Source organism: Convolutriloba macropyga, unplaced genomic scaffold (genome assembly GCF_964194025.1).
Source record: "Convolutriloba macropyga unplaced genomic scaffold, txConMacr16.3 SCAFFOLD_1113, whole genome shotgun sequence".
Classification (NCBI taxonomy): domain Eukaryota; kingdom Metazoa; phylum Xenacoelomorpha; order Acoela; family Convolutidae; genus Convolutriloba; species Convolutriloba macropyga.
Window position 1 is genome coordinate 1 of NW_027449678.1, and position 65,206 is coordinate 65,206.

Consider the following 65,206-nt stretch of genomic DNA (forward strand, 5'->3'; position numbering starts at 1 on the left):
CAGGAGTGGTCTGCAGCAAAACTAAGATACAGTTCCTTGCACACCATACTTTTCGACTGCTAACTTTTCGGTCAACAACATGCAGTAAAATTAGAAGTCTGCTGACGGTACTTGATAGCCGATGATTCTCAATGGGTAGCCGTTACAAATGCAGAAATTCTAAAATATAATAAAATTTAAGTCTGATTCAATAGGTGTATAGCTCAAAACATTCTGCTGTTTTCTGATTAGCAGATTTGACGTGCTGATTAGCCCTTATTAAAATTTGAGAAACATTTTCTGCTCTTTTACTTTTTTTTCTCATCTTGATTATCATTGCTATTTATCACGAAAAACAACTAATGGGTGTTTTACTAAGGTCGTCTAACATTGATGGGAAAGCCTCGACAATTGCTACCACTTTGGACAACCTCATGGGAATAAAGATTAAAATACGGAGAGATTTAACCGATCCGATGTTGAAATTATGTTACAAATGTTATTTTTTTAGAAATTATTTATCAAAACACATCAATAGATGCAGCAAAGTTTTGAATGTTAAACGCTATCCAGAGAAAAAGTTTACAACTCCATGCCAAAGGTTTTAAAATTTTTTATTGCTTGGAATATTGGATCTCTTATTTTGAATTTATCGCATAATGATGGTCTTTTTGACGGTCGTAGTGGACGTTTTGCCTCCTCCTCCTTGTTGTTGTTGTTGTTTTGTGCCATTAAACCATTCATATCCATCCCAGCTGTGTAATACGTAGTCGTAGTTGTAGTGTTGCTATTGTTATGCATATTTTGTTGTGGCATTGGTTGTTGCTGCTGTTGATAAACTGTTGTGGTTGTGTTTTTTGCCGAATTGTTCATGTTTGCGGCGTGAACAGCTGTAGCTGCCCCGTTCATTACTGCACCGCCCTGCTTCATTTCAACCTGGGCCAGGGTTTTCTGTCGAGTGATTCTGTTCACAGCTTTCCCAATGCCTTTGTACATGAGTGGGTTGCTCGGCACAGGATGACCTTGAATATAAATTTAAGGTGGAAAGCTGTCTTAAAAAGCTCGATATGCATTGTAAACAATTATTCAGAATGTAAATATACAAAAAATATAACTGCTAATAATGTAACAACCCACTGTACCGCCGTCATCAGTTTGCACAAATATTTGGAGCCCAACGTATTGGAACCAACTATCTTCACAGCCTCGCTACAGTGTGTAATACAAGTCTGACAAGTCTTAAATGTTTTATGATCACAGCTCTGAATCAGTACTGATACCTAGACTTGCAATTAGACTTGCCTAGTACTGATATTGACTTGGCGTTAAGTACGGGATAGCCTACATTTTTTTGTAATGGTCTGAAGAACGTCTCGAGGGTTTCTGTCCCCCCCCCCCCCCATACAACACTTAAACATAAATAAGACCTTATTTGTAAGACTTTAAGTGTATATTAAACTGATGATTTGTGACTTATCGAACTATTAATGGACTTAAACTACAACAAGGGTAGACTACAACATCAACAACGAGTTTCCGAAATCAGTGGTCTAGAGAACTTAATTTACAATCGTACATCACAAAAAGTATCCAATAACTCAGCTATCCGATTAGTGCATATTTTGACGTACCGCCAGGCTAATGGATTTAAATGGCATGAATGTGAAAAATGATTCAATTAAGTCTTCATTTATTCCCGCGGGTCGAGGTGTCCGCTAGATTTCAAGGCATTTTTGCGCGAAAAAATGCGCTGAAAGCGCTGAATTTCTATAAATTCAGCGCACTTCATGTAAAAAATTAGAAATTTATCAGTGGATTACTTACAAAACTTCAGCGCTTTTCAGCGTTTTTCTACTAAAATATAAGCAGCACTTTAATGTGCACTAATGGTTCAGCTCCCTCAAAAAACTTTTGGGAAAATTCCTCTTCCCGGGATATAAGGTGCATATCTTTCGTTAACTTTACCTTCAATCAAGTTGTCCTGGTAAGCAACCATTGACAAACTCTTGTCATAGTAGAAGTTGCTTCCTCCGGCATTCATCGGAACCGATCTGGTTGCATTGGCCACTTTACCCAACAACTCCTGCTCCCCCTTTTTACTCCCCTCCAAGAAGTGCGTGAACATAGTCCCCACTCCCCGAACTTCGATCTCCCCCCTATCTCGGATGGCAAACCCGAGCCCGTCAATTTTGGACTTGGTTGCTGGACTTATCTGGATGCGACTGAGCAGTCCGTGTGATTCCATTCTGGAAGCCAGGGTGAGGGTAGACCCGTAGACGCAGAATCGGGGGATTTTCTCTCCAATTATTCCTTAAATTTATTTTAAAAATAACAATCGGAATTACATGACAATTTACCTAATGCCAAAAAAGCCAGAGTCCCGGGTTTAGGCATCGACTTATGAAAAGACCAAGCTCGACCAAAAAGTGGTATGAGAAGACCATGCTGGACTCAAACAGCCAGTGAAAAGACTTTAGCTGGACCTAATCGTTCAGCTAGACTTTGGCTCGACCAAAATTTTTGATGCTGGAATTTAGCTCGAGCCCAATATGATGCTCGACTTTACCTGCCATAATGCCCAATTTGATCCCTTTGATGTTTTCGTTCATAAATCCGATTACAAATTAGCAATGGGTACTATAGTCAGGTTTTATTATAATAAAGCAGATAATTCAAAACCGTGTTCGGTTGTGATAGTGTAATATAAAGTCCCACTGGCCATTGAAGCATAGCCAGATGAACAAGAGCCTTACAATGAAAACTTGGTAAAAATACTTCATCAAATTATGATTGATCTGATTTATCATTATTATGATAAATGATCTTTCCGATATTTTAATAGTAGGGTCAGATATTGGTTAAAATTTTGGTGTTTTTTCAACTGGCCCCATTAATTTAATGGACAGGAGCTGTTTGCTACAGTTAAGGCTAAGGATTCCTACAACCCAAAAAGATTCGGATTATCAATTGAAAAATAAATGTACCATTTTGTAGGGGAATATTAGTTTGGTTTAAAAAGCCGAGTCTATCGAATTGGTTTTCAATTCATAGTGTGCTATGAACAAAATCTACGTTGTTTACAGCTTTTTTTGCAACTCTAGGCCAGATTGCACGTTGCACGATTTTGCCGGACGAATGTGTACCTTGAATGAATGATGAAATTTAACAGTCCTATCAAATTAGGCTGATCTCTTTATGTATGCCAATCTGACTTGATAGAAGATATGACAAATCAGAAGCAAGGGTAGTATAAGTCTCAATTTAAATTTCGTGGGGCTGAAAGATGAAAGTTTAAAAGTTATTATGAAAAAACACTTGCTTACAAATTACCAATTGAATCAGGATGAAGTGCCATTGATGGGAGAAAATAATCGTCGTATCCTGCATACGAATTTGTGTTCACTAGCCAAAGTTGCTGTACAAAAAATAGAATACCTTTGATCAGTTAAGATTACTGATCCTTTTCGATTTCACCTGAAGTATTAGAATATTTGCTGAGAAGCCGTTTTCTTTGGCGGAACTTGGTGAGCTTCGCTTCACACTAATTTTTTTGGTCCCAAATTGCAGAGGAAAATTTACAAATTATCCTTAGCTCAATTTGAGCCGATAGGGAGCTAATCAAACGTTGATGTTTATAGTGGGATTGATTCCTAATTTTCCTAGTGACCGAGATAGACAAGAAGTTAAACTTTTTTTTATCTCAGAGAAAAAATTTTGAAACCTGAAAACGCAAAGAATCAAATATCGATTTTACAGGCGCCCAACGTCTACTTTTTCCGTCTTGAAAACAATCTGCTTCTTTTTTTTGAACTTGAGAGAAATTTTCCGCACTACAACTGTCAGTTGCAAACATGCAGCAAATCGAGAAATATTAATTGATATCGGGCCACTTACTTGAAAGAGCGCGTATTTGACGTCCTGATACTAGTCGAAGAAATCCAGGCCTGAATTGATGCAAATTTTTTTAGATGCAAAAAGTGTTATTACTGATATGTTGTCAGTCAGAGCCGGCGATCATATATTTAGTGCGTACAGGTAGTGGTGGTAATTTAATTTAAACGTATGATTTCTCTATAGATGCCGAATTAATTGTTGGCTCATTTCCAGTAGCTCAAATACTATGGCTAAACAAAAAGCACATACAAGGATGCAGCCAAAGAGATGAAGTGATGGTTGATAGAACTTGATGCCACGCTATTCACGGAAAGCATGCACAGCATAACCCTGATAGCACTAGAAAATAAGAACCAGGAAAATAAAAATAGAACAATCCCAATTTGCAACACTTTTCCAGAAAAACTGTTGAAGACCAAAAAGTGCACAAAAGCAGAGAAAACCATTCCTGAAAATATAATTGTCAGACTAAACTGTCGCACAGCAATTAACAATCGCAAACGTGCATGGGCTTGTATAATCAATCGGGTCTATTCTGCACTCCCCACTTTCTTTTTACTTCCAATTACTATTTATGAGTTGTTATTCGACATGCTACTATGTAAAAATAGCACGTGCAACGGAGGGCGGGGGGGGGGGGCTAAAAATATATGACCACTAGGCAGCGGGTTGCGAGATGGAATAGATGCAATCAGTCCTGGAGAAAATAGTCCCAAGAAATCTAGAAAGAGTTGCAAATATTATCTAAAAGCAATTGACAAACAATATTTATGACTTCGGCATGTGACTCTGCTCATTTTAAATGACATAAATTAAGATTAAGTAAAAAAAAAATTAAAATTGCATGACGTTTTGTAAACAGTGTTGTAGTGGGCTTAATTTTCATTTTGTGGTTTACAATCCTATGCATAAACGCAAGAGTGTGTGGTTGTTAATTTGTGTGTGTACCGTTATTCCGACGATTATCCGGTACTTAATTCGGTCCATCTGATTTCTTCGAACTGTTTTGTTTGAGACTGTTTTGGCAGGGACTGTTTTGGCATTACAAAAATGGTCTTCTCAGGGCCTAAATATTTTTTGCAGAGGAATGGCTATAGTATTAAGCTGGATTTCTGGGCTTTAATCAGTTCAAATAGTTTATTTGGACGCTGATTAGGGCTAACTTTCTTAACATTACCTATCCAAAGAGGTTAACAGAGAGAATTTCGCTTCGGTATCACATCAGAAAATAGGTATTGACCTAACCCAGAGGACTCAAGTATGGGTATGGGTCAGATTGAACAGACCGAGAATTGCGCATAGGCCAGACCGATATTCAGGTACGAGTCAGACCAAACAGACCGAAATAATGTATGGAATAGACCGAAAATAGGTATGCGCCAGACGGATGACAAGATCCAAACACCGTCAGCACTATAAGATAGAGGGTTGCACCTTGCCCTCTGTCCGCGACCCAAGGCCGTCCGGCCCATACCTGTGTTGGGTCGAGGAACTCATCCGGAGTGTAAATCAGAGATCAGCGAGTACTGATAATCTTAGCGTTCTAACCAGTAATGACAGGTCCAGTGTGAACTCCAATTCTGAGTTTGATACTTTCACTTGTGACAGGGGACAGGATTTGTTTACTGGCTGCCATTATAGCCAGTGCCATGTTACATACTCTCTCTGCGTGACTATCCACGGGAATGGGAAGACCTCCACAACACACGTACGCATCCCCAATATACTCCACCTGGAAAATGAAGAAGAAAAACTAAACTGGCAAAAAACAACTAGCAAAAATATTAAATTCAGATCCTAGTTTCAGGTCAATTATGATCGTGTTTTATATTACCGTTCTTACAAGAAGTCAGAATTATGAAGCTTGCAAATTTTAGAAGAATATCTGGAAAAATTAACTTTAATTGCTCCGTTTATTCCCAGAAAACCCAAACTTGATATGATATAATTTGATAAGAAATATATATATATATATATATATATATATATATATATATATATATATATATATATATATACTTAAACATGGTAAAACTTCTTTATATCTTGGCATATTGCATGGCAAGAAAACATAAAGATAAGCACAAACTTGTAAGATCTTTGAATGATTATAAGGTGTATGAAATTACGATCCATTGGGGTCTTCAAGTTCATCTTTTTACCTTGTAAAATAGAATTTCAACGGTTCCAAAATTATTTCAAAGTTTGATAAGAAAATCAAATGATCATATGATATTGGATGGTTTTTATAATTTATAAAGTTGTTTATAAAAATTATATATTATTACTAGAAAATTTTACTCGAAATCTTTTCATAGTTCTTGAAGTTGTTTAAAAAAACTATTTTTTGCGCCAGAAACTTACTTTAAATACATCATGGACAAATGTGAGTCCATCGAGTGCCCTGTAGAGGTCATTGAGGACAGTAGCCACAACATCTGGCTTGCACTGGTTGCATATTTGGGAGAACTGGACCACATCCGCGAACAGAACTGTCACTTCTTCATACACTCCAGCTGTGAACTCCAGTCGATATCTAAAAAATATCAACCCCTTAAATTTCCAAGTTTCTTTCGGATAATTTGACTCTCAAAAAGTCTGATCTTCAGTAAATTTTATCTCACTTATAAGTTTTAACACTTTTCCAGTAGCTTTTTGTGACAATTTTATGTATCAGTGTAAATGAATATTTTGCAGATTCAATAAAGTGATAATTTTGAACAAATGTTTTCGTCAAGAAAAAGGCCGATAAAATAATTTGTTTTGTTGCAGTTACGTTACTGCAACAAAACATTTTGATCAAAATTTTGCATTTATTTCTTGAACCAGGAATACTAAATTTTCTTGTTAAATATGTTTCCACTTTAGTCGGTTTTCATTTTCAAGTCGCGCAAACATAAAAGAAGTGCATGAGCTACGGATTATAGAAATATGCTGAAAGATGAGGAATGGAAAAGTGGAAAGGAGTAAAAATTTTTCATAAATCTGTTAACATTCATTCCTTTTATGAATTAAATCTTCTTTCTGATACAGAATGCTGTACTTAAAATGTTAAAACAAAGGCAAAACAGTTGAACTCTAAGAAGCGTAAAAAATACAGTTCTCAAAAGTGATCTAAATTGTTTCCTTAATTTTGTCAGCTCTAGGATGGCTAAGAAATCTAAAATACTTTTACGTGTTTCATCGCTTAGAATGTTTAAATTACATTAATATCGATAAGTTTGGTCATTTAGCCTTGCAGATACTATGCCAACTCATCATTAACAGAAAATACCTTCAAGTTTAAAAAACAGTTTGTCAAACTAGTTCAAAATGGATATATTACTGAAAAAAACATAATGGTTAATAAAATATCAGTAGAGAGATTAACAGTGACCAAGTTCTTAGGGTTATTTTCTAGCCACACATATGCAATTTTGAGGCTCGCAATTTTCAAAATTATTAACCAGTTCAAAATATGAAAAAGAAAACAAAATTCACACAAAAATGACGTACGTAAAAAGAAACTTAAATTTTTCCTTATATGTAAATTAGACAGATAACATTAGTTATCAATGTTAATAACATACATTAGAACAAATTCCTATATCAAAAAAAATTAAAGCTTTAGAAATTTCTTTTTGCTATTTGTGATGGCTGGACATGGTTGTCTTTTTTCCAACAAACCAAAATTGCAAAAACACGGCTTTGAAAATCTGTTGAGAGCAAATATTACGCGCTGAAAATAGTGGCCCGAATTAGGTTTTACCTTTGCAGAAGAATGGAACCAAAAATCTGACCAGTAAATCTATCTTTCCGAATGTGCGGTCGAAAAACATATTCTGATAGTTGTTCTTAGTCAGTTGTTCTTATCGACCACATATATCAACTTTTAAAGCTCCTTCCTCACTGGCAAAATGTAGAAACAATTGTTAAAATTGTCAATGACGGAACACTAAACAACTACTAAAAAATGTCGTGAGCTAATTAAAAAGGTACCAAATTTTTATGATGGTTTCCGCACTACAATTCTTGCAATTTTGAATGTTCCAGCTTTTCAAATTTTTAACACCATGTCCACAAACATGAAAACCAATGTTCACAGACAAAACGCTCCAAGTAGAGACAGACATTAGACTTTTAAGGCTTCTTATTAGATAAATCACTTTTATTATGAGTTTCATCAACATACATTTGACAAAATTTTTGAATCAACCGAATAATTTGAAACTTTTGAATTAATTTTGTTTCTGTTGAGCATGATTGTTTTTACATTCCACCCGAGAACATTTGCAGAATTGTGGTTTTGGGTTTTTTGAGCTGAGCCATCATAAGCAAAAGAGCAGCCCGCGTTTATGATTTCTCAAAACTATTTTTATTAGCCGACAAAAGATAAAACCGTCGTTCAAATTTTTACGAACTTAAATTCGCAGACATTTTATTGAAAAAAAAAGATTCCCGGTTAACAAAGTATCAGTAAAAAGATTAACAGAGAAGAAGTATTTATGGTTATTTTCTAGCAACATATATGAAATTTGGAGGCTCGCAATTTTCAAAATTGTTACCCAGTTGAAAAATTAAAAAAGAAAACAAAATTCACAAAAAAATGACGTGCGTAAAAAGAAAATTAAATTTGTTCTTAAATGTAAACTAGACAAATAACCTTATTTATCAACGTTAATAACATACATTAGTGCAAATTCCTATATCAGTAAAAGATAAAGATTTAAAAATTTTTGTTGCTTTTTGTGGTGCCTGGACATGGTTGTCTTTCTTCCAACAAATAAAAATTGCAAAAATACGGCTTTGAAAATCTGTTGAGAGCAATTTTTATGCGCATGAAATAGTAGCCCGAATTAGGTTTTACCTTCGCAGACGAATGGAACCAAAAATCTGACCAGTAAATCTATCTTTCCGAATGTGCGGTCGAAAAACATATTCTGATAGTTGTTCTTAGTCAGTTGTTCTTATCGACCACATATATCAACTTTTAAAACTCCTTCCTCACTGGCAAAATGTAGAAACAATTGTTAAAATTGTCAATGACGGAACACTAAACAACTACTAAAAAATGTCGTGAGCTAATTAAAAAGGTACCAAATTTTATGATCGTTTCCGCACTACAATTCTTGCAATTTTGAATGTTCCAGCTTTTCAAAATTTTAACACCATGTTCACAAACAAGAAAACCAATGTTCACAGACAAAACGCTCCAAGTAGAGACAGACATTAGACTTTTAAGGCCTCTGATCAGATAAATCACATTTATTATGAGTTTCATCAACATACATTTGACAAAATTTTTGAATCAACCGAATAATTTGAAACTTTTGAATTAATTTTGTTTCGGTTGAGCATGATTGTTTTTACATTCCACCCGAGAAAATTTGCAGAATTGTGGTTTTGGTTTTTTTGAGTTAAGCCATCATAAGCAAAAGAGCAGCCCGCGTTTATGATTTCTCAAAACTATTTTTATTAGCCGACAAAAGATAAAACCGTCGTTCAAATTTTTACGAACTTAAATTCGCAGACATTTTATTGAAAAAAAAAGATTCCCGGTTAACAAAGTATCAGTAAAAAGATTAACAGAGAAGAAGTATTTATGGTTATTTTCTAGCAACATATATGAAATTTGGAGTCCGCAATTTTCAAAATTTTTACCCAGTTGAAAAATTAAAAAAGAAAACAAAATTCACAAAAAAATGACGTGCGTAAAAAGAAAATTAAATTTGTTCTTAAATGTAAACTAGACAAATAACCTTATTTATCAGCGTTAATAACATACATTAGTGCAAATTCCTATATCAGTAAAAGATAAAGATTTAAAAATTTTTGTTGCTTTTTGTGGTGCCTGGACATGGTTGTCTTTCTTCCAACAAATAAAAATTGCAAAAATACGGCTTTGAAAATCTGTTGAGAGCAATTTTTATGCGCATGAAATATTAGCCCGATTTAGGTTTTACCTTCGCAGACGAATGGAACCAAAAATCTGACCAGTAAACCTATCTTTCCGAATGTGCGGTCGAAAAACATATTCTGATAGTTGTTCTTAGTCAGTTGTTCTTATCGACCACATATATCAACTTTTAAAACTCCTTCCTCACAGGCAAAATGTAGAAACAATTGTTAAAATTGTCAATGACGGAACACTAAACAACTACTAAAAAATGTCGTGAGCTAATTAAAAAGGTACCAAATTTTTATGATGGTTTCCGCACTACAATTCTTGCAATTTTGAATGTTCCAGCTTTTCAAATTTTTAACACCATGTCCACAAACAAGAAAACCAATGTTCACAGACAAAACGCTCCAAGTAGAGACAGACATTAGACTTTTAAGGCTTCTGATCAGATAAATCACATTTATTATAAGTTTCATCAACATACATTTGACAAAATTTTTGAATCATTCGAATAATTTGAAACTTTTGAATTAATTTTGTTTCGGTTGAGCATGATTGTTTTTACATTCCACCCGAGAAAATTTGCAGAATTGTGGTTTTGGGTTTTTTGAGTTAAGCCGTCATAAGCAAAAGAGCAGCCCGCGTTTATGATTTCTCAAAACTATTTTTATTAGCCGACAAAAGATAAAACCGTCGTTCAAATTTTTACGAACTTAAATTCGCAGACATTTTATTGAAAAAAAAGATTCCCGGTTAACAAAGTATCAGTAAAAAGATTAACAGAGAAGAAGTAATTATGGTTATTTTCTTGCAACATATATGAAATTTGGAGGCTCGCAATTTTCAAAATTATTACCCAGTTGAAAAATTAAAAAAGAAAACAAAATTCACATAAAAATGACGTGCGTAAAAGGAAAATTAAATTTGTTCTTAAATGTAAACTAGACAAATAACTTTATTTATCAACGTTAATAACATACTTTAGTGCAAATTCCTATATCAGTAAAAGATAAAGATTTAAAAATTTTTTGTTGCTTTTTGTGGTGCCTGGACATGGTTGTCTTTCTTCCAACAAATAAAAATTGCAAAAATACGGCTTTGAAAATCTGTTGAGGGCAATTTTTATGCGCATGAAATAGTAGCCTGAATTAGGTTTTACCTTTGCAGACGAATGGAACCAAAAATCTGACCAGTAAATCTATCTTTCCGAATGTGCGGGCAAAAACAATATTCTGACAGCTGTTCTTAGTCAGTTGTTCTTATCGACTACATATATCAATTTTTAAACCTCTTTCTTTGCCGACAAAAGTAGAAACAAATGTTGAAAATGTTAGGGATGAGAACAATAAACAACTACTAAAAATTTCGTTAGCGGATAAAAGGGTACCAAATTTTTATGATGGTTTCCTCACTACAATTCTTGCATTACTGAAGGTTCCAGCTTTTCAAATTATTAACGTGATGTCAAAAACATAAAAACCAGAGTTTACAGACAAAATGCTCCTAGTAAGGACAGATTTATGGGTTTTTAAAGATTTGATTAGACATGTTGCATTTACTATCAATTTCATCAACATACATTTGACCAAATTTTTGAATCAACCGAGTAAATTGAAACTTTTGAACTATTTCGTTTCGGTTGAGCATGATTATTTTTAAAATTCCAACCAAAGAAATTTGCAAAATTGTGGTTTTTGTTTTTTGAGATAGTCTATGATAAGCAAAAAAGCAAACCGCATTTATGATTTCTTAAAATTATTTTTATTGGCCGACAAAAAATAAAACCGTCGTTCAAATTTTTACAAACTTAAATTCGCAGATATATTATTGAATAAAAAAGATTCCCGGTTAACAAAATATCAGTAGGACGATTAACAAGGTCCAAGTAATTACGATGATTTTTTAGCCATATATATTCAATTTGTTGGCTCGCAATTCTCAAAATTATTACCCAGTTCAAAAATCAAAAAAATTCACAGAAAAAAGACGTACGTAAAAACAAACTTGAATTTTTACTTAGATCTAAATTAGACAAATAAAATTAGTTATCAATGTTGATAACATAATTTAGAGCAAATTCCTTTATCTATAAAAATTAAAGATATAAAAATTTCTTATTGCTTTTTGTGATGCCTGGACATGGTTTTCTTTTTTTTCCAACAGGCCAAAATTGCAAAACTACGGTTTTCAAAATCTGTTGAGAGCAATTTTTATGCGCTTGAGATATTAGCCCGAATTAGCTTTTACCTTTGCAGAAAAATGGAAACAAAAATCTGACAAGTAAACCTATCTTTCCGAATGTGCGGGCGAAAAACATATTCTGATAGCGGTTCTTAGTCAGTTGTTCAATTACATAAATCAATTTTTAAAAGTCCTTTCCTCGCCGACAATATGTAGAAACAACTGTTCAATTTGTTAATCACGGGAAAATTAAGTAACTACAAAAAATGTCGTGAACGAACTAAACAAGTACCAAAATTTTTCATGATGGTTTCCGCACTACATTTCTTGCAATTTTGAAGGTTACAGCTTTTCAAATTACTAACACCATGTCCAGAGACATAAAAACCAAAGTTCACAGACAAAATGCTCCAAGTAGAGACAGACTTTAGACTTTTAAGGATTCTGATTAGGTAAATCACATTTATTATCAGTTTCATCAACATACATTTGACCAAATTTTTGAATCAACCGAATAATTTGAAACTTTTGAATTACTTTTGTTTCGGTTGAGCATGGTTGTTTTTATATTCCACCCAAGAAAGTTTGCAGAGTTGTGGTTTTGGGTTTTTTGAGCTGAGCCACCATAAGCAAAAGAGCAGCCCGCATTTATGATTTCTCAAAACTGTTTTTATTGGCCGACAAAAGATAAAACCGTCGTTCAAATTTTTACGAATTTAAACACAATTTTGTTTTCAAAATAAGGGTGTTGTGCTGGAATAGTTGTCTCAACGAATTGTTTTTCAGCTAAAAAAAGACAAAATGCTTCGAAAAAGAAACGTGATAACAATTATTAGAACTGGATGACAAACTTTTGTGAAAGCGTTTAAAAAAAGTTCAGTTTAGATGAGGAGCTTTTGAAAATTACATAGCATATTTGAGGAGTTACATTTTATATAATGTACATTTGAAGGAACACTATCGTCTTTTTTTATCTATCGAAAAATTTGTTCAAGTAATCTAAACTTTTTAGATATTACAATCAAGCGGTTTGCAAAACTTTTGCTCAAAGAGCTTAGGAAATTCATATCTTTCTCAGAAAACTATTTTCCATTAGTTAATCTAATTTTTATTGCACAATATGTTTTTTTCAATCGCATTTGGCCTTGTTTTGTAAGCATATTGCATTGAAAAATAAATAAATTCAATTTCTACAACACTAATTATGAAATTTAACTTAACTTTTTTAAAAATTAATTAACATAATTGGAACATATTTTGGTGGTGATTGGTGCGAATTTAAGAATTTGATGAGATGGTGGCTAAACTACGATGATTTCTTGTTTTTCACCGCATTTATTTTATCTAAATATTTTTCATAAAATTCACATGCTGTTAACCTTGACCGTGCATATCAGTGACGCCGCTTGTGAGACTAACCCCAGCTCAATCCACTGTTGTGCCAGATAGTATGGCAGCATGGAGCTGGATATCTGCAGACATTTGTCACCCAGACTGCCGTCTCCGAATCCACCCGCAGTCATTAACCCTATTCCACCTGCTCCACCGGCGCCGTTCATTCCACCTCCATCACCATTAGCTGCTATAACACCAACAAGGAGGCTCGGTAATGTGCGATCGCACATAAGGTTCCGACCCCGCTCATCCACAATTTTGGCATAATTGTCTACCAAATGAGGAACAGATAGAAAAACACAAAAATTCAAGTATTTTTTCAAAAACACTGGCGTATGAACAAAAAGATAGCCTCCGAAGCAAATAACTCAGTGGAGTAAAAAATGACGCATTAGATTGATGAGATATGCCGATATTAAGAAAACGAGCGAAGACGAACGGCAAAATCAAACAACAACAAACAATAATTACATCAAAAAATTTATGTCCGTTTTAAAAAACAAAACTTAATAACAAAGTCAAAATAGCGTCAGATAAAACTGAAAATAAACAAAATAAATTGTAGTTCACCAGAAAAAATGGTTATTCACCAGTTCATAATAAGGCTTGGTAACAAAAAAGAACAGAAACTTTAAAGTTAGAAAAATTGCTGAATTTAAAAAAAAATCAATTAATTTCAAAGTAATGAAAACCATTAGGAACTAATTAAAATATCCCATAGGTTTACAATTACCAATGCTTCTAAATAAGGGAATAAGGAACCGCAATTTTTCATGCAGTTTCAAAAAGAACAACAAATAGACAACAAACAAAAAAATCAATTAAAACTTGCCAGAAACTTCAACTTGCCAGAAAAATCAATTGAAACTTGCTTTGGAAGCCGTAAAGCCATACTTTGGCCCACAAAATATGTTAGATTGCACCATCTTCGAACACCGATAATGTATTATATGACCGCTCATTAATGAAACCTAGCAACAATTAGACAATGGAAAAAAATTGCAAAATTATATAATACTTTTTTTTTCGAAAAAAAAATTTCCAAAGACATGTAAGCCCTTAATTACAAAATAAAAAATTTGAATAGGTTCAACCATTCTTCCAAAGGAAGCCCGTGAGAACTGCAATTATCTAGAATATGTCTTACGTCTACAAAAAAACGTCAAATGTCAAACATGACAAAAGTCAAAAATTGATTTACTTTTTTTTGTGAAAAACCTGTGTCGAAGCCAGTAAAGTCATAACGAATTCTTTGAAAACATTAGATTTTGTGACACCAATCCCTTTTGACAACTTCCCATGACACAAATAATGCCATCTTTAATTTTAAATAAGCGAGAACAGGTAACAAACAGACAATAAAAGGAACAAAATTGAGAAGTTGAAGTGTTTTTTTTTCATTTTGGAAAACAATTGTTTTCAAAGTCATGAAAGCCATCGTCTATGTTCTATCATCAGAACATCGGCTCATCTACTCTTCCATGAACATGAAAAGCCAATCAAACCAGATCCCTGTACAAGAAATGAAATACGACTAAAAAGACAAAGTAAAAATGACGAATAAAGACAAAATTAAGAATTTCAATTAAATTCTTCGAGAAAGTATTGTCAAAGTGGTAAAGAACCCCTATCTATATGTTTAAGGATTTAAATATTATCATTAGTGTCTTATTTTGAACGCAAAAAATGTGATATATAAACTGCCAATAACGTGATAATTTGACAAAACCAGAAAACATGAAAATTGGGCAAATATCTAAAAATTAAAAAAAATGATAAATCTAGTAGTATCAAATCCAGAAAACCATAATTTAATGCGTAAAAACGCAATAAAGAATAACTTTGAAATCAACAGAGAGAAGGAGAACTCTTTAATTGCTGACACTAAACTACAAGTTGACCAAATTAAGAGAAAAATGGAGGCAAAGTTCAATCAGACATTTTTTATTTAAAAATCAAATATTTTGAAAGTCAAAACGACCATAAGCTTTCAAGCAATCATCTTGAAAAATTATTTTGGAGCTAATTAGGAAGCCAATAGGACCTATCACTTGTGAGCTTTGATTTGAAATGTTCTCTTAATTAATTAATATTAAAAATATCAAATTTTTTATATAAAAAACCGACTGATGACAATCCGAATTTGTTTTGGATTGTAACGGTCCAAGATTGGTACAAAACTAGTCCTGTTAAAGATGATTGTCCATTTGGAATAATTAATTTTTTGAATGTCATTGATAGAGAGATTTTGTAAGTAAAAAAATCAAATATAAATGCTGCGTTTTTGATAATCAACGAATAAAGTTAACCAAAAACGGCAAAGTTTTAAATACAGAGCACTCTCAACTGAAATTGAAGTAGAATTAGCCCCTTTTTTGACTCCAGCGACCAGTGCAGGGACATAATTGCAAGGCACGCCTGAACTACCGCAAAGTGATTACACCCACCAGACCAAAATTCAAGTACAATGGGAATAATCCGAGCAATTCCATTGACTCAATGCACTATTTGTGCATTCTGCCGCAAACGGACAATGGAAGTTGTGCACCCAACAGGGGAAAAAGTGGGTTAAGACGAAGCTCTTTGACTGTGTGCAACAACAGGCAGGACGATGGGAATCTACTTCGCAGTCACTGATGTTGACGCTGATGGTGGGTGAAACCTCTGTATTCAAAAGCTTCACCCAAAGACATGGATTGCAGTTGGAAATGTTTGCAGCAAGAACTGCATACTTCGTCTTATGAACTTGCCTAGTTTAACTAATTTAGACGGCAGGAAACCCAATCATTGAACTTTTAATTGCGTGGGGTAGTCAAATCGAAATTTTTGGATATTTTGTCAACATTAACCCCCACAGTTGAATTTTTAAGAGCGAAAAAACATTAATTTTGAAATTTTAGGCCGATTTACCAAAAATTCTGAAGAAATTGATACAATCCGTTCGTATATCAAAAAATAAATTCAGATATAGAGAAAATTGACAGAATATTATGCTAAATTGTTCGATTTTGCAAATTTTTGGTCAATTTTGATGCAAATAAAAAAAAATAAAACATAGAATATCCAGATCGAATGTTGAAAAACCGTACTTTCGCGCATAAAACCGTCTAGTTTACTGGATTACCGTTCCATATACAAGAATTTTCAAAAATTGACTGAAAATAGAGACAAAACTGGACAAAAGCATAAAAGTTTTGACAAATTTGTCAAAAAATATTTTTCTCAACAAGAAGATTCGTTAATTGAGTGAAACTCAATAAACATAAAAGTTGTGAAAACTTTCACAACCTCCGGCCTACAGAAAAAAAAATATTGAATCATTATAATCTTTCCTCGTCGCTCGTTTATGTACCGTTTCGTCCGCGTCCTTTTCGTCCTTTAACTTTTCAATTCTCCGTGTTCCGTTCTTTCAATAACGTCGCTCTCCCAAAACTTTGCCTTTCATTTTCTTCCGCTACTTTTCAGGATTTTGATGTAGTATGTCATATATGATGAAGTATGTTGTTGTTTTTGCTTTAGCATGTTGAGTATGCTAGTATGCTGGTTTGTTGTTTAGGTTGTATAGCTTTCTAGGTTGTGAATTAAGTTTACTCTCGAGCTACGGCTGGATTGTTTTTTTGACTCTTCAACTTTAATGAATTACTAGCCCTCCAGTTGTAGTATATTGATTTTGCTGCTATCTGTTTGCGTGTAACTGTGTGATTGCTAGTTGGTTTGGACTTTTTGCTTCCTAGGATGTGACTTAAGTTTAATCTCGAGTTACGGTTGGATTGTTTCTTGACTTTATTAACTGTCAGAGTCTACAAATACACTTCTGTAGTTTATTTATTGTTTCTGTAGCTTGTATAATATTGTTAGTACGTTGATTGGTTTTTTTGGTTTGGGTATTGCTGGGGCGTGACATAAGTTTATTCTGGATTTCAAGCTAGTAAATTTTTCGACTTTTTCATCCTTTTAGCGTACAACTGCATTGCCGTTGATTAATTTGTTATTATATTAAGCCCCATAATGAACTATGCTAGATTGTCTTGCAGTAGCTTCTCTCCTTTTTCCTAGGGTGTGACTTAAGTTTGTTCTGGAGTTATGGCTAGGTTGTTTGGTTGAATTTTTCGCTGTGGTCTGCTAACATAGTTCTTTCCGACTTCATTTACCTCCCGTTCTTTCCCCACCGTCGCTTTTCGTTGCGTAGCGCGTTTTTCGCTGGTCCTCCCGCAAGTCCCGTTTCCGTTCTGTTCTGTCCCGTTTCCGTTGCGTCGCGCGTTGCTCGCTCGACTTCCCGTCCGTCACTTTTCCGTTTTGTCGCGTGTTGCTCGCTCGACTTCCCGTGTGTCCCTTGTCTCCCTCCGCTTTGGGCGCGTAGCTTTCAGCGCTCCACTTCTGTTTTTGTCCGGCACTGTGTGCTTGACGACGTTTTCTGCTCGGATTTGTTTTGCATGGATTTGGTTTATTTGGAGTGTGCAAATAATAAATAACCGTGTACAATGGTAGTTTGGCTGATTTTTCAAAAGAGTAACATTGTGAAGTCTAATAGTCTTGATCAGAAAGTCGAAAAATTGTACGCTGCCAGGTCAAAGCGTGAAGCTGAATTGCATGCTATACATGAAAATATCCTTCAATTTACAAATAGTCAAAGTAGTCGAGTGAAAACTGAACACCTAGTAGCAAAGTGTAACGAAGATTTTTTGACTGTCTTAGACAAAAATGAAGACTTGATTGCGTTTGCTCGAAAAACAGAGGATCCAAGTACACTTGTTCCTTCATTAGAGTCTTACTTGGAAGCAATGACAAATAAGATTAACAAGATAAACACTTCAGCACGAAACTACATCAACTCTGCTGATGATAAAGTAAGCGAGTTTCAGGAACTGAGGGCTTCCATTCTTTCTAGATTTCCCTCACTGATGTCCTCGTCAAAAACATCTAGTCAGCGTGAATATGATTACGTAATTGCTAAAATGAAGCGCGAAGAAATTGAGTAGCAGAATAAGGCAGCCATTCGCCTTGCTAAACAGAAAAAGCAAATGGAATTAGATGAACTAGAGGAAGGCAACAGGAAACGGATGGCAAAGGCAACTCTGCAAAAACTTGAAATGCTGGCCGCCATTTCTAAGGTAGCCAGCCAATCTTAAAGAACTGCAAGTGCTAGGAGCTCAATGAGAAGTGAAAAAGCTGTCCAGGACTAGATCAACACCTCACTTGCTTTAAGTTTTAACAATGAGGAGAAAACTGGTGAACCAGGGGTTACAAATGACCCTCCAGAATGCCTTAGCCACAATATCGGCGAAGCAGTAGAAGATCACAACAATGACATTTCAAGGCAATCCATTCCAAAAAATTGTCGAGGCAATTACTTTTTAAGCAATGAGACATAAATCCAAATAATGAATCCGAGTTTTTTCCCAATGCACAACTTCATTTTTTACAAGCAAGGGCACCTAAAACATCAAGTTTGCCTAAGAATAATTCGGCCCCGCGTATATGCTCCCGACAACAAATTAATTTTGTCCCCGAGCACCAAACGCCACTCTTCCCTTCCTCCTTTTCCGACAACAATTCATCCAGCCCCCGCAATAAACGTCTCCTTGCACCCAAGCGCCCCACCAAGTCCACACACTGAACAGCACAACTCCGAACCCACTCATTCTAATGACCTTCCAATTCCGAACCCCGTTTTCGCACCTAACCTCACTGCTCCCATCCCACACGCCCTTTTGATTATTCAGCCTCTCATCAACAACACTTTTCAGAATATTAAAAACCGAGTACACAAAGTTCTACGTCCTGTTGCTCCTCCTGCTCCAAATATTCTTAATATCCCTCTTGGCCAACACTTTGTGCAAAGTATGAGTCATTGGCGTTTTCCAGAGCACAGACTGTCAATAGTCAAACAAGACACTACCACCGTGAAAAGTGTGCCTTCAAATGTACAGGCACATATCGCACACTCAAGCACTAATCTTCCACTACGAATATATCAGAAATCACTACTGTTGATTGATATGCAATCATCGTCAGGCGCACAACAAGAAAACCTGATCGCAACTACTAGTAATGTTGTACCTGGTCTAGCTACTCCGGTTTTTCAGCCAACATTTCCTTATGTTGGGTCCACTTCGTTGAGTTGGAGTGGTCCACAGGTGTCTGCACCTTCCCCTTCGATACCGGACAATGCGTCGTTGATTAGGGAATTGGCGGATGCAAAAACAAGCAAGAAAAACGACCCTCTGCCCGAGTGGAAACTTGCACAATTCAATGGCGACCCATTACAGTTGTATGATCAATTCAAAAGCGCGATTGACTCGCAGTCGTTCACTGATGACGTTAAATTGACGTACCTTAAAACACTGGTCGCCGGTAAATCAAAGATTGCAACCGCTGCGTTTGCTTACTGTGGTTTAATGTACAGGGATGCACTAAGCACTTTTGGAACGTGAATTTGGCCAGCCACAGGCAGTCGTAAGTGCACACTCGGATAAACTAAGCAATTTTTCGCCTCTTAAAATGCACAATAGTGATAACATCATTAACTATTCTGTAGCCATATGCAGCCTCGTTGGGGTTTTCAAGTCACTATCATATGATGCTGACTTGAAGAGCGCTTCCCTACTTAACCAAGCGGTACAGAAATTACCACCAAACATGAAAGAGTCGTGGTCGCTCTTTACGGTTAAGAAGCACTGGGTTAAGCCTACCGTCCTTGACTTTAACGATTGGTTCAAAGAAAAGGCTGCGGCCCATGATCTTATAAAACAAAGTAGAACCAAGGCAAAACCTGAAGAGAACAGCACTTCAGTAACCAAGACCGAAACAACTTCAAAGGTGTTTGCATCAAACTCACAACAAAGGGAAACAAAGAAGCAAATGCCATCTTCCTCCACAAATTATTACTCGCAATGCATTGTATGCAAAGGTAACCACAGGCTATGGGAGTGTCGAGTTTTCAAGGAAAAGACTCCAACCCTATGTTGGTAACGTATAACAAACTTTGCTTTTCTTGCTTAAGGGACAAGCACACGTCCCGCCAGTGCCCTCAACCAAGAAAGTGCCGAGCAGAATGGGGTAATAGTTCGCATAACACACTAATGCATGGAGCAGATAGGGTTTTCCCCACAAAACAGCCAACAAATTCCGATAGCATTCAACCTTCTGACAACATAGGTCAAAGTAAATAAACTTCTAGTCAACTGCAGCCTAATAAGACCACAACAATGTCATTTGTTACTGATGTTAAGGGGATCCTTCAGGTGACGGAATTGAAGTTGGTCAATTCGTCCAGTTTAGATACCAAGGCTTTAGTTTTATGTGATACCGTCTGCAGTAACTCTTGGTTGGCCGGTAGTCTCGCAGATAGACTCGGTGTGCACGGTAAAGCACTAAAGCTAACTTTCAAGGGTGTTAATACCGAAGAAGTAATTGATACTAGGGTTGTTGAAGTTACTGTGAAACCAAGAGAACATCAGGACTTCGAACCATTTACCATCAACCTTTTCCTTAAGGAGAGTCTGAACGTCGGCTCAGATATAATTACTGTACAGGCCCTGCAAGAGACTTACCCACACATTGAGATAATACTCGGAGAAGATGTCTATCATGCCATCCGCCCGTTAGAATACTTCTCTGCCGATGAGAAGCGTTCACCTGTTGCCGCACGTTCACCCATAGGTTGGGCCTTAAGCGGTCCGTTGCCATCAAGTTCGTGTCTAACCTCAACTTGCTTTAAAGTGAATATCGAACATGACAATGAGTTAGCACGTCAAGTAAAGACATGGTACGACATTGAATCATTCGGGGCAAACAAGCAGGTCGACTCAAGATCTGCGGCAGACGCAAGGGCTCAAGAAATCCTTGAGAGTACCACCATGCACAATGGCCTGAGATACGATGTGGGAATGCTGTGGGCAGCAGACAACACCAAGCTCCCAAATAATTACTTCTCCTCCCTTGTGCAACTAAAATCTCTCGAAAAACGATTGGCCAAGGTTGAAGACCTTAGAGAGAAGTTTACTAGTACCATCAAGGAAGACCTAAATAAGGGGTAAGTAAATGAGGTTCCGGACGCTCACAAGGTTGAGAACCGGTCCGATAAAGAGTGGTACCTACCCCACCATCCGGTTTTAAACAAGAACAAACCGGGTAAGGTGCGTAGGGTGCTCTATGGAGCAGCAAAATTTCATGGTGCCCCACTGAATAAATCTTTGCTCACTGGCCTTGATCTGCTCCAAAACATTACTTACGTACTTCTTCGCTTCCGACAACATCCATATACCGTCGCTGCCGACATCAGGGGAATGTTTCTACAGGTTGGTGTATTACCATCAGATCAACAATCACTTCGCTTTCTGTTGCGGGAGGACCCCACAACTAACGTTGTAGTGTATCAATATATTCGGGGCTAAAGACTCGTCCACATGTGCCAACTATGCATTACAACGCACTGCGAGAGACAAGGCAAAGTTTGACCCTGAAGCTGCCAAAGCCGACCTTGAAAACTTTTACACGGACGATTACTTTGACTCAGTGGAGTCTCCTGAGAAAATTTGTAAGCAATTTACTAAATATAGCCGATCGAATTGATGGTTCTCCTCAATCTACTGAGCCCAAGGTTATTATTTCTTGCCAAGAGGATACTTCGCACGTGCTTGTGAAGTAGGACCACACTAGTGACACTTTAGTTGTGAGTAGGGGTAAAAGCAGCGCTATCACAAAGTCACTCACGCAGCGCTTGGTCCTATGTCTTGTCTCGAGAGTCTTTTACACCATTGGTCTTGTCGCAGAGTTTACTGTTGGTGCTCGACTGCTCTTAAAAGACATGTGGCGTGTCATAGGACAACATTGGGATGATGAGCTCCTGCAAGACAAGGTTCAATGATTTTTGGTTTGGAGTGCAAACTTAACAAAGCTTGAAAACATCAAAAATCCTCGAAGTTAATTTACAGGGCCTTTGATAATGTAGTATTGCATATGTTCGGTGACAGTTCGCAGGATATTTTTAGTGCCGTCGCATTCCTTCGAGCCCGAGTAACAACTCCTACCGTCATTGGGGAAAGCGCGCGTGGCGCCAATGAAAGTAATAACTGTCCTAAATCTGGAATTGCAAGCAGCTCTACTTGCCGCTCGACTGAAGAACGAAATTGTTCGGGCTCTTACTGTAACTGTTAACCAAGTATTCATGTGGACAGACAGCACGACCGTTCTCCAATGGATTAACTCTAATGAAAAGCAACCAATCTTTGTTGCAAACCGTGTTCGCAAAATTTTGGAGTAAACCAGCGATGACCAAAAGAACCACGTCCCAACTAAGAATAATTCAGCTGACGCTGGCACGTCCGCTGAAGTTTTGCAAATAAACAGCTGGGTCAAAGGTCCGCATTTCTTATCTAATCCAATTTTCCTTTTCGTACCGAACACAGACGCCATCAATAACATCAAGCTTGGCGTCAACCAGACATTCGCTATAGAAGACACTGTTTTTCTGGCTACTTCTGTCAAAAAACAGACAACTCTCGTTCCTTCAATAGTTCCGTTTTATAAGTTTGTTTCTTATCAAAATTACTTGCGCATTGCCGCATACGTTCTCCGAATTTTGCCTTAACATGCCGGCTACCGTAACGTCGGTTGTAACATTAGGGATCCTACTGAGCTTGACGATGCCCAGCGTCATCTACAGTACTTGGTGCAAGGAGAGCTTTTTTGAAACCGAAACGAAAGATCTTCTTGACAAAAAATCTGTTAAATGGAGCAGCCGAATCGCACCACAATAACCGTTCCTCAGTCAAAAAGGGATAATCCGTTCCTCGGGCCGCATCAAGCAGTTAATGGATGTTGGGTTCAACCTAAAGTACCCAATCATCTTAGACGCACGTCATCCGTTTGTAAAACTTTTCCTTGATCACGCTCATGCAAAGCATTATCATCAAGGCGATGAGTACTTAAGATCAATTGTGCAGGAACACTATACAGTACTGAAACTAAGATCATATTTGCGTTCCATCAAAGTTCCATCTAAGTTACTGTAAGCCGTACTACTGAGAAAAGATGGGGCTTCCTCTTCACCTGTCTCACAACCTGCGCTGTCAATGACGGGATAATTACATCCATGGACACCAGTTCTTGTGTCATGGGAGTTGAGCGGTTTGTGTCACGTAGGGGTACACCTGCCATGATTTGGTTGGACAATGGCACTAACTCTATTGGAGCGCAGAAAGAACTCCGAGAAAGTTTTGAAAAGTGGAACGTTGTCAACATTGCAGCTGAGCTCGATCACAAAGGTATAAAGTGGAGGCCCAATCCACCCAGTGCACCACATCAGGGTGGTATCTGAGAAAGGTTGGATCGCAGCTTCAAGCGTGCGTTGTATACTATTCTCGGCACGCGTCAGCTCACGGATGAGGTGCTGCATACTACTTTTTGTCTCCTGGAGAATGCTCTCAATTCAATTGGCGTCCTTTAACACCCGTAAGCACTGATCGGTGCGATTTGAAAGCTTTAACGCCCAACCACTTTCCTTTAGGAGAAAAAACTACCGGTATTGCGTCTGTTGTCGGCAATAATGAGTTCGACCATCGTAAACGTTGCGCGCGTGCGCAGTCGTACGCTAATGCAATCCGGTCTGTTGGATCAGAGAGTACGTATGGACCCTGAACCGCCACTCTAAGTGGCAAACGCCTGCCGAGCAACACCTTAAGACTGGTGACTTGGTTTGGATAATTGAGGAAACAAACCCTAGGGGTGACTACCCAATCGCTCGGATTGTGGAACTTTGTTACGGCTCCGATAGCGTTGCGCGCTCTGTCGTTTTACGTACGTCGACCGATTCACTCGTTCGTCCGCTTGTAAAACTTGTACCAGTTTTCCCCCAAATTTCTTCTGGGCCGGAGGATGTTACGCAGTAAATGGACGAATTTTAGCCAATCCGAATCGAGTGTTTAAATACGAATTTAAATGCGTATAAAACGTTCTAATATACGTAGGAAGTTCCGAAAAATTTCGTTTAACCTAATTTTAAGTAAATATAACCACGATATTTATCGAAAAAGGTGGTTTTCGGCTTAAAAATTTTAGGTGACTTAATACGAACTGATTTGACGTCAATGACATCAGACGAAAAAACCTGTTAAGTGAGCATCGAAATCTTGTCGTCTATGTTTCTTTTGTTGCTTTGCACATTACTAATGCTTGTACGTTGTGTGTTAATGCTAATACCTTGCTTTCAAGACACGAATGCTTTAAATCGTTATGAATGCGTTGCTTTATGTCTCTTTGTAATACAAAAAAATTGAATCCAAGAACTTATCGGCCTACTGTTTCAATCAGAAGCTTATACAAATTATGTGCTCAGTTCATCTGAGTAATCATTTAGATTTTATCGAGAACTTACGCAAGAGAGACTAAACAATATAGTGTTTGTGAAGGAAGATTTCTTTAATCTTGTGACTTGAATTGGCTTTAATTACTGGACCTTCTGATTTGATAATTATCGCAGTGGTAGCGCCACGATATAGCCTTGGTTTAGGCGTTGATTTGTTCTCTGGGCAGAAAATCAGAGGTATTGTTGACGGTGTTAACTGAGCCGCGGAACTTTGATAAATTGTTTGGAGTCAAGGACAGTCGGAAAACCTTAAGTAATTAAAATGGAGTTATCGTTTTAAGAGAAAAAGTTAGAAAATAGGTAAATTGCTCTGTTTTATTGAGTTTTTATAGCAGTGTTGAGAATTATCTTCATATGATAAATGTTTTCCGTTGCATTTCTTGAATCCTGCGACTTGATTTGGCTTTAACTTTTGGACCTTCTGATTTCATGATTTGTGGTAGCGCCGCGATACAGCCTTAGTTTAAGTGCGAGGTCAAAATACAACATCAATAGGCCGTCTCATAATTAAACTCTTTTAAAAATCTAAGTGCACCCTGTCGAATTGTTTGCTTCTTTTCTCCTGAGTAACCAAATTTCTGATAACCAAGCTGATCTCTGAACTAAAAATTAGTACAACTCTAAGTTGACTTGTGCTCTGGGCACAATATCAGCGGTATTGTTGATGGTGTCAACTGAGCTGGGGAACTTTGATAAATCGTTTGGAGCTAAGGACAGTCGGAAAATCTCAGGTAGTTCAGGGAGAGTAATCGTTCTGCGACAAAGAGTTAGAAAATAAGCGAATTGCTCTGTTTTAATGAATTTTTAAAACAGCGTTGAGAATTGTTTTCAAATGATAAAATTTTCCGTTGCATTTTTTACTCTCCTTTTCCTTTTATTTAATTTGGCTAGGTTTTTTTTGCAGTCGTCCGAAGCTACGAGGAAGTAGAAAACCCCTCCAAGAGAATTGTACGAAAGACCAGCAAACCGCTTTTCTGTGGGCGCCGGTCGGTCCGCTGCCAGCCAGTCTTCTCAAAATTTAAAATTCTACAGAAATGTGAGCTGAAAATTTTGTTATTTTGAACAACCAAGGACAGTTAGGCATTGTGAAAGATCAAAAACGGATTTCAACTGTAAGGTTGATATTATTCCAGCAATGCTAACAGAATAAAGCATCGTGCTTAAGCATCGATGCATCAAGTTTAGTGTCTGAACTTGAGTCGGAAGAGATTAATAGCACTCTAAACTCATTCATTCCGGTAACTTTATAGGCAGTTAATTAGTAAGACTTATCCTATTCCAGCAACTGCTGGCAGAAGTAAGCATCCGTGCTTAAGCACCGTAGCAACAAATTTATAGTCTGAATTTAAGCTGGAAGAGACTAATAGTACTGTATACTCTATTTCGTATGCCATTATCGGGTAAATTTTGGAAGAATTGATATCGGTCGTGGTGAACTAAAATAGTAATGGAATTGCCGAAGCACTGCGGATCAAGAGCTTGGCTTTTGCAATAAATGTAGTCAGTGCATCGAAACTATATTTGAAACGAATTATCTCGAGTAGAGCATAACAAGACTTTCGACAAAAAAACCGTCAAAGTATAAGCATACTTTCGAGATCTTTAACACATTGTACAAAAAGTTGGGTATTTTACCAAACACTCATCAAAGCAATGCAAGATTGACTATGAAAACTTAGAAGTTCGTTTAACATTGCTCAGATAGTCTAATATCTTTTCAACAAATTTTGTACTTTCTCAAACAATGTTAATCAACAAAGCTCAACAGCGAAAACCGACGCTCTTAACTTTCAAAATCGACAAAAACCGACGCTTCTTATGATTAAAATTGACGAAAACGGACGACACCGAAGTAAAAACGTAAGGCCTTTGATCAGTTTTAGCGAAGCAAAAGCGACGAAACCGGTGATTTCTTATGTTCAGTTCGAACAAAAATCTCAACTCAGGGCAACATTTGTAACCAACTATGTCTAACCAGCAGCGTCTTTGTTTGCAGCTGCATTTTCAGCTGCAGCCTTTTGCAGAATGAGTATTTCTTCTTGTATCCTTTGGATCTCCACATCTTTAGCTGCCAGTGCAGCTGTATGACTGGCCTGCATTGCTGCCAGAGCTGCCGCGTGTTCCTCTCCGCCAGAACTGCTCTTTTCCTTTTCCACTATTTGGGGTGCCTTGTTCCTCTCCGCCTCCAGTTGCTGCTTTAGTTGGTAGATCTCAATTCTAAGACAAAAGTACCGATATTAGTACCCCAAACAAAGAGCCAGACCAAAAATCGAGGTTCCAAACAGAAATAAACCTACAGTTAAGACCATACCGTCTGGGGACTAATATAAATAATCCAGTAATTAAAAAAAACTTGGAGTGCAATATTTACGCGTTTAACTCGACAACAACTTGTTCTTCCAACAAGAAAAATGGCTCAATGAATTCAGAAAAATTATTCTACAACCAGAAAACAAAACATATCCGGCAGATTGTCAGAAAATAGCCGCAATAGCTTTGTTGACCAGCAATCTCAAAATTCTGAGATGCTATATTTATAGTAATATGTTATATTTATATTAAGAAACTCTTATTTCTGCTTCAACTAGAGGCTCTCAATTAACCTTAAATATGAGTGACACACAATCACTAGACCATATCTCTTTGAGTTGAAAGAAAAAAGTGTCAATTCAGAGTAAGGAAATCAATATTGGGAGTGAGGTATGTGACTAAAAAGTTAATCATGCAAATGAACAAAGGATTCACTCCACTAAGAGCTAAAAATGAGGTCGCGCACGCACTTCAGTTGAAATTGCATGAACGATTGACCAAAAGCAGATTTGCAGATATTGTGACTTTCAATTACTATTTTCAATAACTAAACCAAAAATATAGACCCAGATGGGACTATGAATGTGTTAGGAAAAGCCTTTAGAAAAAAATCAGATCCAGTAACTTTAAAAAATGCAATAAAAATCAATGCCAAAATGCCAATAGTGAACAAAATACCAACTGGCGAGAAAGAAAACTTTTGTTCAATCACCATTTTCAAATTCGATTTTTAAATAGGAGCAAATAAATTACGCCGAAAAACCACTTGCTTATTTGCTCCACTTCATGTTAAGGCAAAACCAAAACAATTATTTCATTTTGACTTCAAAAATCATGAAAATGTGTGAACAGATCTGAACAAAAAGACAGCGCTCCAATGCAATTCAAATTCTTCAAGTTGTAAAAAAAACACCGAAGAGACAAATAATAGCCCCAGCTGTTGCTCTGTGGTTATCAAAACAAAACTTATCAAACGTCAGAATTATCGAGAAAAATAAACAAAGAAAATAATTTTCAGTTGTTTCCGCTGAAATTCATGTTGACGTATTCTGCGGAGAAGGCCACTCATATATGATTGTTTTTGGTTTCGGTCTGAGCCTTATTGTTTCTTTCAGACAATTCAATAGTTATATATCCAATGAACAAAAGTTCTAGACACATACAGTCCCGGACAAAATTGTTTCGAATAAAAATACTTCGAAACAAAACGACCCACACAAAATAGTCCCAAGAAAGAGGACAAAACGCGTGAAAACGAAATATTTCCAACTAAACTGAGAGTTCAACATCTGCACACCCGTTAACAAACTCATTAAGTTGCTCATATGATCGCATGTTCCTAAGCAAATATTATACTGATTACAAGACAGTTTTTTGCCAAATAACTTATAATTTATTTTTAACCAAGCAATCGGTTTAATTGTAATTCATATCCATTCAAAACACCATAGATTGTATTTACAGTTGTTTCGATAACTATTTGGGATCATTTTCAGCATCTGTTTTGTCTGCTTTCATTGGAATATTTTGTACGTGACACTTTTGTCTGAGACCGTTTTTTTTTCGGAGACTGAGTTACTTGACTAATTTAACGTACCGAATTATTTAATTTTATTCAAACTTTACAATCAAACTGTTAACATTCACACTGACATCATATTTTTTCAATTGCTCATTAATTGCTCTATTGCGGTTTACAAAATTTTCCTTTGCTTATTTGACGCTAGAGACCTTTGTTCAAGAACGTTCACAGTCCTGTTAATAGATGAGTTCTTCTTATTATCCCAGTCAATTGAGAAAACAAAATTGTTTGCCCGAAAAATGCCAACATGCTACAGGCTGATTTTTTGGAGTCAACTTTTGGAATTTACTCAAAAATTTTACTTGTAAAAAAATGTTGCTTCATTGTTTTAAAAAATGATCCATGACATTTTTGACAAGGGAATTTTCATCAGTTTTACATTAACAAAAACTGATACTCAATTCCCCTATACTCAGGAAGCCCTCTTAAATGCGCATTATTTTGAATAACGTTATAAAAAGGTAAGAGTTTTTGTTTAAAAAAGAACTGGATAGAAATGGAGAATAAAAAGTTTTTATAGATTCATGGTCAATTACTTCGTAAGTTTCATGTTTAACTATTTTCTGGAAATGTCATATATAAGCTGATGGAAATCTGGTTTCAATACCGAGATCTTTAATTGAAATGGGAAATCCTTTTGCAAAAAATATTTTTTTAACTGGAACAAAACTTTAAAACAATTTAAACGGTATTAAAACAGACTTGACAATGGCAATGTGATTCTGAATGGTTTTTGTAAAAATAAAATTGGCTTCGAGTTTGAGAATTTTTCTTCAAAAAGGATGAAATGGATATATGAACAGTTCATTTTTGGGCATTGGTCAATTCAGCCAAAAGAGATAAAAAAAGCTACTGAATTGACTCAGAAAATCATTGAAGGAATATCACATTTTTTGCCTTTATTTTAAAAAATAAATCGTTATAAGCTAACCGTATTCTTTCAAACTAGGAATGATTAAGATTCCGTGTCAACATACCTGAGCTCTTCAATGAGTTGAAGGTCGGCTGCACTGCTTTGTCCTGCTAATCCACCTGCGTTGATATTGTTCATTTCGTTCTTCTCATAGGCCAGGTCACGTGTCTTGTCATGCAGGGCTATCTCTCCAAAGTAGAAGTGACGCTCCCTATATTGAGCCACAATGAAATGGTTTAAATGATTAGGAGCTCTGGTAGCCCTGGGTTATTATTAAGATGACCCTAATAGCCAGCATTGAAGCTAGAAAAAAGAACACTAGAAAAAATAAAATTTTATATATCGTGTGATACATGACACGGCTGATTAAAATCGGGACATCTGTCAATTAATATATCTCAGTTTAATACGACAGTCGTAAAAGAGAAGCGTGTCGTGTGCCTCCCGTGAACAGGCTGTCTAGTTTTATCGAACTCGCTGAAATTTAGTGCTTAAGGCAGTACAGTAGATATTTATTGATATCACAAGCGAAAATGACAAGTAAATTTTGATCCCTTCGCGGATTCAAATCGTGCAACAGTTTTGCACGATGATTCAAAACGTCTAAGGTTGTTGCAATATTCTGAGCCGTTTCATTACTCTGGTTAATATTATAAAATTGTTTTGGTTTTGGGGTGTTTCCTTTTTAGATCCCATTATAGCCCTTTATTCCCATTAAACCACATCCCCACATTGCCGTAATTATACCATAATGAGTGGGCTATAATTCTGAGAACAAGGGAGGAAGGGGGCTATAATTTGAAAAAAACGCTTATTCCTCTGAATTTCTCATTTCAAACTGGGTGACAAAATTTACGAAACTTCTTCCTAAATTTGATAATCAGCGATTTGAAGTCTGATCTTGTACCTGATTTCAGGGAGACTCTCGACAGCTGGGGATCCAAGGAATAGGAAGCTCTTTCCATTGTCCACTTCAAGGAACTGTCCTCTCACTATCAACATTGGGTCTTTCCTCCAGTGCATCGGAACAGCCTCTGGCCTCACTTTGAACCTAGAAAAAGTTACCGCGAGTTTATAATCTCTTATGGACCTCTGAGTTGTGCATATAATCTCCCGCTTCGCAGGTTTATTTTGTTTATCTTTTCGTTGTTTCCTAACCTGAACAGCTGGTTTGGAAACAAGCGGACCATGGATGGCGTGAACGGAACGGGTGGGTGCACCAACTCCATAATTGGGTCCAATTTACAATCACCCAATCGAAGGGGAGGAAACAATCTCTGCAACCCCACACCCACGTGTTTGATCACCAGATTCTTATCAAACGCCATATGGTAGGGAAACTTGTCACAGAAGAGTTCTGGGTTCATCACAATTCGCTTTGGGTACAGGGGTTCGAATTTGTCAATCAAGGCTCCAAATGCCATGGCAGTTTTGATCATGGCCCATCTCTTGCGTGTTTTGGTGACGTTTCCAGTTTTGATGGCGTTCATTATGCTCGCAACTGTGTCCTTGTCCAATTGACCTAAATTGCCATTATTTGAAAAAAGATGACGCACCCGGACCTAATGTCAAGTCAATTTTATACTGTTCAGAACTATGTTCTTATTAGTCTTGTGCACGTCATGTCTAAGACTTGGCAACTCTAAATCCATTGCAGACCCAGTACTGGAAAACGCAATAATACTTGCATTTAGGCTTGCCTAGTACTGAAAGAGACTTGGAGGGCAATCCCTGTCAATTATATTGGAGCGATATTTGAGATGAGTTAAGCAGATAAATGAAGAAATTGTTGAGTAATGAGACTAAGAAAATAAAAAATTCCAGTCTTTATCGCCCTCCCTAGGTCCTTAGGGTCTTTTCATAGAGTAGAGATCTTAACTGCGGTGGTTTTTTTTTCAAAACCAATTCTTACTTCACCTGACTCTCTGACACCGCAGAATGTCAGATGGCTCACCTTCTGCGCCCTTTTCAGTTTCTGCGACCATCTTGGGGGGTTTTTCCTTCTTCTTCCTCTTTCCCTTTCCCAAGAGGAGGAACACAGCATGCTCATACTTCTTTCCCTCCACAGTGTCAATGTCACAACTTCTGAACTGCATCTGAGTCTTAGAGTCTGGAAGAGGGAATTATAATTGAGATAACTTGAATAGATTTTTTTGAAAAAAAATACGAAATGAATTGTGATCTGTTTCTTAAGCATGCATTTCTCAAGTTTCATGATATGCTCCGTATTTAAACCCGGGTCGAGGTTTTAGGGTAATTTTTTGTAAGAAATGCGGTGAATGCGGTGAATTTTTGTAAGAAATGCGGTGATTGCGGTGATTGCGGTGAAAATAAATATTTCAACGCATTTCACCGCATTTCTTACAAAAATTCACCACAAAACTCACCGCATTTCTTACAAAAATTCACCGCATCAACTTTTGTGGCAAAATAATGTAAGAAATGCGGTGAAATCGGTGAATTCAGTGAAAAAAAATAATTAACCACATTTCACCGCATTTCTTACAAAAATTCACCGCGAAATTCACCGCATTTCTTACAAAAATTCACCGTATAAGATTTCCAAAGTTTACTCAATCTGATTTAATTTCACATGAAATTTCAAAGATGTAAGTAAAAGTTGGCGCAGTGGACTAAGCAGTGGAAGGCATGCAAGAGGTCAGATGTTCGAACGCGTGTGGGGACTATCCTTTTTGTAAGAATACTGATTACGCGGTGAAAATAAACATTTCACCGCGATTCACCGCATTCACCGCAAAAAGATGTAAGAAATACGCGGTGAAAATTATTTTTTTCACCGCATTTCTTACGAAAATTCACCGCCAAACCTCGACCCTGGAAATAAATTACAGCGAAACAATTGCCGAGGTTACTGTTATTTTTTTGTCTTATTTTCAGGGACTGCAAAGCAAAGTGGATCAAAGCTCTTGGTTGCAACTAATGGCATTTTTTGTCATCAAAATTCTTACATTTTTACGCAAGCCTTCAAAACTTTAAAATCTAGCTTCTGAAGACCATTTTCAATTTTTTTTTCTTGTTTTGAACGATATTTCAAAATCACATTCTCTGGGCCGAACAATTGGGGACTGACCGTATTTGTACAATAATCAAAGAGCAAAAATTTCTGAAAATTTATCCCAATCGGCAGATAAATTGTTTCCAAATTATTGCAAAATGCCGAAAGTTAAAGAACAGTTTAAAGCAGAGGAAATTTTATATTTCTAAATTTTTCCATTGTGTTTTTCAAAAAATAACAAAAACCAAAAAAACCAAGTCCAATATCTTTGCAAGTACTCATTATATAATCAATGTTATGCTTCTGACATTTTGAAACCATAGCCGCTGACAATTACACATTAAATTTTCATTATTATTGTTGGTAAAAAAAAATTTCAAATTTTTGCTGAAAATATAGATAGCTCCTCCATTAATTATTTGTAGACCAGTTATGCAGCCAGTGTATTTTTTTGTGAGAATAGTTCTCAATACACCTTCTTTAAATCATCTAGCACGCTTTGAAAAATTCTTTGTCACGCTATTTGTGGTATGGTTTCTTTTCAAATAGTTATTTCGGTTAAATGGCGTGATTAAATCGTTTTCCTTTTTTCGAACTGAAAAAAAAACATTAAAAAATAGGGAGCAAAAGGAAATTCTCAATTTTGCATAGCGAAATTGCTCTTTGCCTTTCTCCCTCTGTCATTGCTTCAAATTCTTTTCATTGAATTTTAATTTTTTTCGCAGTGTTTAAGATTCAAATTTATTGCTGGTGACTAGAATGATATGATTCCATCATTATATATATTCATCGAGTAATTTTTTAAAGCAAACTTAAACTTTTCATTTACAGAGCTTTTACAAAAGAATTGTCACCAATATAAGACTGTAAAAGTCTGGAAAAATGGCGAATTAATAAAACTGGCAAAAACTGGGTAACTTGCGAAATATTAATTCTGAACAAAAACTGTCGCCTTGATTTTTTAATCTCAACGAAAAAAAACTTTCTAATACAATGAAAAAAATAATTTTGGGGATTTTAAAATAAAACACAGCTAAGAAATATTTTCGCGTTGAACAACTTTTTATTTGAGTTGTAAAATTCTAACAAGAAAACAAAGTCATGGAAAGCAGGGCAAATTCGCAAATATATATTTTTTCAGCCCTCTCAGTATTTAATGATGAACTTCTTTAAGGCAGTTTTTCTTGTAGGCAGTTGTTCTCGGCAAGAAAAACTGCTTACAATTTGAGATTTCTAATTGAGTAGTATAACAAAGCTTACTGTTGTAAAACGTCGGAAAGTGTTCATGATAGAAAATAATTTATCAGAAAAAGTATAGAAAGAAAATCTTTTGATTTTTGCATTAGACGCAAACGCAGCATCCGATACTCGACAATAAAGCAGTATTTTTGTTCATTAATCTTTGTGAGCACGTCGCTGCAAAATCTACATTCGTTCTTTTCCAGTTCATTTGATCAAGTCGTAGACAAATATGAAAACACCGCGTTACAATTTTGCACGATTTTTGTCAATACTCTCCACCGTCTTTTTGCTTTCAATTAGCCTACACTTAAGATTCCTAAGTTTTAAAATAATGATTTCAAAAATAGATCGGAAAATAAAATATTTCAATTAGCATATTATGAGAAATTTCAAAACAGCGATTGGCCTTTTTAATCCCCAATTAGTCTCATTGATGAACTTTTTAATAATAGGCTATGATTAGGTTATCTTTAATTTCTGCTTAATTGGTACTGTGTTGGCAAGTTTTGTTCGACTATAGCTCAAAAACACAATTTGCGGACATATGTGACGGTTTTTTCCAAAGTTTATCAAGTATGAACTAAATAAAATTTGGGACGTGAAAAAACCGACAAAATCAAACAAATTCGTTTTTTTTTGTGCACGTTTTGAGGCGTAATGAGTGCTGTTATGATAGAACTAGTTATATGAAATCAATGTATCCTCAAATACTGATTGCACGAGGAACGTCGGTGCCCACTATTCATATTGGAATTTTTTCCCCACTATTTTCATTGGAATTTTTCAAATATTTTTTGCGACACAGTGACAAAAAATTAACCAATTAGAAAACGATGAAATGATACTATTTTCCTGTATCAAAGTTTGGCTTCGAAGACAGATCGTTTTCCACGAATTTTTTCTTCAAAAAGCAAGCTACATTTGTCCAATACTAATTAAGGGAAAATAATGTAAAAACTTTTTTAAATTATGGAAATTGAGACGATAAAAATGGTTCAGTTTACCAAAATTCTCACTTCATAATCTTTATAATCGTTGCAAAACGAGATTCAGTTCGAGTTCAATTTTTCAGAATGTTCATTTTGTTAGTTTACCCATGTAGTGTTTGCGCATGGTGGCCCTGATGAACCCGAAAGCGACTTTGTGGAGTGCCTCGTGTCTGCTGTAGTAGTGGATCTCTTTGTTCCCAGTGTACTGCTTCTTCTCATCCACCTCATCCTCCAGGCGGAATGCAGGCGAGTCCAGTTCCTGAAAAAATAATAAACCCGGGTCTAACTCCTACCATAAAATAACCCGATTCTAGTTTTCAGTGTTGTTCCCTGTGAAATTATTCGCGATTGACGGCGAACACCCAATCGTACAGAAACGAGACAAATCTTTATTTACAAAAACAGAAGACTTTTTGCGTTTCTCATGTACCATTTTTTGAAGTATTGGACCGAAGTTAAACTTCATGGCGTTGTGCAATCCCTATGGATAGGAGATACTACAAAAATAATTGGGTATAACATCGAACAAATCCTTGACCCAAATGGTCAAATCATCTTTTCAAATATTTTTGAATAAATATTTGGTGCGACCGCAAAACTTAAAGACTTTATATATCAAGTATCGTAAATTTCTTTATACTATAGATTTTATTTACACTATAGCATTTGTTGGCTTAAAATACGCTCATATCACTTGTTTTATCAGTTTGAGTTCCCTGAGCCCATCTGAACAGAAATAAGACAATCCTTTTTCTATAACACAGATAAATTTTTGCATTTTTACCTACACTTTTCTCCAGACGTTTCTGGTGCGAATTTAGGCTGTTCAAAAACTTGTTGACATCAATCAGGCCTTTTGTACTTGAGCTAAATCATAAACATAGACGCAAACTTACAAAATACATCAATACGCAGCCTTATCAATTGAGAACATTCTTTTGAAGTTTTTTTCTTAGCTTTTACAAAGATCGGTTTTCTCCATGAACACAAATGAGACAAAGTCTGATTCATGAACTTTTTCGGTCTGCCTGAGTCTTCTCATAACGTGAACGAGCCAAAATCTGAATCATATACGCGTTTTGGCGTGGACGGCTCTTTTCATAAAGTTTTTTGAACGAGCACATGAGGCACCGAAACTATGAGCTAGTCACAGTCTTGATCATAGGGGATTTTGGTCTCCCTGGTTATCTTCATAGGTAAAAGCGTCTTAGATGGGTTTTTCATCGAGGGGTCCTCAACCTGGGAAAATAACCAAAACACCCAGCAGTTAAAAGTGATTCTATATAAAATGAGAGCATTTATCTCCAAACAAGGCGGCTCGGTAATGTGCGATGGCACATAAGGTTCCGACCCCGCCCATCCACAATTTTGGCATAATTGTCTACCAAATGAAGAACAGATAGAAGAACCCAAAAATTATTTTTTTGCGATTCCCAAAAAAGCCCGTCTTTTTCAAAAAATTCTGTATGAACGATAAGATAGCCTCCAAAGCAAATAACTCAGTGGAGTGAAAATTAATGCATTAGATTGCTGTAATATGTCGATATTAAGAAAGCGAGTCAAGACGAACAGCAAAATCAAACAACAACAACAACAAACATTAATTACATCAAAAAATTTATGTCCCTCTTAAAAACTAAATTTAATAACAAAGTCAACATTCCGTCAGATAAACGCAAAACTAAACAAAAATAACTGATAAATCACCAGAAAACGTATGCGAGCAGTCCATAAAAAGGTTTGGTAACAATTATACAAAAAAGAACAAAAACAGTAAAGTAAAAAAAATTAACTTATTTTTTTGAAACAGTTAACTTCAAAGTAATAAATACCACTAGGAATCAATTAATATTACCACAAATTTACGATTACCACTGCTTCTATAGAGGGGCATTAGGACCTGTCCTTTTTCACTTTTTAAAGCGGCTAAAAAGAACACCAAAAAACAAACAAAATTTCGAAACAAAATTACATTTAATGTCATGAAAGGCATTAATTACAAAAAGAGCTATTTAAATAGGGTCGTTTATTCATAAAAAGGAAGCCCTCAAGACCTGTAATTATCTAGAATATTTCTTGCATCTACAAAAAAACGTCAAATATGACAAAAATCACATCAATTTACTTTTGTTTTGAGAAAAACCGGTGTCGAAGCCAGTAAGGTCATAACAAATTCTTTAAAAGATTTTGGGACACCAATCCCTCTTATTCCCTTGACGCCCAAAATGTTATATTTGACCTGTGAGTAACTAACGAGATTAGGTAACAAAAAGAAATATAAAAAGAACAAATTTACGAAGTTAAAAAGTTTTTTTTTTAATTTTGGAAAACGATTGTTTTCAAAGTCATGAAAACCATCAGCTATCTACTAATATCAGAATATCGGTTCTTCTATTCTTCCATGAAAAGCCAATGAAAGTTATCACTCTACAGGAAATTTCATACGACCAAAACGACAAAGTATAAATGACAGTTAGAGACAAAATTAAAAAAATCAATTGATTTCTTCAAGAAAGAGGCGTCGAGGCCGTTAAAATGATGATGTATATGTTTGTTTCAGGATTTTAATATGTTCAATTGTGCATTATTCTGAATGCTAATAAGGTGACATCAGAACCGTCAATAATGTGATAATATGACAAAATTAGAAAACGTGAAAAACTGGCAAATATCAAAACAAACAAAAATCTGAAATCTTGTGGTATTAAAGCCAGAAAACAATAACTTCAGGCTTAAAACTGCAACCGAAAATAAATGTTAAATTAGTAGAAAGAAGAAGCAGTCTTTCTTTGCTGACATTAAGCTGGAAGTTGAACAAATTAAGAAAAAAGTAGAGGAAAAGTTAATTAAGCCATTATTTATTGAAAAGTCAATTATTTTTTAAAAAAGAAACGACCATAAACTTTCAATTAAAAAACTAAATGCATTAGCTTGGAGCTGCTTAACAAGCGAATTGGTTGGACCTATCACTCTTGAGCTTTGATTTGATTTGTTCTGTTCTTTATTATTAAAAAAAGTCTTTTTTTAAAAAAAAAAGACCGGCTGATTACAACCCGATTTTTTTTAGATTGTAACAGTCCAAGAATGGCCCGAAACTAGCCCTGAAAATACTTATTGTCCGTTAAGTACAATTGATTTTTCGAATGTTGTAGATATAGAATTTGTTAGTTGAAAACTCAAAATAAATTAAATAAATTCTGCATTTTTGATAATCAACGAGTAAAGTTAGCAAAAAACGGCATGGTTTTAACTACAGTGCACTCTCAGCGGACTCTGAAGTAGAAATAGCCCCCCTCTGAATCTACAACGATTGTATGAGTGTTGTTTGGGGATGTCCTGTCGGCAAATTTAATCAAAGTGGACTAAATTAGCTTATTTCGTGCTGTTTTTGATGAAAAAGGCTAAATTTTGAAATGTTTATCCAGATTTTTTGACCAAAAAAATTAAATCACAACAATCAACATTGCTTGTTCGTCTTCAAAAATAAAATGAACGACACTATTCTTAAAAATTATAACAAATTTTAGCAAAATTGACGAAAATTTAGGCAAAAATTCCGGAAAATGTGAATAAAAACAACGTGAATTCACTCTTCTTTTCTCAGAAGTTCAAACCTCGATAACTCGCTGTAGAAAACGAAAATTAAAAAAATCTTTTTTATTCCATATTCTACGCCAGACGAGCTTTCTAATGATACCAGTCTCAACTCTCTACGATGAATATATCGAGCGGCGAAAATTCACGGAAGAAAAAAAAACCCATTTGAGTATATAGTTCCTCCCCCCTCAAGAGGGTCGGAACAATTACACGGGTCGAGGTACGTGATAATGATGCGACGTATCCAGACAATAATCAGCCATCATTAGCTCGATTTTCATACATGCATGCTCATTTTCAACTCGTTTCGTGAGGTTGTCATGATTAGACACAACAGACAATAATCAAAAGTGGAAATTTATTGGATTTCATATAAGAACCATTTATGCTTTCATAATGTCGATACCCGATGTTTAGTATGATCACACTATGAAACCAAAAAATACATATGATTGTTGTATAAAGTGCACCTTTTCTTATGATCCTTGTATATGGCCAAAAATTCAAAGCTGATTCATTCATAAACTCAAGAATTCATCCTTAAAAACATAATGAACTCATCTGAGATCCCAGTTTGATACGTAAGAAAACATGTATGATCAACGCTAAACAAAACGCTACTAGGGAAACATTTATAAAGATCATAAGAAAGAAGCTAAGTCAACTAGGTGGATTCTCTTAGACCACTAAAAAAAGTTTTGATTTTAGCATGAAATCAAAGCAATCTTAAATGATTCTAATACGAAATAAGAGAAAACATATATGATCATAGAACGAAACCAAGGAAAATTTATGTTCGTAAGGTTAAACTTAAAAATCTTGTAAAAGCATCACAGCGAAAATGATTAAATAAGAAAAGTATCCCACTAAACAACTAATAAATTAATATCACAATCTAAGTACTAAGAATATTTGGAATTGATTCTGATTTTGATTGGAACTCAAAAATCTGTGTATAAATAAAGAAGACGTGAAAGAGTATTTTTATATATATATATATAATTTATATATATTTATATATATAAAAGATACACCCCTACTTCTTCGATTAATGAGGGTGGAAGGAGTGTAAATTTAGAAGTGTAAGTCCGGAAGGGTGTAACAAAAAAGGTGAAATTAAAAGTGGAAAATTTGAAAATTCAATCAACCACAATTGGTTTTCCGATCACTTCGAGAAATTAAGAATTAAACAGTATCTGGTGTTGCTCTCAGAACCCAAGATACAAATTTTCATCATTAATCACAAATTTGATCATCATTTTAAATCGAAAAAGGACTTTTAATTATTAGAAAGGACTTCGTTTTATTTTTTCAAGAAACAGACCTCTTTTATGAAGAAACAGACCTTAAAAGACTGTAAAAGTGTTGTTGTCAAGAATAAAAAATAATTGTTTCCCCTAAATTTACCTTACTTGTTACACTTCCGCGCTGATTTTCAGAATTACACCTTTTCTGCCCTTATTAAGGGGAGAAGTAGGGCTGTAACTTCTTAAAAATTTTTTAGCGTTTTTTCCCATTTTTCCCTCCTTATTTTCGAGGAAAATTTGGCCTGGAAAGACCTATGGTTAACTGTTCACGTGGTCTTTAACATCAACAAATGCTTTGCTGACTCTCTGCAACATTTGAACTGATGTTTGTTTTTGTTCCAAACATGCAAAACTCAACAGCGTAACCGAAAAATTAAATGCGTACATGCTTATGAGAATAATAAATTGCATAATTTCAAAGCTCACATTTTTATTCAAATTTAATCTTACACTAACACTTGCCAATCAGGCTATTCTTTATGACTTAAATGGTAACAATACAAATGCTAAAATATAAATCGGCACTATACAACTTCGCATAAAAGAGTTATTACCTTATCAAACAGGGTCATTAAGAGATAGTGGAACAAGTTATCCAAATTAGTGATGAAGCCCAAAATGTCCGGTGACAACAGCTGGAACCTATCGGCCCATTTTGGATGTTTCAGCACATAGTACAAATACGCCTCCCCTAACTCCTCCTGAACTTGTCCCAAGTCTTTCCCGGACACTTTGGCTGTCTCCTCGATCATTTTCAACAGGGTCGCAGGTTGCGGGGATCCAGGGGCGAGGATCTGCTGCGAGATCTCTCGTTGCATGTCCTCTGAGAACCCAGCTGATTTGGTCACTTCGTCCCATTTTTCTTTGCCCAATTCCTGAAAAACATAAACAGATTCTGATTTGAAAATTTGTAGAAGTATATTTGAATTTATGAAACCTGCTCCTTCAACTATTTTTTGTTATCCAGGTTGAGGTGTGCAATAACAGCCAGAAGCACCTCGGAGGTGTGCTTTTTAGCATGCAAATTCCCTCACTGCTTAAACAAATTATTGCTCATTAGCAAAAAATTTTTACTGAAAAAAATATTTGAAAAAACAGTGTTCGATCAATAATATGACCTGGGGCAATAAATCAAGTAGCTAAAAAATGAACAAAAATTGTACTTTGTTCCACGCGGGGAACTATGCAAACCAAAAGAATGCCACGACGGTAATCGGATATTATTGCATTAGTCATATATCAAACCCAGAGTACAAGTAGATGTAAGAGATGTCTAAAATGAAGTGCAAAAAACTCCTTGTCATTTCACTTCAAAATAAATAAACAAATTTTACGATGGCTTTGATGTATATATAAAAGAACCTTGGTGGTCACATAAGGTAGAACCCCCCTCCCACACCAATCTGTGTAAACATACCATTTTGGAGGAGCTAAAATTTTGTGGGTAGTTATATAAATAATGAGAGAAACCCCGAAGTTAAACGCCAAATGAACTGAGTAGGTTTTAATTGAGTTTCGTCTCACTTACACATTTAAGGATATCGTCGGAAGGTCTCTGACTAAAAACGAGATAAAATGAGCACATTATTATAAATGAGCTAAATCTAATCACCGCTGATTGTTGTCTGTGTTGACCTGATGGTGGTAATTTTTGCTTAGATAACGATGGTATTGGCATTGCAGCGTATTGCAGGTTTTGTGGAACTATGAGAGAAAAACCAGAAAATACGGTAGTAGAAAAAAAATTGCATATAAGTTGTTGTACTGCTGAACTGTGTCCGTTGTCAATTGAGCCACGATGTACTACTGCTTATTCAAATGAGGCAATCGTGGTGCGATTGCCAATTTTCCGATATTTATTTAAAACTTTACTTTTGAGCTTGGTTATTCGCGACGCGAATGACTACTTTGTTTTCTAGGCTTACATTTGAAAAGCAACTTGCTGAGTTTAAATTGTAACTGATTAGGATGAGCGCAGTTGACAGAATGAGTTGAAATTACACAAAATTAAGTTAAAGGAATTTAAAACAGATCATATGTTATTCATGCACAGAAGAGAGGAAGTTAGATTTTATTTATACACTTGAATTGACAGTTTCCTGTCTGGAACCTGAACAAATGATGATTGCAACATAAATGACTGATGGAATAAAATTAACGAAAATTGAACTAAATTAAATGCCCCTGAAATTGGGAAAACTAAGATAAGAACTAAATACAGTGATGGATGTTTTCATGACAAAAATCCAGTCCGTATGACATTTCCCCTATTGAGAGAAATAATGGAGATTATATTAAAATAAAATCAGAAAATTAATACATAATAACCGGTTAAATAATAATAAAATTTTAATATATTAAATGATTTTATGAATTTAAATAAGTTTTGAGATAGTTTTAATCTGATTTGTTTGATTGCTTCTCAGCTTCTAAAACAGTCATTCGCTCTCAGTTGGAGGATTTGGATTGGGATCAACCGTTCAACATTCGTTTGGGTTCTCTGGAGAGGCTGTAGCTATGAACGTCGTATCGGATACGTGGATTTCGATTGAAAAACCTTGTGTATCTTGGTTATCCTGTATTATAGTTTGTGTCTGCTAACTGGCTTCTCTCTTTTGTTTCCTGTACTGTCATTTCCTTCGTCTAATTGAGGAAGTTTCCGAATCAGACATGTCGCCAGTTTGCATAGAACGCTTCTCATTTCTAACGTTAAAACCATATCTCTCTAGTTTTTGGTCCCGATGCAATATCTGAGTTGTGTACTCTTACTTCAGGTTGGTTGGGTTCCTTTGTCACGCTGGATGTTGGCCTGACTTTTCCAACTGTTCTTCTCACTTCGAACGTATTACGGCCAATCTAGGTTTTTCATCTGTCGATTGGAGACATGATTTTTTTAAGCGATTATGACACCTACGCTCCGTTCCCTCCGTGCTATAGGTCGCGGAAATTCCCGCTGACCACATTATTCTGGTCTCATTGTCTTTCGTTTTTCGTGAGCACGGGCATTTGCAACGCAAATGACTCTTTCAATCTCGACATCGGAACACAATCCCGTATCAGCCCACCGTTCGTCTGTTAAGTACATTCTGCCTGTGATTGTATCTTTGTCTAAATAATATTAAATTGTTTTGCTGTAATTCAGTGTTTTCAACTTGATTTAGTTGTAAAATTGGATGAGGGAGTTTTCCATTTTCTTCCAAAGTTTGAATGATTGCATTTATTGCATGTTGTAGATTAAATTTTTAATTTAAATGTGCTTTCATACATGATAATTGTCAATTAACAGTATGAGATATACGTTCAGCAAGGCATATTGCTCTATGGTTGTGTGCAGTGGCATATATTGGCTCACCATTATTTTCTGAACAAAATTCTTCCAACTTTCTGCCTGTTAAACATCTAACTTGGTCTAATCTAATTGTTCTAGGTACTCGGTGATTATGTATGTTTTTATATAAAAATTTAATTATATCTGGGTGGGAAGCATTATATACTTGTTCTATTGTATGATATTTTAAGTAGCAATCAAAGCCTGATATAAAAAATTGTTCTATTCCCTTTTTACTAATAATAAGTCCGCCAAAATCTGTTAGAAATTCGTCATTCGATTCAATACAATTAGATAATAGTGAATATTTGCTATGCGGAATCACTGGTTTTAAGTTCTTCCCAATATCGGTGCAAGCTTTGCCGATATCTTGCGCCAATACGGGTATATATAAGGACTTATGTCCGTTAACCTCCCCGCATTGTTTCTGATGACGCTTTTTCTTACTTCCTGTAGGATGGCATCCGGTCCTTCTCCATTATTTTGGCCAAAAATTTTTTGCAGCAGACGCGATTTATTGTTTCCGAGAGTCTGAGGTCAACCGTTGTGTCCAGTGTACTTGTGAATTGAGTCGTTTCCGTTGTTGAAGAGTTGTTGTTGGTGCATGGTGTTGTATTCGTCGTAGAGTTGTCCGAGAAAGTTACTCGCGCTTTTGTTGGTGTAGATTTCGTTGATTGTCCACATGGCATTTTCGAGGTTGAATTAGCAAAGCGGCATTTTTGATATTGATGCGCAAATTAAGTTCGTTTAGTTTTTTGAGGCATTTGATAAAGTAATTGATATGGTCAGATTCTGATCCGGCATTAAATAGTATAATGTCATCCAATATGTATTTTGGAGACCTATGAGTGTGTAGTCCATTGCCTTTTGAAATTCAGCGGGCAAGATGGTGAGGCCCTAAAATCAAGTTTTTGATCTACATATACATGTTTATTCTCCACAAATGATATAAAAATTACAATATTTAGCAGTGTCTTTGTGTAATTGTATTTGACTGTATGCATCTTTAAGATCTATGACAAAAAATTATGCTTGCTGACTATTTTCTTTGTTTGTGAGATGTTATGATATTGAATCTATTAACATTTTTATGTTAGGCATTTGTTTTTTTTTATGAATCGATTTGTTAAGGACTTAGAACCTAATGCTAATTTTATAGATTGATTTTTCTTCGCTGTAATTGCTAACCGTAAAATAAAATTTTCGTCAGAGCAACTAGATAACTTTCCGATATGTCCTTCGTTTTGCAACCTGTTTAATTCAGCAGTAATTTTAGTTTGTAGATTAATTGGATCCCTTCGACTTTTTTGATGCTTTGCTGTAAACTTTTGATGAATTTTTGATTTAACGCCATGTGTCTTTGATAACCCAATTCTCGAAACGAGGTCAAAAACTTGCGACGCGATTGCCTGTTTTACTTAGCAAGTAGAATAATCAATATTATTAACACAATTACCCCTTTCTTCTTGTTGTTGAGCCACTGCTAGGCCAAGACTACTGAAAAGATGATGAGTTTATGACCATGCTCTACAACTGTAAAGCATGCGTCCTCACATATCCAATCGTCGTAGACAACTATTTTTGCAATTTTTTCCGAGTACCTTGATCGGTTCGTTTAAAATTAATTTCTGATCTTTTTCACATGTTGAAGCAATCCATCGTGCAGATGGGGCACTCTTTAGAATATTATTAGCCAAAGTATGGGTGATGATACTGCACACGCTACCAGAGTCAATCGGTTATTTTTTGTGTTTAATTTTTGCTTTGAGTGGTTCGATTTGTTGTGCTGCATCACTAGGGATAGCTGCAACTTAGTCGTTGAAATCGCTGTCATAATTGAAGACATATGCTCGTTCGTATAGTTGTTTATAGCTAGTTCTATAGCTGACAGATTCTTCATCATCGCTTTTGATAGATATTGTGTTGATCTGGTTGACTTTTGTTTCTGAGGGTTGTGACGTTTGAGAGTGTGTTCTTTTTCGTTTCGGCGTTTTTTGGCAAATTGGCCCAGAATTCCGCAATGTTTTGCATTTTTTTCTTTTTGCGGAGAATATTTTACTTTGGTTTTTGACCCATTGTTGACCACCATTTGCACAAGTACAATTATATTGATAGTTTTGAGGAATAGTTGGGTGGCGAATGAAGTCTTTCCGTTGTTGCTGGTAGTTTGTGATGCGACTGCGTCATTGCAAGTTATTGACTGTTTTCACTGGTTGAGCATTCGTGTTAAGCTTCTGGTTATTTTTTTGTTGGTTCTGGGCATCCATCTCCATATACATAGCTATTTCTTTGGCCTTTGTTGGTGTCACCGTTTTTTAAAAAAGCTTCTTTTGTGTGTCCAAGTCCAAAGTAATCAAAACGAAGGTGACACGAATGAGTGTTGTTTCCGCATCTCCCAGCATAAAATTTTCTGCTTGTTCTTTGAGTCTGTCATAGAAGATTTCCACAGATTCTCCCTTTTGCTGTTTTGAAGAAAAGAAGGCGAAACGGTCTTAAGTTAAGTTCCTTGTTTTTATGAAGGATTCCTCAATTACGCGTCAAAGTTCTTTCATCGGCTATTTTTCGACGATAAAATGCAGGTGTTTGCTTTTGGAAATCATGCGTCCTTTTGTGCCGATGCGGAGATAGAGAAGTGATGTCACCTTTTGGTTGCATATGTCCCAAAGCTTATCGCCGCACAAAATGCCGTTCTCGTTAATCTTTTTACATCTATTTTGCCATGTCACTTTTAGTTGTTGATTGCAAACCTTTTTATAGCGTTCGGTTGCCTAAGTATGATTTTCTACTGGTTCCTCATAATACAGAGGTTCAGATGGGTATATGACTACTCTGGGTGGTCCAATGAGAAGAGTTTCCAATTGTATCCCCTCTTTTGCCAACAAGGCCGATTTCCATTGTTGCGTCAATTTCTCGTGGCGTGATGACTGCTTTCTCCGTCGATATGCAGGGGATTTTTTCTGGAATTTCTCTGATGACTGCGCCATGTGGCACTGCTGAATATTGTCCGTTGTCAATTGAGTCACGATTTACTACTGCCTATTCAATTGATGCGATTGCAGTGCGGTTGCCAAAATTCCGAGATAAATTTAGAATTTATTTGAAATCTTATGTTATTCATGCACAGGAGAGGAATTTAGATTGATTTATACACGTGAATAGACAATTTCCTGTCTTGTACCTGAACAAATAATCATTGCAAAATAAATGACTGATGGATTAATATTAATGAAATTGAACTAAATTAACTGCCCTTGAAATTGGAAAACTAAGATAAGAACTTTGTACGGTAATTGATAAATTCATGACAAATATCCAGTCAGTGTGACATAGTTTTTACTGCAACTTACTGATCAAATTTTTACAATATGGAGAAAAAAGAAAATTTTGACCACTGCTCACCAATGAAATTGCACTTTTTCATTCGTTTTCAAATTTTTTTGATTTTTGTGGGGTTAATCCGCATGAAAAACAAACTAGTACAAGTTCTCCGCCGCTGTTTTTTCAATTGATTTTTTTGGGTTAAAATAAAAAGAGCATCTAATTTATTTGTTTAAAACTGAAAAGGGAATCAAACCAGCAATTGTTTCATTAGACAGTGCAAAAATTAGTTTCTTAGTCCTTCTTTATTAAATTTTAGTCACAGTCAAACTAAACGAACGAAAAGGCACTTAACGAAAACCTTGCAGCCACTTTAACAATTTTAAAAGGAAATAAAAATTTCTGGAGTCAGTCAGCAAAACAATGGCAACCTTAGTTGATTAGTACTTTGTTTTTCAGTTATAAAATCATATTTTTCTCTTAACAATTCTGGAAATTCCAAATGAGAAGCAGAGTATTCAATAAATTAATGCTGATCAGACTGCAGATTTCTCGCAGTTTTATTTCTCTCATTTCAAATAAATTTCGTCTCTAATAAATTTGAAAAATTTATGTTGTAGGATCTGTGCTGATAAAGAGGGCGATTTATTCATTTCTCACGCGCAACCTTGTCTCTTAATTGACTTACCAAATAATTGTGGGAAAAAATTCTGTTCAATGCCTTTTATTTCCCAATTTTGAATACTTTTTTCTGAGGATATTTTTGAGCTATTTCTGTAGAAATTAAAATTAAGGGTTGGCAAAAAAGCGTGAAAAATTGTAATGAACAGTTTCCAAGTTCATAACAAATTAAAAAATACAAAATAAAATACAATTTATACCCAAATAATGGCAGGTAATACCAATCTGATGAGAGCCATAGACTAAGCAGAATAATACTAACAATGAATCGCTACCTTTGAACACAATGAAATTATGCCGTGAAATGGGAGGAGTTGCTGATGACAAACACTAAAATATGGGCGATTTACATTGAGGTTCGAGTGACCTCAGTAAACATATGGACATCAAAAGCTTTCATCAGATAATATAAAATTTCTTTTTGCAAAACTCGGACTACACTACTGTAATTAAGCATCGTTCAATAGGGCTCCCTCTTCGTCTTTGTTGATCCAAATGAGCCAAATATATAGCTAATGTATTTGGCTCATTTGGATCAACAAAGGCGAAGCGGGAGCCCTATTGAACGATGCTTAATTACAGTAGTTATTTAATTACAGTAGATTTCGAAACCTCGCTATTCTCAACGGTAAATGTCTTTCCTAGCTTTATATTGTTCTAAGTTTTTGTTATTATTGATAGACTCAGATATCAAACAAAGAAAAAACAACTGATAGACAAGGTCCAAACATTTGTTTTCTGGTTCATTATCATTTTTTTGCAGTGACAAGAATATCATAGAACGTTAGAGAAATCAATCACTCGACGTTGGTACGTTGGTACGTTGGTACAGACATATTGATATTGGAACCAGAGAACCATGGAAAATATTTGTTCTGAACTAACGTAGGATCTTCTTTCGAATCGGGACAGCAAAAAGGACGATTGTGGACCTGTGCCAAATGAATGTTTCCCTAGATTATTATCTCGCCATCACCAACGGGACAGTTTTTGAAAATCACTCCTCGAAAACCACTCCTATTCGTATAAAACTCAGTTAGACAAAGAAACGTAGTATTGAAATATGAACCATGTAGACATTCCATGTTCTGTAGAAGTACGGAAAAACTTGGTAGCTTTTCTATTTTTATCAAGTGGGTTGGAACTCGATTGGTTGGATTATGGAGTGAACAACGACCAGCTTCACATCTGATCCAACCTAGTGATTGATAGGTTCATTGGTGGATCTATTGAAATCACTTTTTTGTGTTTAAGTCAAATTGCTTTGTTCATATCTGAAATGATGTTTCTGAGCAAGAACAATATGGGTTGTAGTGGAAGTGCATGGTGGCCTGCCACTTTTCTCTGTATATGAAAATAAATAAGAATGTGAAATTATGGAAAAAATTTGAAGTAAATTGTACTAATAACAGAAATTATAAAATTGTTGGGATTCAAATTGGAAAGTTTTTCTGAAATTTCAAATTCTGAGATATCTTAAAAATGGCAAGGGTATCATTTGTTTGAAGTATTTCCGAACAGAAAAGAACTCCTTTATCTGGACAAACGTCTGACCAAACAGAAAAGTACGCACAGAACTGGCATGCTAAATTTAGCTCACATGTCAATATCAAATGAAATATTTTGGCTAGAGTTTATATCAGTTCTTCAAATGTAGAGCTTTGAACTATCAAGAACCTTGTTGCTACCGGAAATTCGAAGTAAAATTTTTTAAATTTTAATTTGATTAGTTTTGATTATTTGATAGTTTTGTAGATTTAGAGATTTGATGATCAAGCTTCCTTCTGGCAAAACTAAAGATGCAATTGATATTCAATCTACTGGTCTAAGATTTGAAAGTAGGTTCGCCAAATAATACGTTTTGTCTTTTCCAAATCAGAGAAGTTTTTACAAAGTTGACTATTTTTAAGCAAAGTGTACAGAGAAAACACCACATAAATTTGAAATAACAAAAGATTGTATCCAGTCTTGATGTAACATTTTGTAAAATCATTGCATTGAAAAACTAATCTTTGTGCAGAATCCAAAGTGGCTTACAAAATCGTCGTACAAAGATCAACGTACTAACGTCGAGTGTTTGATATCTCTATCGTTCCATGATATTTGTGTCACTGCAAAAATATTGATAATGAACCAGAAAACAAATGTTTTGACTTTGTCTCTCAGTTGTTTTGCTCTGTTGTGTCAACAGAAATCAAAATTTCATGCTGACTTTTAAAAAGTGTTAGTTGCTCAACCACTAAGAGTTTTAATACTCAGTTGCATATTTGTAAATTCAGTGTGTTGAAACCGCTAAAAATTTCATTAAAAAATAGGAAAGTGGTTTTGAGCAAAGCAAATTGGTTGATATTAGACGGTGCTTAAACATTTAAAAACAGTTAAAATAAAACAGCTCTATTCCAATTTTTGGACAAATGGAATGAGGATCGAAACCAATACAGTTTTTCATAAACACTTTCTTCCTCGGAAGTGGTAATTTGGAAACAAAATTATAAAACCCTAAAATACTGATGAAAAACTCGGCAAAAACAATGGCCAAAAACATGAAACTCCTTCGCTCATGGCTCATTTATCCTAATGCCTATGCACAAAACTGATCAATTTCTGCTGAACATTTAGAAAATGTTTTTGTAAGGCAAGCTAATGCAAATCTTTGTACGTTGAGATTGAATTTAGAGAGAAAATGAACGGTGCTTTATTGAAACTCGCTGAAAATCTGTGCAGAATGGCTGGAGAAGGAAATAAATATTGCTGAGTTTTCGGCAATAAATGTTGTAGTACTTTTTAATATTGTGGTACTTATAGGCCGGCAGCTTCAAGCGAACCCTTCTGTGGTATTTTAAAATTACACACAGCCAAGGGTTCTTCAGTTTTTTACGTGTTTATAATACTGATCTAAACTAACTCTGGTAACGAAAAGCTAGATACCACACAATTTTACTCTTTAAGATTAATTTCTGTTCAGAGAGATGGATTTTTGCAAAGGCATGAAATGAGGCGTGAGACTGTGAAGTGTAAAACGAGATTTCATTCTAAATTTTGCTAATCACACAAAAAAATTAGTTAAATTGCTCGGACCTTCTTTTGATTCCTAGCTGATAACATTCGAAATGTCCCTTCGACAAAAAACAAAACAACTCAGATGAAAATGAAGATGTACTACACAGCGTGCATACAAAAAGTTGCCCTAGATAAACATGTACAATACCTAAACAGCTACGGAATTGCTTGAGTTCATGCCAAAAATTAAACAACACTTTTTGGCAGAAAACACACGCTTATACTCGAACAAGCAATTACGTGCGCTTTCGGATGCACTAAAGTCAGATGGACGGGTTTTGCATTTTTGCTGTCCAATTAAATTAAATCTTTCATATTCACGAAAAATTTCAAAAAAATACTGAAAAGAATTGCAACTTGAAAACTGCATTCCTCAAAAGGATAATACTACTGTCCATATTTCAAAAAATTTTCGTAAAGTCTCTTAATAAAAAAAGCGCCAGGTACTGGAACGGGCAGCAAAAATTCCCGATTTGAACCCATTTGACACTTCGTGCACAATTTTGAAGCAATAGTTGCGAAAACAGACAGTTCTTAGGGCAAAAATTGGACGAAAAAGTGTCGGAAATTGCCGCAGTTTTCGTTAGAGAGTTCTTTGAAACTGATACAAACTTTCTTTTTGATGTTAATGAATTAAAGGCGTAATGACTCTTTTCTAGAGAATTGATTTGAATTTAAATTATTGCATTAATTGATGTTTGTATCCCTTTTTAAAGTTTCTTTAGGTGCTCGTAGCGTTTTGGTACTATAGTGTAATACACCTAATACACTAAAAGAATGATAAACTATTTTGACAAAAATTCGAAGAAATTGAATCAATTAAAAAACCTCTCAAAGTTATCAAAAAAGACGTTTAACAAACCGAAATGTTCACAAGTACTGAGAAATCTCAAAAAAATATTCTTCTATAGGAAATAAATTTTGAAAAATCCGCGCATTTCAGCGCATTTCTTACATAGTTTTTGGAAAATTTCTCTACCCGGGTAGTTCAAGTTCAAAATAAGGAATTATGACTCTAGGTTGAAATCTAGCAATCAGGACCTGTTGAAACTTTCAGGATCAAAATGCAATCAGGGCTTGACTCGAAATCATGAACATGGCCACTGAGCATGCAGATTTTTTTTTTAAAATATCGTGCATGCCATATTTACTTAAAAATTGTCCTTGATTCTCGTTTGACCAAATTGAATGAAGTAATTTATGCCCAAATGAAAGGGGATGTGCTCATCAGAATATTTATTAATTGTAACCCACCTCATGTTCGTGGACGTATTGTTGTAGAGCAGCTGCTAATTTGGGAAACGCCATCAGTTCTCTGTTAAAAATGAAACCACGCTTAATATGGAAAGAGGTTACAAATTAGTTACATTTTATTTATCCACAAAATTTAATTAGAATCTTATCGTATCTGTTGCCAATAAAACAAATATTATTTTTGGCGAGAAAACGATCAAGAGAAAGCCAAAAAGGAAGAAGCAGACAGTTTTTTCACGTGAATTCAAAGCTTTGTTCAGAGTCATGCTGATTACTGTTTTCAAAATAGAGCAAAGTAAACAAATCAACAACTTGACCTGAGGGCACATTGAGAAAGTGCACCAGTTCTAAATATAAAGTGAGAATTTATAGAGAACGTGTCATTACATTACAAATCCACATGTAAATAATTTGGGGATGCTAATGTTATGCGCACCCACTAAGTTAGTATAGAAAGCATCCACGGAAAAGATCCAAAAGTTGCTCAAATACAGTCCAATGACCGGAAAGTGTGATTTTTGAGGGAAAGGTAGCCCAATATTAAGTTTCAGAATGGCGCAAAATTCTGTTCAGCGAATCTTCCTAAACCATTAAACTGAATTTTGAATCGAGAATCATGGTGGAGGGGACTGAAAGGAGTTTCGATGTGTTTATTGTTATTCACCAAAATTAGAAGTTCTTTTAGTCAAATAGGTCCATTTTTGGTCAGGTCAAACTGCAGATTAGACAAAATTGTACGTTTGACAATAATTTCGAAACGAAACACATAAAACCTTCAGAACCAGCCAAAGTGGCATATTCACGGATCCTTTTTTTACAAAAAGATTCCCAAAGAACTTTCCCCGCCATTTTCGCACACGTACATATAGCACCCTTTAAAAATACTGGAATACTCAAATCAAGATTTCTTCTATGAATTTGCGTACAGACGTGCAGCGTTTAAAACCAAGACTTGTAATAATGATTATAAGACTCGATCAATTTTTAAAGACACGTCTGAGACAAGACAAAACGTAGATCATACCAGCCTTCGTTATATTAAATTTCACAAATACCGTGCCTCTAAAAGTTGTTATTCCTATAAAAAAGCTTGATTTGTTCTCTTCCATTACGCCTTCTTTAGCAGTTTATGAAGCTTATTAAGCAGTTTATGGTACTCTTGATTCAACTCCTGCATATTTATTTGATTATTTACTGCAATGCATGTTTGAAAGCTGCTCAATGTCTAACATATGCCCGTTATTATAGGAGAGGGCAACCAAATTTTTCAGTGCCAGTTGAAAATTATAGAACACTTATATCGAAAATATGTAACGATCAATTAAATCATTGTTATTTTAATCTCAAAGTTGGAATTGTGATAATGCAGCCGTTTGGGGGAATTCATATGGTAAAGAAACAAATATATTACAAAACTGTAAGTATCGAAAATGTTTTAGTAACAACTACGAAAAACAGCATCTTGTTGAGAAAAAGTTAATGTAAATATTGCAAAAAGATAAGAAATCAACGGGGGAATATATTTTTTTAAACATTCAATTTAAGTCAACTGCAAGGAACCTGAAATTTAATATATGTGTCCTAAGTATGATCAATGCCGTGATACTTTTCTCAAATCACAGCTGCATTTGGTATTTCGAAGTTTAGTCTGATGAAACTTCACGCAGACGTGAGTCAGCGGAGTACGTCAGAAAGTTTTAAAAAATGTCCCAACCGCCTACATTTACAGCACAACAAACGAAAAAAAGGTGATAATCATAGCAATAATTTTGGTTCCTGCGTAATTGCAGTGGAACAGTATTATGCCAGAGCGGCCTGTTCTCAGCTGCCCTTTTTTATTATTCTCTACATTTAAGACTGTTCTTTGTATGAGCAGCATTTTTCTTTTTGGTGGCTATGGACACTTTTTTCGTCTGAAACTTTCACGTGGTACTATCATTGCAGCCGCGATTGGTCAGGCTATGGTCCACTCGATAATACGATCACAAATGCATACCAAGCAGAGTAAAAGCACTTTGATTTTTATGAACACGACAATGGAATATATTACCTTTAGAGAGAAGAGGAAAACTTATTTTTCAAAAAGAACTTTAACAGAGTTTTTACAAATTTAGTATAAAAAATTACCAATGGACAGACGATTCGGATTTTTCGGTTCTTATTTTTATACATGGGAAGAAACGCTTAAAAGGTAATATCAATCAAAAACAATGTCATTAATAGAATAGTGTATTTTGATTATTTCAATAATTATTTTAGATTATTGTAAAGGCATGGGATATTTAATATCTCGTTTACTTTTTTTAATACATTATTGGAAAAAAAAACATTTCTCTGATTTGCCGGAAATACAGTCGTTTTGATAAGATCATAACATTTTTTCCGGATTGTTTTTAGACAGTCACAACTGCGTCCGATTTATTTCCTGGCCATTTTGAGCCAAAATTGTCAAAAAAAAATCTGTAAAATTTTAATTTACAATGACAAAATTTTTGTTTCAAAAATGACCGACAGCGCAGATATAAGAGATATTTCTGTCAAAAACAGCACAGGAAAGGGCCTTGTAAAAATTCAGACAAAGTTGAAAACAAGTAGGTTTTAATTTTCATTTAGCTCTTTTGTACAACACTCAGCTGCTAAAACGATTTTATGGACGAGTTCATGGACACTGGGGATGCATGGAGAAGTCTTCATAAGAAAACTTAACCCCAGTACGATTGAAATTAAAATTGAATTCGTAGTCCAGTTTACAGAAACTAGAGCAAAAGGAACCGAGGGAAGAACTTCTCAGACCAAAAAGCCCTAAAGTCTGTTAAAGTGAATTAATTACACAAGTGAAATTAAAACTCAGTGTAGTGGATTTTTTTCTTCAATGAACGTGAGAGTACACAATTAATCAGACAAGTGCAATTTTTTAATTTCTATTTTCAATTATGACAATTTGGGTTAGAATAAAAAATTAATTTTGTAACTTTTTCAAAGATTTTTATGTGGTCTATCTCTTTTTCTTACCCTGAGCTTAGATAAAGCGTACAGACAGTGACTTTTAGCCCAAATGACTAAATAAAACAAAACAGAGAAAAAAAATTAATAATACGATCCAAGATGAGGGGATACGGCTTTCGGTTCAGTTTCTTTTGATTATAATTTTGAAGTCACGACAACATTACCACTGAAGTCATGGCAAAAGACATAATGGCAGTATTCCATGATTGCGGTATTTAAAAAATTAGCTTTTCCAGTTTTTTCTGAAACATTGACGTCGCTTGATGAGTTTGTTTGAAGCGGTACCTCACAGCTGTAACTTAGCGGTTGTTTTGTTTTGTAAATTTTCACAGACATTGTTGAGGGAGTTATTTTGTCTGAATAGAACATATGAACACCGGAGAACCGGCATAAGATCAAGCGGAGAGAACTGAGAGAGCTCTTCGAATTTGTCTGTCGTTTTTTGGTGAATAGTCAACAAATAAGAAATCATAATCTCTGTTTCATTCAAACTGTTCGTTAACAAGAGTTGTGAGGCAAACTTTAGAATAAAACTCTTGTTGTAATTTGATAATTCTTTGCTTTTCTTAGGTAAATTTGTTTCATTCTTTGTTATCATTTGATATCTTAAATCAATTCATGATTTCAACTGCAGTTCCCACCTGGGTACAAGAGTAGAGTGAGGTGAAATTAGCACTCCATTAAGAATTCTAAGAAACCATGCCAAATCATTCGTTTTTGTTAGTCTAGGGAGCTAGTGGGTCCCCGTCAGGCCAAAAAATCACAGATTTGATTTCTACCATTTTGATTACCATGAGCTGTGAATAACCTGGAATTTCATGCCTATGTTTGTCATCCTGCCTAAATTTTGAACTGAAATAAATTGTTATCAAAAGCGACTGTAGAAACTTGAGTTTGTCTGGTCGCAAGTGATGTCTGTCTGGATGTTGTGACACAAGTGATTGTGAACAATATAAAGGACTGTTTTGAGCAACCTCCTTTCTGTATATAAGTAAATTTTGTTCTGATGATTTTTTTTATTTGTTTCACGCTGTTTATGAAGACAAGTGTTTTTTGGTCTGTATTCACCAGTTGATGAGTTTTTTTATGTCAACCTGTCTGGCCGTAAGTGTTTCTGCTCTGAACATGTTATTCTGGACAGTTATTCTAAGTTTTTCCTTTGAAAAATGTCATCATTTTAATTGGTCTGGTTATGAGTGTATTTGTGGGCATATTTCTGTTAATTATTGACAAAAAAATTAAATAGAAACGTTTTGAGTTGATTTTGTTTGAGCAGTAGAAATCAGAGTTTGAAATTCGAAATTGAGGTATGAGACGGAATGTAGCTTTGTCGAGACCACCATAGACGGAAAAAATCACTAAGTTTTTTCATTATCCATATACCTCCAGGTATAGACATGGACTTATGAAAAGACTATGATCAACCAAAAAGTAAAATGAAATGACCGTGCTCGACCAAAATTGCCTATGAGATTGCTTTAGTGCTAGCTTCATATGCAACATATGAAGCTTCACTCAATGCCTATGAGATTGCTTCACTCAACACAACATATGCTCCACTATAGTTGAACTCAATCTACTCACAATAGGCCTTCGCTTGACCCAAACATCAAGCTCGACTTTTGCGAGACTAAACTTTTTCACACAGTTGAGTTTAACTTGACCGAAATGCCATGCTCGTCTTTTATTCGAATCAAAACTTTGACATACATAAACTAAGTCGAGCTAGTGTTAAATATATAGCCGCGAAAAGAATCTTTATATGAGTCTGCAATTTTCCTGGAAAATTTTACGTGCAATTTATTGCTCACTAATGCTTATAACGTAGTCAGCAAGCACGCTCCTTCAGCTGTTGGAATTCTGAAAAACCAACATTTGCATTTATTTTGAAAGAAAATTATTTTCCTAAATTTGCGTGAAAAAAAAATAAAAAACAGTAGAAACTAATTATTAAGTGTAAAAGGAGGAAAACCATTATAATTAAACTGCCTGTTTTCATTCAACCAAGCATTGCGACAACTGCTTTATTTTTTTTGAATCTCAAACATATACATTCGAATATCCCCAAGGTTAAAGTTACATTGTGTAATATTATAAATCAAACATATTACATCTTTCCCTTGAATATCTAAATATAATAAGAAAAACTAAAGTTCAATTTCTGGTTTTCGTGAATTATTTTTATAGAAATAAACTTTTAAAGCCGTTAATTTTTTTTATGTCCATTGGAACTCGTTCGTGTCTTTTTTGCATCGCTTTCTTAATTTCTTTTTATTTTTTCCTTTCTTAGAGCTCTTGGAAGTTTATTCCATTTCCGAACGAAGTTTATTATAGTTGAATTTTGACTCCATTTTGATTTACGAGATGAGAGAAAAATCATATGTTTTGATTATTTACTTTAATTTCAACGTTTTCGATTATTCTGAATTTCTTATGGTCTTGTATGTTTGTTTGTGGGACAATATTGAAAAGTCTATTTAATGAAGTTTTTGCTATTTGAAGTTCTGCGGGAAGTATTTTATTTTCAAGAAGTAGTTTATGAGCACTGTCATATTTTGTTCGACTAAAAGAATTAAATAATTTTCTTAAATCTTTTTGGCCATGTCCAACCTTAAGTTCGATTGCTCTCGTTCAATAATGTTTAGTTTTTTTCCGTTGTTTAGATGTTTAGCTTCAGTATGTATAAAAACTAAAACAATACATTTTTTTCGGTTTGCAGAAATGAGACCTATCAAAATTCTGTGGTGAACTGATTAATTGTCGTCAACTCGACTATTGAGATGCCATTTCTGAACCCACGAAAAAACTATGATCGACCCAAAATGTGCATGGAAAGACCATGCTTCACCCAAAATCCCCATGAAAAGATTTATGCTTGATTCATAAATGAGTTCTCCTTGACTTTAAGTAGGAAAATCGACCATGTAATATTTAGTCAATAGCAGCCCTCGCCTCTAGAATTACTGGGATTTCTCACAAGTGGAGGCCTATTTCCGGGCAATGGCAAGTAAAAGCCAATGAAACAGTGGACAATTGTATGTTAAGTGGGGATTGTTAAGTGTTAACAAACTTTTACATTATATATCTAAAATGTAATTATTCCTAGAACAGTTCATTCACCGAAAGATTGCAACAAGTCAAAAAGTTAACAGTCAGATTTTTGTTCTATGAGAAAAGTCTATGAAGTCTATCAATTAAGCTGCACCTGCAAGGACCAGACAAATAGTGAAAAAATTGTGGACGTTGGTAATTTTTGACCAGTAGTTTAAGACAAAAAAAAACAGGTTTAGTGCTAGACTCTGTTAAACTTTTCGAGCCTTGAAGGCCGTTTTAAAATGTTTTTGAAGGAAGAGATGGCTTCAACTGGTTTCTAGCTGATGACAACATTGAGTGATTCTCTTCGGCAATTTTACCCCAAAAGTGTTTTTCTTACTCTTCAGAGACTAACAAAAATTAGATTTTAAATTTATCTTTTTCATGAGACAATGAATTTTTCTTAAAGAATAGCAAATTGGATATCAATGGAGTATAAATAAATAGTAGGGTATGTTAATAAAATACATCAAGAATGTCATGGGAAGAATGTTTTTTGTTCCGACCCACTTGTAGGGGGAGGAACTATGTACTCAAACGGGTTTTTGTTTGTTCAGACAATTTTGGCAGATCGATTTATTCATCGTAGAGAGTTGAGACTGGTATCATTAGAGAGCTCTTCCAATGAAGAATAAGGAAATATTTTTTTGTATTATTGCGTATTTTACAGGGAGTCATTGAAGTTTAGTCTTTTGAGAAAAGTTGAGTGAATTCCATTGTTTTTATTCACATTTTCTATAATTTTTGACCCAATTTTCGTCAATTTTGCAAGACTTGTTAATGTTTTTATAAACAATGTTATTGGTTTTACGGCCAAGGATAGAGAGGGCTCGCCCGTTTATTTCATCCGAAATTTTTATCAATATTTTTGCTAGATTTTTCGAATTTTTGACTTTTTTAAATCAAAAAAGGCTCCAAATTAGCTTTTGTTTCCTACTTCGTTTAAGTTTGCAGTAAGTAGATACCTAACATCTGCTGCGACTATCTTTGAAAACTCCAAATAAAAGAGCTGTACATTCGCTTCTTATAAGATTCAATTCCTGGAATTTAAATTTTTCAAAAAAAAACCTAATAATTATACAAAACGCATGATCTTTATTGAAGTATTTCATTTGCTAATTGAGTTTTTTGCAAACATATGGACATATGGAATAATTAGATGTTTTTGCTAAAGGCTGCTTTGATAATTAGTTGATTTGAAATCATCACGGTTTGTTACAATCAATAATTTTTCTTATTATATTAGCACGCTGTCTCTTTCAAAATTTTTTCGCAGTTTTGTTTTTTTAATGTTGACAACTGACAAAAATTGTTGCAAATCACGGCCCGACACAAGGCAGACCCTATTGTAAACAAAATAAGGCCATTTGAAAATATATTCTGTCTTCAGAGAAGAGCTCATGGTTTTTATTGCTCTGATAATGTAGTTTCTAAAACTTTGAATGATTTCTTTTTCTTTTGGATACCTTTTCCTTTCTTTTTTAGCCGCTTATCTACGTTTCTTAATTAAAGATTCAGTAGAGTTTCTGAAGAGATGCAGCTCAGCGTATACAATGCCCTCAATTGTCAACTAATTCCTCTTATGACATTGAATATATTTGTTTAAAAATGTTAGTAAATTTTAAAATTTGTCATTTCCTAATCTTATTTTTGTGCTTATGTAGCTTTGTCTCATTTTATACAGGGCAAAATTTATTCAAACTGAAGGAAAAAATTTGCTGTGTAGTGGTCTTTATTTTCAAGTAATGTTCTTCGGATTTCTTACTACGAAATTTTATAAAAGTTTTTGCAATTTTTCTTGTATTTGAGGTAGTTACTTTTTCTCTTTTCAATTTATCATAATATGTATAACTCCAATTGGAAGTGAATGAACACACAAAGTAAACATTGTCATTGACTTACATGAATAGTTGATAGTTGTAACGGCTTCGAAGCCGTTCTCTCATATTTTTATTGGACTTTTTTCTTGTGGGTCCTGTAATTTTATCCCTCTTCGTTTTTGTACGGCAAATTCCTGTCAATCATAAACCTAATGACTATCAAAACAACAGCTGTATATTGGCTTCCTATAAGATTGGCTTCCTGGAATTTAAATTTTTGCCGGTTTTTCAAAAATAAATCTAATAATAATACAAACGCATGATCTTTATTGAACTATTTCATTTGCTAATTGATTTTGGCAAACATATGGAATAATTACTTGTTTTGTTAGACGCTGAGCAAAATCAGGGCTAAGTTTGAAATCATCATGGATTCTTAAAATCAATAACTATTCTGATTATATTAGGGCGCGGTCTCTTTCAAAGTTTTTCGCAGTCCTTTTTTATGTTGACTACTGACAAAAATTATTGCAAATCACGGCCCGACCACGGAAGGACCCTATTTAAAATAAAATGAGGCCATTTGAAAAAATTTATTCTGTCTTCAGAGAAGAGCTCATGGTTTTTATTGCTCTGACAATGTAGTTGCTAAAACTTTAAATGGTTTCTTCTTCTTTTGGATAGATTTGTCATTCTTTTTGTAGCCTCATGACTACGTTTTTTTAAATAAAAGATTCAATAGAGTTTCTAAAGATTTGCAGCTCAGCATATACAATGCCTTCAATTGTCAACTAATGCCTCTTATGACATTGAATATATTTGTTTAAAAAATGTCTGTAAAGATTTGAAATTTGACATTTCTGAATCATATTTTTTGTGCATATGTGGCTTTGTCTCATTTTACAAAGGGCAAAATTGATTCAAACTGAAGGTAAATGTTTTTTTTGTAGTGGTTTTTATATTCAAGTAAAGTTTTTTGGATTTCTTGCTACGAAATTTCATAAAAGTTTTGTGAATTTTTGCAAACTTTCCTGTATTTGAGGTAGTTCCTTTTTCCCTTTTCACTTTATCATAATATGTATACCTCTAATTAAAAGTGAAAGAACGCACAAAGAAAAGATTTTCATTGACTTACTTGAATAGCTGATAGTTGTAACGGCTTCGAAGCCGTTCTCTCACATTTTTTTGGGATTTTTTCTTGTGGCTCCTGTAACTTTATCCCTCTTCGTTTTTGTACGGCATATTCCTGTCAATCTTAACCATAATGACTTCCATAAATGTTTAAAAGAATCAATTATTTGATTTTTGATTAGAGCTAAAAATTTGAACGTCTTTCAATTATTTTTTAATTTGAGAAATTAATTTATTACCTTCTTATTTTTGCTTATTTTCCTGGGGTTGTTGTTTGTACTTTTTTAACTTATCAGATCAAAGATATTTCCAACGTGCATTGAAAGATTGCACAAAATAAGTTTTATAAAGACATCACTCTGCTCTACCAAAATTTTATAGGATTTTTTTTCTTTTTGCCTCTAAATGTCGGTCTTTTTGTTGTCGTTCGGCAAATTTATGACAATCAAAACCTTCGATTGCTTTCACATTTTTTATCGCATTATTATCTTGATTGCAATTTGCAGCCAACGGTTTTATAACTTTCAATTCAATTTTTCAAAGAAAATATTTTTATTCCTTCCCATTTTTTGTTCTCTTTGTCGTCAACAAGTAACTAAGTCCTATTAATGACAGAGCTTCTCAATTTTTTGTTGCTCTAAACAAGATTTTTGCTGTTGGTTATGTTTTGACAGATGTCTATAGGGCTTAAAAATGTGTTTTCATAAAAATTTCGTTAATTTTTGATACTTGTCAATGTTTGTGGTTTTTTTGGTTGTCTTTTCCACAAATACCATTTACCTACAAGACCCAGATGAAATCTAATGGGACCAAAGCAAATAATTTATTTGTTTTTGTCACTTAACTTTTTTTATCATTTTTATTGTTTCATAGATATATTGGCATCAGTAATTTTGCTTCGATAAATTTTTTAATGAAATTTTTAGTTCTGTCCAAGCACAACTGGATTCCTGAGCAGTTGCAAATTGATCTGCTTTGGCGTTAAGCTGAACTGCTGAAAATAATTCGTTTTAAAAAATCTGTTGATTTTTGCGTTTTGTCACAATTATGTTACTTTTTTCAAATTGAAGCTTTTAAATGACAGATCGCATCATTTTTCAGCAAACCAAGATTCAGTTTTTATAATAATTTTGTTAAAACTATTGGTTTCTTGGCTTCGGTAATACGAATTTTTATAAGGAGAATCTGTTCTTGGGATATATGCTTATTCTGAGCCTCTTGTTTCTTTTCCACTTTGTCATTCTATTCAGGTGGCTCAACTGGCGTTGAGAAAGTGGAAAATTATCGGTGTTTAATATTCTTCATGAATAGCCTGTGTTTTAAACGGTTGCTGCGACGCGTTCTTGTTGAATTCAATTGTTTCTTGTTTATTTTATGCTGTTATATTTTCAGTCATCCGACATATTACGGATAACGACAACTCTCAATTGCTTCCTATGACGCATAAATTAGCCTGCCCAATGAGTCGAGTTGATACGAAGTGGATTCAATCAATTTGAAATTTGTTGTTTTCAAAAGGAGGAACGTATTTTTTAAAACTGTCCTCTTTGGTCTTTTTTGTCGGCCTGTCACAGAGCCGCATTTTTGAGAGGTCTTATATCTTATTCAATGACTATCCAATGAAGTTCATGTTGAATTGTTTAGATCGGGTTTTATCGGATTTCTTTTTCATTTTGTTGTTTTCTGTTTTTTGAATATAGTCATCGAGTTTTGGTCGTTATTAATGCTTGCTATTATTTGTTTTTGTGCGTTTTGTCCAGTGCTCTCATTGATGGCAAGTCTCATCGGTTCTCTTATCCAGCCTTATTTACTTAATTGTTTGTTGAAAGATAAGTGACTTTTTGAACCTTTTCTCTGTCTTGCTCATTCGGTAGACTTAAATCAAAAAGTGGATGTGCGGGGTCAGAACATCATGTGCGGACGCGCATTACCGAGCCTCCTTGTCGTAATTTCTTCTTGCAAAACAAAAAATTATTCCCTTCGGTTTTCTCAATTATTCAATTGTTGATGAAATCGCTCACAAGTAACCGTCGTTTTGCAAAAAAGTCTTAGGTAATGGTTCAGTTGTGCAATCATCATCAAGCTGTTTGTAAAGATATATATTTTTTTAAAATTTCGTTAAAAAACCGTCAAGAACTGTAGTTCAGATTAAATGGATGATCAAGCAGGTACGTTAACGAAAGTAGAATAAATGCAAAATCAAACAACCAAGCACTTTGAGCGCTTCGCCTTTAAACAACCTTCTGAAACAATTGCTTCTTTCATTTGTTTTTTTACCTGGAAAAAAATTCAACTAGGGTGAGAACAATAAGAATTTTTCATTTGCATGAGAAACTAAACAACCGTTTTTTTCTCAGAATTTTTTTTATAAGGCCACAACAAGTAAACCAACTAAATTGTTGAATTTTCTTTCAAACAAAAAAATTCAGATCAGATGTATGAGAATTGCTATAGAAGCAACTTTATCAATTCAGTGCACTAGAGTTGTCGTGTTGAGTCAAATGCTAGTGCTGGATACTCACTGGTCGGTTCGGACAATTTTTGCCCAAAACTTGTCTGAGGTCCGCACCCGCCCTAGGACGAGGACCCCAACCCAGGATAAGGTCATCGACTCAGGATAAAGTCCTCAACCAAGGATAAGTTCCGCGACCCAGAACGAGGTCCTCGATCCAAAACAGGCATGGATCAGACGACCTTAGGTCATGTACAGGGGTTGAAGACAAAACATGCCGAAATCCAGGTATTCGCCAGACCGAACACACTTAGGTCACCCTGAACAGACCATTATAATAGAACACTAATATCAGACTGAATAAAATCAAGCCAGTCAGACCCAGGTCATAGTCTGGTTCTACCAAATAAATATCACTGATTTCTTTGAAACGCAATTTAGTTTATCTTTCGGAACAGTTTGTTTTCTCGCGATAGAATGAGTATCTAGAACTAATATTTTCGCGCCTATTTTATTCTATATACTAATCGCATGAGACAGTCCCATCTACTAATACGCTATATAAGCTTCTAATACTGCAAATACAAGCAAGCTTTATTCATGTTCGCTAATCAAAATTAAAAATTTGATCATGAGGGAAAAGAAAACGTATGCAATCTTTTGATATTGTCTAGTGATTTATTTTACAAAGAATTTAAACTGCGTTAATCAATATTGCATTTAGTGCAGTTGAGATATATTGTCAATTTAAACAGCTCGACAACAACAACATGTAACGCGCCATAATCTAAATAATGATCACAAGGAGTGGTCGGGGTATGTGCGCTGGTGGGGGGGGGGGGGGGGGGGGCTGTGGGCGTTGACGTTTCGTAACCCGAGGCTTATGAGTTCAAAAATCTCACTGGTTTATCTGCACCCTAAGCAATACTTGCCGTCTTTACCCGACTAAGTGAACCCACCCACCTTTAGAAGCCGAATTAACTTGAGACAATCTACTACTTTGTTTTCTCAAATTGGGCTCTGAAATTTTGGACACGTTTTAATCCGTGCCAGATGAAATGTGAGATCGTATGGGCAGTTTTGCCGGGTATCACAGGTACACGAGCAAATCCGATTGTGTCACAAATTTTCACAAAATTTAATTAACTACAGAAATGTTTATTCCCTGAGCGGGTTTAAAACTTAGGATATTTCCTAATCTTATTATATATCCTTTCATGAATAACTTATTCCACTTTTTGGGCGTCTTTTTTGCAGCATTTATGCACAGCAGTCTTTTTAGCCCCGTGTGAAAAAATTATTGGAGGCCAATTTTGCGCATTCTCCTTGCGTTGGTATCAATCAAGTTATTTCCTTTAGCCAATGAGGCTTTTTGACAACGCCCGCGGAGTATTTTCTTTTACAAATTGATAAAAATAACGAAATATAACTACACTCAAATATTATATGCGCGATAAGTAATTTTTCTCACTACTATTTTCAGACTAAAGCGATAAAGGAACGAAATGTTGACCGCGGATTTACTCTCTTAAATACTCAACAATTTTTTATCATCTTATCCCACCCATAAAACCGCTCACACTCAAATAATTTCTTCAGAGAAATTGGAAATAAATTTGAGAAATTTTGATGGTTGAGGTTTTTTTTGCGTAATTACAAATTCTCCGCTTGCTTTGAATTTTACTCTTCATCGCGGCAAATTTGGTGTATTTCAAGTCGCTAAAAGTGCCATTTGTTAGTTCATGGTATGTTTTCATTGGTTGAAATTTTGCTGACTAAATGCAATTTTGCCTTTCAATGTCCAAAATTTATGACGTGAATTAAAATTATTTCACTTTAGGATATTTTGTCAATTTAGACGGATCGATTGTTTATACAATCCTTGAATTCCGGGAATACACGTTGTAATTTATTGCTTCTAGATTGTATTTTAGTTTCCTTTTCAAATTTTTGAGCATTGTAATTTCTCATTTTTGAAGCAATTATGAACTTTATTTTCAACCTCAGCCTTTGCGTGAAATTTTCCCAGCCCTTAATGGTTAGAATTTTTAAATAAACAGATGAAAATACTCAAGCTTCGTTTAAGTGTTACAGTCTTTTGTTTACTGGAAATTATAAGCCCAGAACTGTTTTGTTTATCGTTATATAATTTTCATGGAGCTTCCTTTTTCTGAATAACTTTCCATAGTTAGCGTGAAAAGGTGTGAAAGTGATATAATAGCGGCGCTATTATTTATTATAATTAACCTCCACGCAGGTGTGCAACTTTGATTAGCAATTTGCCGGATTTAAAGTTAAAGGTGGTTGAAATGGTTTTTCATTCTAGTTTTTGGAGTATGATATATTTGAAGTTATTCTGGATTACGATACTTCGCCTTCAATTTACAACAGGGTAAGAAATTAGTTGTT

At 35.1% G+C, this 65,206-nt stretch overlaps 1 protein-coding gene across 1 annotated transcript; it reads right to left on the bottom strand.

Annotated features, from left to right (window-relative positions):
* Positions 1 to 414: 414 nt before the first annotated feature.
* LOC142355239 (guanylate cyclase soluble subunit beta-2-like) lies at positions 415 to 51,443 on the bottom strand. The gene is made up of 13 exons (XM_075407465.1): positions 51,296 to 51,443; positions 40,209 to 40,529; positions 34,856 to 35,009; positions 31,458 to 31,613; positions 30,662 to 31,025; positions 30,411 to 30,554; positions 29,568 to 29,714; positions 26,674 to 26,915; positions 13,355 to 13,517; positions 6,238 to 6,409; positions 5,422 to 5,605; positions 1,945 to 2,289; positions 415 to 1,001 (listed from the first exon to the last, which is right to left on the bottom strand). The coding sequence occupies exons 1-13, from the start codon at positions 51,347 to 51,349 to the stop codon at positions 562 to 564; spliced, it is 2,886 nt and encodes a 961-aa protein (XP_075263580.1). The 5' UTR covers positions 51,350 to 51,443; the 3' UTR covers positions 415 to 561.
* Positions 51,444 to 65,206: the final 13,763 nt, after the last annotated feature.

What these genes read in the sequence shown, in the direction of transcription:
- LOC142355239 (XM_075407465.1), bottom strand. Translation starts at nt 51,349, where the DNA reads ATGGCGTTTCCCAAATTAGCAGCTGCTCTACAACAATACGTCCACGAA. An exon ending in CATGCGCAAACACTACATGG is followed by an intron (nt 31,614 to 34,855) that starts GTAAACTAACAA and finishes TCCCTCTTCCAG; the next exon opens with ACTCTAAGACTCAGATGCAG. An exon ending in TTGTCCATGATGTATTTAAA is followed by an intron (nt 5,606 to 6,237) that starts GTAAGTTTCTGG and finishes TTCATTTTCCAG; the next exon opens with GTGGAGTATATTGGGGATGC.